The sequence below is a fragment of the Triticum aestivum genome, chromosome 2D, assembly GCF_018294505.1.
Source record: "Triticum aestivum cultivar Chinese Spring chromosome 2D, IWGSC CS RefSeq v2.1, whole genome shotgun sequence".
Classification (NCBI taxonomy): domain Eukaryota; kingdom Viridiplantae; phylum Streptophyta; class Magnoliopsida; order Poales; family Poaceae; genus Triticum; species Triticum aestivum.
Window position 1 is genome coordinate 611,468,271 of NC_057799.1, and position 72,089 is coordinate 611,540,359.

Sequence of the window (72,089 nt, forward strand, 5' to 3'; positions counted from 1 at the left end):
ATTGTTTTTAATAATACTCATTAAATTTGTATAACAAATAACATTGTCTTAATATTTATGAGCAATTTTAACATGCTCCTTCTTACCCCCTCTTTTCACATGGGGGATAAGAAGGTAGGAGTTAATCACACAACTACTTAATCAAATCAATGGCTCAGATCTATTATGAACTTTTACCTCTCATGAGAAGGGGGGCGGGGGTAAGGGGACCATGCTAAAATTTGCCAATATTTGGTAACATTATTGTGTTCTTAACTATGTAATAGAGCATATACTCCCTAAATTGTACTATGAAAAAAGTAACTAAAAGTGTAAAAATTTAGCATAAAGAATGGACAAAGTGGCCATGCAGGACAGGGGCATGAACAATGTATCGCAGACCAATGCACTAAATGGGAAGCAAGGACTTTCCGTAACATTATGCTTCTGTATCTCATCACCAAAGTTAATAAGTACGGAAAAAATCGATCATCGATTGTTTTGCGATTGTTTCGCCTCTTTCGCATTCGTTGTTTTATTCGTTTTCTTTTGCATGTTAAATTCATAGAAATATTCATATAGCTATTCTCTTCCAATCCGAGATCTCAAATTTTTATGAATGATCATACTATGTCGGTGGAGCCCAAAAGTTACTTTTACCAAAAAAGTTAACTTTTTTTCTAAAACCTCCCAGAAAATGATATTTGAACTAACAATATTTATTTTCCTATGAATAATTCATTTAATGTTTTTCTAATGTATATTATATGTAGGACCAAGATTCCCTTCAAAATTATTATTTTGGGAGTTATTTTCCCTTGCTAAAAATTTCAGAAATGGTATTCAATTGGTTAAAACATTAATTTTCTTCCAAAAAATTTCACAAGCTACATTCCATCATTTTGAACCTCCCACTTGAGTTTCACCACATGGTCATGTTCAACATATTGAGCAAACCCATGAAAAACAGATTCTACTCTGGGGTTCAATGTTTGGCCTATTCTCATAGAAGCCTCTGACCCCCCCCCCCCCCCCCCCACACACACACACACACATCTAGTCGACATCCTCTCTTGGTCGGTAATAGTAATAAGAGGGGTGAAACCCTAGTTCAGCATGACACTAAGTGTCAAAAAACCTCTTAAGGCATGGCTTCACCTACTCATTTCTTGCACCCTCACTTTCTTTCCTCTCACTGCCTGTGGCCCTTGAAACCCACCACACACTCTCTTCCTCTCCCCTTCTTCCCCCCTCTTGCCGGCATGGCCAATATTACGCTCCTACAGCAACGGGAAAAGCTCTGCCTTGCCCCATCTTCCTCCCTGGAGCTACGCTGGACATTCTTTCGACTACGAAGTGTGATGCGTCTTCGTGGCGAGAGGCTGGGAGTGATGAAACGAGTGACTCTTTTCTGAAGCTGGAAGGAACATGAAATCTTATATGGCCCAGGTCGTACGCTCCCCTAGATGAGAGCCACTCCGATATGTGACGCGTGTATATTTCAATCTCGAAGCAACAATGCCTCCCTTATCCCTAGTCTTCCCGATTCCCATCCATTCTTTCCTTGACTACCGATAATCTGCACGACCCCTCGACGACGGCGGCCGTGCGGCACGACACGACACGTCGTCTTTGATGTACCAGCGCGGGCTACCCATCCATCTGCTCCGTCATGAGCGAATCCTTGGCGATGAACTGCACAAGGTCTTGTCGACGGCAGGCGCGCTGTGTAGTCGGCCATGGCAGCGAACTTCATGGCAGAAAAATAAATTAGAGCTGCCTTTGTTTAGTTTTTTGCAGCACACACCAACAATTTATAGGGGACATGTTGGTTGAGTCGTGCGGTGAATCTCGGTGCCGAGAAACAACAAGTATGCTGCGATTGGAGGCGCCTGGAACATGGCCGGCGGGGACAAGTAGCTGGGGCGCTGATGAACATGGCCGCTACTGCCGAAGATGGAGCGCGCAGCTGAGGTGGTGTTCCTTGCATCGAGGAGCACACCGGCGGATGGAGTTTGGAGGATTTAATAGAACAAGCTGGTGGAATCACGATTTGAAAACGACAAAGTGGGGGAACGAGATGGCCGCTTCTTTGAGATTCGCACTGCCAGTTGTCACATGCGAGAGAGGGTCTCCAGTTCAGCTGCGTACGACCAGGTCGCATAGGATTTTTTTTCTCTGTGCTAAAGTGTGTGCTTACCATACTTTCGTAATTCCGCAGATCAGGCAGAGCTCACCCAACCGGCACGATTGGATTTTAGTTAAATTAAGTAAAACAGAACCAGCGACCACGATTAACGATATGCGCGTTCCTTAACCATATTCGCGTGCATTTCTACCCTACGTGCACACAGAATGTGTGCTCCCTGCTCCAAGCTCCACAGAACGCCCTCGTAGAATCACACCAGCAGTTGCTCACGAATCGTTATCGGGGAACATGATATCTTGACGTAATTGCACAGATGTGTCTGTCGTACCCGAATTGCTCGTCTTCTCCAATTATCATTGAACAAACCATACATGCGTGAGGGTGCCGTCCGTTTGGAGCGCGTCGGTGAGGTCCGTTTCTGTAACTCAAATGCTTCCCGAAGCATCTAGTCTGATCTATCGGTCTAGTCTAGTAGGAAGGTTAGTTAGAAAACCATCGCGTTCAAGTGCGGCCAGTAGAAGCTAGGCAATCACATCCGATGCTGTAGAGGGCACGTCATGGCCAACCAAATTAACAAGACGAAGATGACAATGACAAACTTTGTTCTCAACCAGTAATGCGCCAAATCTACTTTATTTTGCCTTCTGTTTTACTCCCTCTATTTTTTTTTTGAAAAGGAGGATAACATATCGAGTGAAAAGGAGGTGATTCTATCATGGACTACATACGGAGCGAAATGAGTGAATCTACACTCTAAAATGCATCTACATACATCCTCATGTGGTTCATAGTAAAATCTCTACTAAGACTTATATTTAGGAACGGAGGGAGTATTTTCTGCCTAAGCAATGTTAGCCCACAACCCCACGCGTTGGGATTCGTGGCAGCTATAAAAAAAATGAGACCAACCCAAAGCTAACCCTCGCTGGCTTGTTTTTATACAAGAAACACCTCGAGCACCGTGCGTCCGCCAGCTACCCCAGCTGTCCAGCCAACGGGTCGATGTCCCGTCCTCTGTGGTAGCTATATCAATCAAGCTCCAAAGCAGGGCGTCCGAACAGAGGTTGGCAAGGATTGTTCTTCGCAGGAAAAGAAAAGAAGTTCCTTGACTCGCTCCACTAAAACCACGCACAAGTCAGTAAACCTGACGCTGTCACGCCTACCCCAAGGTCGACCTTATAAAAACACTTGGCCTACTTATCTACTCAACGCAAAAGTGTTTCTTGACTCGCTCCGCTAGCCATTGAGTGATACGCTAGCGAACCACATTGACATCGTTAAGATATTGCTGCTCGCGTAACCCACAGAGCCGTCGATCAAATGCTACCACTACCAAGTTGACCAACAAGTCTGAGCGCTAACGTACTGCCAACGGCCTAACCCACCGTACCTTTTCCAGCACCGTGACCAGGACATCCGGTACGTAGCACGCCACTCATCATCACACTCTTCCCCACCGCAATTTCCACCGCGCTATTGTCCTATAAAACTTTGCGTTTGGAAGCCAAACATGAGTCTACAAGAATAAATTGTGTAGTAGACATCAATGATCATGGTGCATGATTCAAGATAGGATTCATTCATGTGCTGATAATTGAAGAATGATCACTTTACTATTTTCTCTAGGGAATAGTCATGATAATCTTGCTTGCACTCACATTGATATGACGCACCTTAATCAAATTTTGTTTTCATTACAACAAGAAAGCTTATGTGACAATTGTTTTCTCTAGGGATGGGTCTAATAAGTGTGAATTTCTTGATTCTGAGTGTGTGGCACGGAAAAATATATAAATAAATATGATCAAGACTAATGAAATTAGGTTAGTTAGATAACATATTGTTTTTATTGTTGGGTCATCTAGATCACCATTTTTATGAACAGTAATCATTCCATGTTTTTCTGGGGTAGAGTATGCGTATATTGGCAATTTATTACCGACCCCTTGTGGCTTGTAAGTTGCATTTGACCATGAAAAACAAGTAGATAATTATGCCACGGTTCAATTTATACTCTATAAGTTCCTATAAATTTGTTAACTAATCATACACACATCACACACCATATTTGTTAGATCATACCCTTTAAAGATTTTTATCAGATATTTAAGGGCACAAATACATACATATACAATATGCACGTTGTGCTAGTATAAAGCATTCATTCGAGAAGCCATGCATTGTTTATATTTTTTCACGGGAAAAAGCAATCCCAATGTTTTTCACAAAGTACAATTTAATTTAGCATAGTGTGAGTGTATTCTTTTTAATAATACTCACTGAGTTTGTATAACAAATAATATTGTAATAATGTTTACTAATATTATTGTGTTCTTAATATGTTAACTATGTAATAGGAAATATTTTTTAATTGCATTATGATAAAAAATAAAAGCGTAAAAGTTTAGTATAAAGAAACTGACCCTACAGGACAAGGCAGGAATATCTGACGTAGATCAATGCACTGAACAACAAACGAGAACTCTCCACCACATTTTGTTTATGTATCACATCACTTATAAGTTAATAAAGAAGTAGAAAAGTGGACCTTAATTTGTTGTGTGATTCCTTTGCCTATTTTGCATCTGTTGTTTTATTGGTTTCATTTGTGTGCTAAATTCATAAAAATATTCCTATAACCATCCTCTTCCAATCCTATGTCTCAATTTCTTTTATCAATGATCATACCATGTCAGCCTCATTTTCTCCCCTCTCACTGCATGTGGCTCCTGAAACCCATCACACACTCTCTTCCTCTCCCCTTATCCCTCCTCTGGCCGGCACAACCAATTTTGTGCTGCTATAGCACCGGGCAGAACTCTGCCATGCCCCATCTTCCTCCCCGGAGCACCTTGTGCTTCTCCCGTGCGCCTTTATCTTGAACCGACAACGAACTTGATCTTCGAGTTACACTGGACATTGGTTCGGCTACGAATCGTGATGCGTTTCATGGAGGGAGACTGGGAGTGATGAAACGAGCGACTCATTTATCAGGCCGGAAGGAACTTGATGACAAGCGTGTCATCACGGGCCCAAACCTGTCAGCGTCAGCTTCGTCCTCTGGCATGCAGCTTAGTTTACGCTCCGAACTAGAGGATTCCCTAGATCAGGCAGAGCTCACCCGAACCGGCACGACTGGGTTTTAGTTTTTTTAAGGGGAATATATTAATATCGCAAAGATATCAATTACACACAGCCTCTACCGAAGCCACAAAGACATCTAGGATGCACACAACTCAAAATGAAAACAAAAAGAAAGGGAAAAAATGGCCTCACCAAAGTAATCAACTCCTCTCAGCATCAGCACACAACCACCACCAAAGACAACACCTGCAGCATCCGAAAACATAAAAGGCCTCCAAAAGTGACGCCTTCAAGAAGGAAACAGTGCATAAGCACCGTCGTCACCCGATCCAAGATCATAGGTTTTCACCTTGGAGAAAGACTGAGCTCTCAAAACAATATCTTCAACAAGGCAATTGTCAGGCACAACCAATAAAGGCCAGACCTTAGGTTTTCACCCTGAAAGTCATGACTTGGCACCCGTGGAGCACCACCAAAAATGAAATCCACTTGACACTGCTGCTACTAAAGTTATCAAACACCTGGCTGACTCCATCGCGTACAAGGCTCCCTCTGCCTAACTGATCCTCCGATCTTAGTCATCAAGACTTTCTCCACCGCTCTCTATGCCACAGAAATCGAGATGTCGACATGTCCCATGGTGTCAATAAACAATAGAGCTTCGCGCCGCGCCCTGCTGGAGCCACATAGGCCGATATGGACGCACACAACCGGATACTATCCGATCCAGATAGCCTTGGGCAAGATCTCCGGCAGGAGTTTCAAAACACGTCGACAGCCAAATCAAGGAGGACTGATCATGTAGATCGTTGCCGTGATGCGACAAGAGCACAAGGACCGCCACCAAACCGTTGCCTCCACCACGCAGACGCCATTGCCGCCATGGCGGAGTACACCGGCCTTCACTGACCACAACCCACGACTCAAAGCGCCAGATCTGACGGAACCGGCACCAGCTGCACCGCCATCACGCCGCGCCGACCCCGCGCCGCCCTGCCACCTTTGCCATGCAGCCGCCGCCGTGTCCACGCACCACCGCGCCAAAAGGCCCGGCTGTTCGAGACGCCGCGCTCCCCGCCCGCTGGCCACATCCCGCGCAGTAGCCACCAGAGGAGGAGGGATAAGGGGCCCCACCACCGCCAACGTCAGTTGGGCTTCGCTTTGCGACGGCGAGGGGAGGGAGGAGGGGGGAGGAGGTGCAGGCGGCGGCGTCTAGGGTTTCACCCAGGCCTAGCCGCCCACGGGAGCGACTGCGCTTTAGTTAAATTAAGTAAAACAGAACTAGCGAACACGATTGACGATATGTGGATTCCTTAACCGTATTGGCGTGCCTTTCTACCCTGCTTGCACAGAGCACGTGTGCACCCAGCTACAAGCTCTCTAGAACGCCCTCCGGATTCATACCGGTGTCTCAATGATCTTCTCCAGAACGTCCTGCATTCTTTGTATCAGCAGTTGCTTAGGCATTGTTATCGGAAAAGGACCGGAGATATAGCTATTAGAATATAGTTTAGGTTTAAAGATAGAGATAAGGAGTAGATCGAATAGGTTTAAACTATGTATTACTTATCTTGTACTCCCTCTGTAAACTAATATAAGAACGTTTAGATCACTTTTAGTGATCTAAACGCTCTTATATTGATTTACGGAGGGAGTACTTCAAGCCTCTACCCCTCATGTATCGACGGCGCATGGTTCCCTTGGAGCCGGCACTTGCACTACATCGGCAAGCACCTCCATCGACCCATGCAGCCATGCATGCACTTGTATGGCATGCACAAAAACTGCACGTACGTGCTATATCAGGACTCAGGCTTAGTTTGGATTCGGCTAGCTTGAAACCTTCAACGATGCAACTCCGAGGGCCCGGTTGCACGTGTCTACTTCATCCCGACGCACGGCGACTCCGTGGGCGCTCGATCACGGGAGGGCATGCAGCTAGGCCTCATCAGCATCAGCTGTCTTCATCGACTTCGGACACACGCGCAGATCCCAGATCGATTCCAGCCGGTGCACATGATGGCCATCGCCGAAGCCGCGGCCTCGCCAAGGGACTCCACGCTGCAGCGCCAACCAGCTGGCCATGGGCCGGGCCTAAAAAAGCCCATGGCAGAAAACTGAGGCCCAGGCCCTTCCAGGCCCTACCATCGGGCCTACTTTTCAAGCCCAAGCCCGGCCCATCTAGTAAAAAGCCCTGAAAAGCCCTTAGGGCTTAGGGCCGTGGGCCGGGCCTCTTCCTTAAAATGCCAATATGCCAAGCCCAAGCCCGTCTAGGCTCTGCTGGTGGGCTCAAAACTCAGGCCCAAGCCCGGCCCACGGGCAAGCCCATTGGACCTAGGCCCTGGATTTTAGGGCCGGGCTATAAGCTAATATACTTCGTCGAGCACGTCTACAAGAAGCGATCTCAACATGCACCATCCACACGCCAGGCGGGTGTGGAACGAGATGCAATCTTGATCGACTTCTTTGGCGCGACACGGCGTTGACACTTGGTCACCGCGAGGGACGCCTTCAAGCGACACATTATCGTCGACACGCTGCTGTGACGCCATCTTCTCCACTTCATCGCCAAGGTCTTCATCAACGTCGTCTTCACCAACATCTACATCAACACACCGCCGCCGCCTCGTCCACAAGATGGGCACCTAGCGTCCTCTGACAGATTTTTCTACAAGACGCGACCTCGACGACGGCAATGACCGCGTCACGACGACGACATCGATCGCGTCATACATGATGACATGACTGTATCAACACGGCGGCACTCTAGTGACCAGCCTACACGGCCACACGGTTCTGACAAAACCGATGTGTGCTCGATGTGTTTCCTCCGGTCCTGGCAAAACCGGTGGACTCATCGCTGACGGCATCCTCTGACATCCGCAAAGTGCATGGTCCACGACTGCAGCTCCGTCATCTACAACATAGCGCATTTTTTTTGCGCCTCCGGCTTTGTGCGGCTTCATCATGCACGACGACTACATCATCGACCACGGCTACATCATGATCGGCTACCTCGACATCGACATACAGGGCTACGTCTACAACAACTCATCGGCAACCACTCCAGTCAACAGCGTCCGAGTCGTCACTAGCATCCACGCCTCTCTCGATGTGACTGCGGGAGGGAATAGAGGAGAAACAAGGAATGCACTGGAAGGGGACGCAGTCACCGCCCCAGGTGTCGACCCATCAGAGATGCAGGTGATTGATGGTAAAGCGGAGAAGACGACGTGAGCAGACAACGTGAGCACGATGCTTCAAATCCAGTCGCAAACGTCCGTTTCACTCCCGCTACGACTGAGAGGGAATGTTAGAATATAGTTTGGGTTTAAAGATAGAGATAAGGAGTAGATCGAATAGGTTTAAAACATGTATTACTTATCTTGTACTCCAAGCCTCTACCCCTCATGTATTCTATATATACCGCATATGAGGGTCAGATCAATACAACATACAACACAATATTCATCTATCCTATAATTTCCACAATAGCTGCATGTCATCTCATTTATGTGTGAGTTTCAGGGACGGGGAACATGCTATCTTTGATGTACGCACGGATGTGTCTGTCGTACCTGAATTGCTCGTCTTCTTCACTTATCACTGAACCAGCTGTGCACGCGTGAGGGTGGCGGTCGTCGGCGTGGCCTCGTTGCTGTAACTCGAATGCTTCGTGAAGCATCTATTATTCTACTCCCTCCGTCCTAAAATAAATGTCTCAATTTTATACTAACTTGAATACAAAATTATATTAAAATTGAAACACTTATTTTTAGACAAAGGGAGTGTGATCCATCGGTCTAATATAGTAGGAAGGTTAGTTAGAAAACTGTCCCGTTCCAAGTACCAGTAGAAGCCAGGCAATCACAACTAATGTTGTAGAGGGCAAGTCATGGTCCACCGAATCAGGAAGTCAACGATAGCAAACTTTGTTCCCAACCAGTAAGGCGCCAAATCTACTTTATTTTGCATTATGTTTAAAATTCAGCCTAAGCGATGTTCACTCACGCGTTTGGATTTGCAGTGCAGCTATATCAAAGCCAGCTGCAAAGCAGGGGAGCCGTCCGAGCAGAGGCTGGCAAAGATCCTTGACTCGCACGGAAGAAGAGTCCCTTGACTCGCTCGACTAATAAACGCCACGCACGCCAAGTCAGTAAACCTGACGCTGTCACGCCGAGCCAAGATCGACTTTATTAAAAACACTTTGCTTACTTATCCACTCCACGTATCAAGTGTTTCTTGACTCGCTCCACTAGCTTGCTTTGAGTGAAACGCTAGCGAACCACATCGACATGGTTAAGATATATTGCTGCTCGCGTAACCCACCGAGCCGTCGACCAAATGCTAATTGACCAACGAACCTGACTCGGCAGCGCTAACGTACTGCCAACGGCCTAACCCACCGTACCTTTTCCAGCACCGTGACCGGGACGTCCGATAGCACGCACGCCACTATATTTTTTTCTTTTGAACACGCACGCCACTCATCATCACACACTTCCCCGCCACAATCCCCAACGCGTGACACAGCTTCCACCCCCCTCGATCGGAACCGGGCCTCGCACCGCACGCGCTCACCGGGTCCCAATCGAATCTCACAACGCCCGCCCCGTCCGTATCCGGCACCCCCGAGAACCAGAGTCCCGACCGACACCGCCCGCCACCCCGACTCTCCCGCGGCAACGCCTGAAATACCCCAGCCCACGGTCCCAGCGCGCGCGCGCGCCACCACCTCGCCCCGATCCCCTCCAAAAAGCCTCGCCACCCGCGCCGCGCCGTGCACCGCCGCGCGCGCGTGCGCTCCCCGTCGCTTGACTCCTCGTCTGCCTCCAATCGAGTGGAAACTTCCGGTGGTAGGTCACCCCGGTTGGCTTTACCCCGCCCCCAAAACCGTTCTCCTCCTCGTGGAACTCGACTCTCTTTCCGTGGGGAGCGAAGAGGGGGCGGGCGATGAGGCCGGGGGCGCCAACGCGGAGCTCACCCACCCAGTCCACCGCAAGCATGTGGCCGGGCAGGTGAACTCCACTGCCCCGCTCTCCCCCCGCGCCGCGCGGTTAAATTGCTCGCCTCCGCCGCCACCTCCTCCCGCACAGCAGCAGCAGGAGTGGCCGATCGAGTCGCGGCGGCATGGGTCCCAACCTCAAGTACCGGGCTGGGCTCGTCCTCATCGTCGCCGTCGTGCTCATATGGGTCACCTCCGCCGAGGTCACGCAGGTATGCTCCTGCCACCAAGCACAGCCTTTTCCTCCTCCTCTTCCTCACATGCTTGGTGTTCCTTTTCTGTACTTTATTATCATTATTGTTGTTTATTCGAGGCCTCTGGATCTTGGCTGCTCTTGTTTGATAATGTCCGCAGGCCTTCTGTTTCTGTATGGCATTTATTCGTCATCTGAACTGTTTAGTGTCATTCAGAAGGCTTTCCTGCAATAGATAATTGCTCACGGTGGTGGGATGATATGCAGCATGTAGAATACGACCGAGCCTGCACATCGATATATTTTTAGTTCTTCTAGTAATTTCCGACCTCGATTTGGTAGCCTTTGCCACCGGGCGTCCGGGAGGAATTTGCTGTATTGATGGCTTTGTTAATTCAAAGCCGGGTTCTTCTTGAGCCTTCGTTCTAAAAAAAAAGTTGTTGCGTATGTTGATGGATGTCTGTAATAAAAGGAAAAATTGCCGTGAATGCTCCATGGATGTGTGCATCTGTCAACATTTCAGTCCTTACCTTGCAAATGCTAGTTTGCTTGAGTTGGTTGCTGACACTTTGCGTCACCAGTACCTGGATGATTGTAGGTGGTTGTGATATTCTTGCTCACCTAATGCAGCATTGCAAGGAACCTTACCACAGTTTTGGCAATCAATAGTTACATTTTACTGACGGGCATTACATGGACCCGCCCTACTAGTTCATCAGGAGAGCATATGCGTTTTACCCTTACATGAATGTTTGTTTTGTTCCTTCTGATAAATTTGTTGTTATCAATGAAGCAAATTTTAACTTCAGTATCTCAACTGAACTTCTGTGTGCAGGGGATATTCGCTAACTACAAGCAACCATTCGCAATTACTTACTTGGGGGCCTCACTCATGGTCATCTACATCCCATTGGCATTTCTAAAGGATTTCATATACAGATTGTTGAGAAGGAATTCTGGAAGCAGCAAAGCCTCAAAAATCGCGAGCAAATCTTCATTTGGCGGTAGTGCTCCTCTGAAGAATGGTGAATTTCAGAAGATGCTGGAAATGGAACCACAGAAAACCGTGGTGATAAAAATTACTGATGTGGACCTTCCTGTACTAGAGGAGACAAAACCACTTATTTGTGGAATTGGTGAATGTGAGGGTGAGGTTTTGAAGGAGCAACAGCTTTCCACCAAGGAGATTGCAATTTATGGACTGTATCTTTGTCCCATATGGTTTGTCACAGAGGTAAATTTCCAGTTATCTTGCCTGTTACTTATGATCCAGGAAATAGTTTGATTTCAGTCATACAGACAGTATTTTGATCGATACAGTTACTCATCTTCTCTTATGCTTTGGATGCAGTATTTGTCAAATGCTGCACTTGCAAGAACTAGTGTCGCAAGCACTACTGTACTATCTTCAACTTCGGGACTCTTCACCCTTTTCATCGGTGTGCTACTTGGCCAAGATTCCATAAATGCTGCCAAAGTTATTGCCGTTTTTGTTAGCATGGCTGGTGTGGCAATGACAACTATGGGCCAGACTTGGGCAACAGATGAATCAGAAGTAAGCAATTCAGGGTGAGTGGGTTTACCCTGGCAATTAAGCTTCTCAGCTGTGCATTGGTACCAACTACCAAGTGGGCTATATATTGTCCATACTTAATTTAGCTTCTCAGCTGTGCATTGGTACCAACTGCCAAGTGGGCTGTATATTGTCTATACTTAATTAGCTTCTCAGCTGTGCACTTGCTTTCTTTTTAGTAAAGATGGTTAGCTGCAATCAAATTATTTTTCTTAAGAAGGAGAAACTAAAAACATTTGGCATTCCTATTTCATGGGGCAATTAGTGAGCCTGTTTTAATGAGCATGGAACCTTGGGGATAAACTTATCGCTTTGCCAACTGTCTAATTCTTGAGCTTTACAACCGCAGGGCCACACAGAGGACTCTTCTAGGTGACATGTTTGGTCTTATGTCAGCTATGTCATATGGTCTTTTCACTGGTTGGTTGTTGCATTCTTCTGTTCAGTTTTAATCGAGTGTTCTCAGTTCAATGCCTGATCCTTATTGTTTCACATCATTCCAGTGCTTCTCAAAAAGTTTGCTGGAGGAGAAGGATCAGAAAAGGTTGATGTCCAAAAACTGTTTGGTTTTCTCGGACTTTTCAGTCTTTGTCTTCTCTGGTGGCTTGGTAAGTTATTCCTTTTTGCACATTTTATTGTTCCAATAGCACTCAGTATTTAAATATTCATTGATATAAGTAGCATGTACTAAAGATAACCTGCTGACATACAAGCCTTATGGCATTGGATGTGAGTCTCATCGAAAGCTACAGGGACTGGCTGTATTCACTCATTCATGATCCAAAATGTTCTGTATGTTGTGCATGCCAGTATTTTATTTAGTATTTTGGTCGAATCAGTAAGGAATAGTTTTGTTTCGAGGTCCACATGTACTTTGCATGTATTTATAGTTTGTTCTTCTTTGTCTAAATATACCAAAATATGCTTAAGTGCTTGTATCTTTTCAGTCTGGCCATTAACTGCACTTGGCATTGAGCCAAAGTTTACAATGCCCCACTCAGCTAAAGTGGATGAAGTGGTGCTGGCAAATGGCCTCATTGGGAGCGTGCTATCTGACTACTTCTGGTACGCATTAACAGAAGGCTAATGTTCCTTTTTTAACAATATTGCATAACTGCGGTACTTTGACAATGGAACTTCTGCGCAGGGCTCTTTCTGTTGTTTGGACTAATCCCTTGGTGGCCACGTTAGGCATGTCGCTCACAATTCCACTAGCGATGGTTGCTGACATGGTCATCCACGGTCGACATTATTCAGTAGTCTACATTTTTGGCTCTGTCCAGGTAACTACCTGTTTTGCCCTGCATCTCAGAACTGTTTCAGGTTTTGTTGAAAAGCTATAATTCTAACCACTTCTCATGCACAAATACTGTTGAAAACTACTGTTATCATTTGCAAAGTTGAAATAGCTATTGGTAACCCCATGTTCAGTTCTCTGAATCTCTTTGCCTGCTCAAGATCATTCTTACTTGCATTTACCATTTGTTTTACTCTGTCTACCTTTGCTGCTTTTGCAGGTATTTTCTGGGTTCGTCATCGCCAATCTTGCCGACCGCGTTTCACGTTTCTTAGGTCTATAGCCTTGAAATCTACAAGGTGGAATCGGAGTGTACATCTGGAAGGTTCGATAGGGTTAGTTACGAAGTGTACATTGGATATTTGGGTTAGTTAGTTAAGGACAACTCTGTCTTCTCTGTAAATCATAAGGATGGGGAAAATGGCACTGCAGCTCTGTTTCCTTTTTAATTTCGGCCCCCTTTACACGCAGGAATGGATAATTTTGGTGTGGTGGAATTGAAACAGTGAAAGCTTAGCATACATAAGGAACATTATGATGTTGTGGCAAACCTTTGGAACTGTAAATTCTTAACTTTTGCTACAAAATGCTCTGTCAACTCGTTCTGTATAGCGCTGAAATTTTGAACGACCTCTCACAAAAAAAAAAAACTTTAAGCACCATACTTTTTTATGGTAGCACCATACTTGATGTGTGATGGGACTACACTTCAACATACAGAATCTTGATACTCAAAGGCTTTGTGAATCTCTAATTGGCGTAGAGGCCAGGACGAAAATTTAAAATGAGCCCCCCCCCCCCCCCCCCCGGGTCACGTGCAAGCGACTCGGGCGGACCATGAAACCTAGCGCCGGCACCCAAAAACCTGCTATCCTCTTTGTCGTCATTGGAGGAAGCTGCGGGGTGAAGCCACTACAACTGACAGCGGGGACCTTTATTGTCGTGGGGGTGGCCTCGGGCATGGCAGAGCCCCTTGGTGACGGTTGTGGCGATGTTTTCGCATGGCTGCTCAGTTCCATGAAGGCTGGGCCATGGCCTTCCTCCTCGTCTGCGCGCCGAGCTACTGCCGCTCGAGCGTGGCGTTGGGTGTGCTAGGTGGTGGTGGCACGCTTTGGTGCGGTGAGGCTGGCGTCAGATCACACGGTTGGGGAGCCGATTGATCCTGGGTTGGGATGAGCCTGCTGGCGCCTAGCACGCCCCATTTACAGAGGGAGGATTGGGATAGAGCATGGATATGACTGGTGGGGCCAATGTAATTGATTGATCCCATCCTAGATCATTGTTTTCCCGGTGCGCCAAACAGATCCAGGGTTTGACCGAGATCGATGAGTACAGAGTATCGATTTCAGAGATTTAAGCGCGATGATTCGTTTGCGTCGCGTCATACAAGCTCATGGTTTAAACCAGACTTCACGAATAGTAGATTACAGGGAGATGCAGTCTGTTCAGATAGAACTTGAAAGTTGAGCCGTATCAATCACAACAATACGCAGGGAAATCAATCGTAACAACTCCATGCCCAACACGTACGGAACTAAAACATATTTCAACAGGCTCCAGTTAATCGTCCGCGACATCAAGCCAGCAACATTACTCGATCCGTAGGTCGCGCAGTTCACCCATGGCAAGGGGGCGCGGGACGGGTCCGGTCTCACGCCGGCGCCCGCCGAAGGCGGTCCGCGGCGGCGGCGAAGACAGGATCAGCGCCCTCCCCGACGATCTCCTCCTCCTCATCCTGCGCCGCGTCGACACCCGCACGACGCTCGGCACTGCGTTGCTGTCCAGGCGCTGGTCCCGCCTTCCCCCCGAGCTCCCCGCCATGGACTTCAGTGTCTTCGACGTGCTCCCGGAGCGCTACTGCCGCTGGCTCCGCCTCCATCTCCGGCTCGCCGACGCCACGGATGAGGAGAGGGTCGTGGCTAACTTGATGATGTACGAGCGCCGCGCCATGCGCGCCCTGACCAGCTTCATCAAGAGCCGCCTCTTGCTGGACGCTCCCCCGAGGCTCCGCCGGCTGAGGCTCCAGTTCTTCTCCGCCGGCAATAACAGCGGCCTCATCAACCGTGTTAGAGTTGTGTCGAATATTGTGTATAAGGTAGGTTACAGTTGGACTATGAGTTGTATTGTGCATGTGGAGTCGTGTCCTAGCAGGACACTTGTATCTTAGGCCTCTCATATATAGCGGGGTAGACACACGATGTAACCTATGCCAATATAATAGCACCGGAACGCAGGGAAGCCGATGTCCAGGACGACCGGGTGCGGTATTGTAGCGGTGTCATGGGGAGGAGCACCCATAGTCAGGCCCCGGGGATGTAGTCATATCGGTGAACCTCGTTAACAAATCTCGGTGTCGTGCCTCGTGTGATTGCTTGGTCCTCAAACGATTGACGGAGTGCCTTGAATTTATTCTAACAAGTGGTATTATGAGCAAGGTTGAAAAGGTTCGAAGAGGCCGTTGATGTTGATCTAGAGGAGATGAAGCTTATTTGCTGTTTATTCGTCACGGCGGCGAACGGATCAGCGGACGGAAGCCTCGGTTGATAAGCGAATCGGATTCGGCGGCATACGGCGCAAGCAGCAGGATTGATCTCGGAAGTTGACTAGAGGCGCGTGTGCGCGTGCCACCAGCAGGGAGACGTGCGGCGATGGATCTCCCGATCGGGCGAGCGTACAAGCGGCGGGCTTAGCGTACAGGCGTACGTACGAACTGGTGGGATCCGTTGGAACCTAGCAGCCCATGGCCGGAGGCCCATGGCGTGAGAAGGCCGAGGCAGAGGCCTTGGCAAGCCGAGCGCATGGAAGGCCCAGGCAACGGGTGGTGCTTGTCTGCTGGAACATACAGATCGAGAAACCGTGCAACGAGATTTGTTTGAGACAAAAAAAGGCTACCAGACCATGTGTGTGTGCACGAGAGCAGTTTTGTGGGTGGACCAAGTTTGGTCCTGTTCTGCTAAGGTACACGGAGAAGCAATAGCAAATAGTGACAGAAAAGAAGAAAATTTGCATCAAAGTTTTTTTTGGGTCGATCTGCTGAGATGGCTTGGAACACGTGGATAGGTTGCGGAGGCGCGCGGACAAGCCTTGTCAGTCTGACGGATCGACGCAAGTCGGTTGATACAGAAGACTGTGGTGGGGTCTACGACAACGACATAGGAGCGTGATGCTGATGGTGACCGACTTCTGGGGCGTGGAAACACGTGGCACATGCCTGAGGGCTTGTGTGGCTTCGACAAAGCTATGGCGCGGGGTTGATTCAAGATGGTGCACATGTGAGCTTGAAATCGACGGGGCGCGAGGTGGACTGATCATCTACCATGGAGTCATGTTGAAGGTGGAGCTGGATTGAGGGGCTACGGTGTAAGGATCCAGAGAATCGGAGCCTGTTCAGCGGGAAAAGCGAGTGACGCGTAGTTCGGACTGGAGCCCAGTGGTCTGATGGAAGCGTGAAACTCGTCATCAGTTGGTGATGATCGGTGTGGTACTCTGCAATGGGGGTTGAGTGGTGTGGGTTCGCGACCCTTGAGACTCGACCGGGACAGCGGAGGCTCGACGCGGTAATAGCGGCGAGGCGTGGGGTACGCACGGGCATGGAGACGGGCCAGGGCTCTGGTGGTCATACATGTGGTGAGACAACTGCGAATTTGACTCGGGATGACTACAAGCAATGGTGAAATTCCTTCAAAGTTTCAGACAGACGGTCAAGAAAGGAGCGGTGATGTTGAGTTCAGGTAATTCTTATGTGTGACACCCAATATGTGGGTTGTTCACTTTCACGCAGGTCAATGATCAGTGTGTGATGGCGTTGGACGGATACTCTGGAAGTTGGGAGCACAGACTAGAGTAAAGAGGAACTTAATTTTGCTCGAGCGTTGACTGTGGTCAAGAAAAGAAGGGACTACAAGTTGCAGGTGGAGTCATATGGAGTCTTTGGAGTAGCAGTGGTGCTCATGGGATAAGCTCAAGTCCAATGTACATGAAAGTTTGACACACGAATTCAAGGTGGTGAAGAATATTCACCAAGCTTTTTCTCGAAGAATATTCGCCAAGGTGGAGTTTGTTAGAGTTGTGTCGAATATTGTGTACAAGGTAGGTTACAGTTGGACTATGAGTTGTATTGTGTTTACATAGGATGTGGAGTCGTGTCCTAGTAGGACACTTGTATCCTAGGCCTCTCATATATAGCGGGAGTAGACACACGATATAACCTATGCCAACATAATAGCACCGGAACGCAGGGGAAGCCGGCGGCATGTGCCGGTGTCCAGGGCGACCGGGTGCGGTATTGTAGCGGTGTCATGGGGAGGAGCGCCCATAGTCAGGCCCCGGGGATGTAGCCATATCGGTGAACCTCGTTAACAAATCTCGGTGTCGTGCCTCGTGTGATTGCTTGGTCCTCAGACGATCGACGGAGTGCCTCGAATTTATTCTAACAAACCGCTCGTCGCCAAGGCCATCGACGACTGGGGGGTCAGCAATCTGGAGGCCGTCGCCGCGCCGTTCTACACGCAACCGGCCACCGCCCACGCTTTTCCCAGCCACGGCCTCTGCGAGCATCCCCGCGCGTCGCGCCTGCGGAAGCTCAAGCTCGGGGGCTGCGCCGCGCTCCCGCTGCTGCACGAGTACGACACGCTTACCAAGCTCGTCCAGCAAGACATGCCGGAATCGGTGCCCGTCGCGGCCTACGAGACTCAAGTGGTTTGATGGTTAGAGGGACAGTAGTATCCCCATCAAGATTGTGAAGATTGCGAACTAGTGAACTAGTGAGACCCAAGTAAGCCCGACAACAAAGTCCAAGATTGCGAACCAACCTGTGGTTGGATGGTTAAAGGGACAGTAGTATTCCCAACCCATCAGGATGTTGGGAATCGTAGCATAATTTTAAAATTTTGCTACGTTCACCAAGATGCATCTATGGAGTATACTAACAACGAGGGGAAAGGAGTGCATCTACATACCCTTGTAGATCGCGAGTGGAAGCATTCCAATGAACGTGGATGACGGAGTCATACTCGCCGTGATTCAAATCACCGATGACCGAGTGCCGAACGGACGGCACCTCCGCGTTCAACACACGTACGGTGCAGCGACGTCTCCTCCTTCTTGATCCAGCAAGGGGAAGGAGAGGTTGATGGAGATCCAGCAGCACAACGGCGTGGTGGTGGATGTAGCGGGTCTAGGCAGGGCTTTGCCAAGCGTCTGCGAGAGGGAGAGGTGTTGCAAGGGGAGACGGAGGCGCCAGGGGCTGGTGTGTTGCTGCCCTCCCTCCCCCCACTATTTATAGGACCTCTGGGGGGGCGCCAGCCCTTGGGAGATCAGATCTCCAAGGGGGGCGGCGGCCAAGGGGGGGGAAGGGGGTGGCTTCCCCCACAAGCCAAAGGGGGGTGCCCCCCACCCCTAGGGTTTCCAACCCTAGGCGCAGGGGGAGGCCCAAGGGGGGCGCCCCAGCCCACTAAGGGCTGGTTCCCTTCCCTCTTCAGCCCATGGGGCCCTCCGGGATAGGTGGCCCCACCCGGTGGACCCCCGGGACCCTTCCGGTGGTCCCGGTACATTACCGATAACCCCCAAAACTTTCCCGGTGGCCGAAACTGGACTTCCCATATATAATTCTTCACCTCCGGACCATTCCGGAACTCCTCGTGACGTCCGGGATCTCATCCGGGACTCCGAACAACTTTCGGGTTTCCGCATATTCATATCTCTACAACCCTAGCGTCACCGAACCTTAAGTGTGTAGACCCTACGGGTTCGGGAGACATGCAGACATGACCGAGACGCCTCTCCGGTCAATAACCAACAGCGGGATCTGGATACCCATGTTGGCTCCCACATGTTCCACGATGATCTCATCGGATGAACCACGATGTGGAGGATTCAGTCAATCCCGTATACAATTCCCTTTGTCAATCGCTATGTTACTTGCCCGAGATTCGATCGTCGGTATCCCAATACCTTGTTCAATCTCGTTACCGGCAAGTCTCTTTACTCGTACCGCAATGCATGATCCCGTGACTAACGCCTTAGTCACATTGAGCTCATTATGATGATGCATTACCGAGTGGGCCCAGAGATATCTCTCTGTCACACGGAGTGACAAATCCCAGTCTCGATCCGTGCCAACCCAACAGACACTTTCGGAGATACCCGTAGTGCACCTTTATAGTCACTCAGTTACGTTGTGACGTTTGGCACACCCAAAGCACTCCTACGGTATCCGGGAGTTGCACGATCTCACGGTCTAAGGAAAAGATACTTGACATTGGAAAAGCTCTAGCAAACGAAACTACACGATCTTTATGCTATGCTTAGGATTGGGTCTTGTCCATCACATCATTCTCCTAATGATGTGATCCCGTTATCAACGACATCCAATGTCCATAGTCAGGAAACCATGACTATCTATTGATCAACGAGCTAGTCAACTAGAGGCTTACTAGGGACACGTTGTGGTCTATGTATTCACACATGTATTACGATTTCCGGATAATACAATTATAGCATGAACAATAGACAATTACCATGAACAAAGAAATATAATAATAACCATTTATTATTGCCTCTAGGGCATATTTCCAACAGTCTCCCACTTGCACTAGAGTCAATAATCTAGTTACATTGTGATGAATCGAACACCCATTGCGTCCTGGTGTTGATCATGTTTTGCTCTAGGGAGAGGTTTAGTCAACGGATCTGCTACATTCAGGTCCGTATGTACTTTACAAATATCTATGTCTCCATTTTGAACACTTTCACGAATGGAGTTGAAGCGACGCTTGATATGCCTGGTCTTCCTGTGAAATCTGGGCTCCTTCGCAAGGGCAATAGCTCCAGTATTGTCACAGAAGAGATTCATTGGGCCCGACGCGTTGGGAATCACCCCTAGGTCGGTAATGAACTCTTCATCCAGACTGCTTCCTGTGCTGCCTCCGAGGCTGCCATGTACTCCGCTTCACACGTAGATCCTGCCACGACGCTTTGCTTGCAACTGCACCAGCTTACTGCTCCTCCATTCAAAATATACACGTATCCGGTTTGTGACTTCGAGTCATCCAGATCTGTGTCGAAGCTAGCGTCGACGTAACCCTTTACGACGAGCTCTTCGTCACCTCCATAAACGAGAAACATATCCTTAGTCCTCTTCAGGTACTTCAGGATATTCTTGACCGCTGTCCAGTGTTCCATGCCGGGATTACTTTGGTACCTTCCTACCAAACTTACGGCAAGGTTTACATCAGGTCTGGTACACAGCATGGCATACATAATAGACCCTATGGCCGAGGCATAGGGGATGACACTCATCTTTTCTATATCTTCTGCCGTGGTCGGGCATTGAGCCGTGCTCAATTGCACACCTTGCAATACAGGCAAGAACCCCTTCTTGGACTGATCCATATTGAACTTCTTCAATATCTTGTCAAGGTATGTACTCTGTGAAAGACCAATGAGGCGTCTTGATCTATCTCTATAGATCTTGATGCCTAACATATAAGCAGCTTCTCCAAGGTCCTTCATTAAAAAACACTTATTCAAATAGGCCTTTATACTTTCCAAGAATTCTATATCATTTCCCATCAATAGTATGTCATCCACATATAATATGAGAAATGCTACAGAGCTCCCACTCACTTTCTTGTAAACACAGGCTTCTCCATAAGTCTGTGTAAACCCAAACGCTTTGATCAACTCATCAAAGCGAATGTTCCAACTCCGAGATGCTTGCACCAGCCCATAGATTGAGCGCTGGAGCTTGCATACTTTGTTAGCATTCTTAGGATCGACAAAACCTTCTGGCTGCATCATATACAACTCTTCCTTAAGGAAGCCGTTAAGGAATGCCGTTTTGACGTCCATCTGCCATATCTCATAATCATAGTATGCGGCAATTGCTAACATGATTCGGACGGACTTCAGCTTCGCTACGGGTGAGAAGGTCTCATCGTAGTCAACCCCTTGAACTTGCCGATAACTCTTAGCGACAAGTCGAGCTTTGTAGATGGTCACATTACCATCCGCGTCCGTCTTCTTCTTGAAGATCCATTTGTTTTCTATGGCTCGCCGATCATCGGGCAAGTCAGTCAAAGTCCATACTTCGTTTTCATACATGGATCCTATCTCGGATTTCATGGCTTCTAGCCATTTGTCGGAATCCGGGCCCGCCATCGCTTCTTCATAGTTCAAAGGTTCACCGTTGTCTAACAACATGATTTCCAGGACAGGGTTGCCGTACCACTCTGGTGCGGAACGTGTCCTTGTGGACCTACGAAGTTCAGTAGTAACTTGATCCGAAGCTTCATGATCATCATCATCAACTTCCTCCCCAGTCGGTGTAGGCACCACAGGAACATTTTCCCGCGCTGCGCTACTTTCCGGTTCGGAAGGGGTGACTATCACCTCATCAAGTTCCACTTTCCTCCCACTCAATTCTTTCGAGAGAAACTCCTTCTCTAGAAAGGACCCGTTCTTGGCAACGAATATCTTGCCTTCGGATCTGAGGTAGAAGGTATACCCAATAGTTTCCTTAGGGTATCCTATGAAGACGCATTTCTCTGACTTGGGTTCGAGCTTTTCAGGTTGAAGTTTCTTGACATAAGCATCGCATCCCCAAACTTTTAGAAACGACAGCTTAGGTTTCTTCCCAAACCATAACTCATACGGTGTCGTCTCAACGGATTTTGATGGAGCCCTATTTAAAGTGAATGCGGCAGTCTCTAAAGCATAGCCCCAAAATGAGAGCGGTAAATCGGTAAGAGACATCATAGATCGCACCATATCCAATAGAGTGCGATTACGACGTTCGGACACACCGTTTCGCTGAGGTGTTCCAGGCGGCGTGAGTTGTGAAACTATTCCACATTTCCTTAAGTGTGCACCAAACTCGTGACTTAAATATTCTCCACCACGATCTGATCGCAAGAATTTTATTTTCCTGTCACGATGATTCTCAACTTCACTCTGAAATTCCTTGAACTTTTCAAAGGTTTCAGACTTGTGTTTCATTAGGTAGACATACCCATATCTACTTAAGTCATCAGTGAGAGTGAGAACATAACGATATCCTCCGCGAGCCTCAACACTCATTGGACCCCACACATCGGTATGTATGATTTCCAATAAGTTGGTCGCTCGCTCCATTGTTTTGGAGAATGGAGTCTTGGTCATCTTACCCATGAGGCATGGTTCGCACGTGTCAAATGATTCGTAATCAAGAGACTCCAAAAGTCCATCTGCATGGAGCTTCTTCATACGCTTGACACCAATGTGACCAAGGCGGCCGTGCCACAAGTATGTGGGACTATCGTTATCAACTTTACATCTTTTGGTATTCACACTATGAATATGTGTAACATCACGTTCGAGATTCATCAAGAATAAACCATTGACCATCGGGGCATGACCATAAAACATATCTCTCAAATAAATAGAACAACCATTATTCTCGGATTTAAATGAGTAGCCATCTCGAATTAAACGAGATCCAGATACAATGTTCATGCTCAAAGCTGGTACTAAATAACAATTATTGAGGTTTAAAACTAGTCCCGTAGGTAGATGCAGAGGTAGCGTGCCGACGGCAATCACATCGACCTTGGAACCATTCCCGACGCGCATCGTCACCTCGTCCTTCGCCAGTCTCTGTTTATTCCGTAGTTCCTGTTTTGAGTTACAAATATGAGCAACCGCACCGGTATCAAATACCCGGGAGCTACTACGAGTACTGGTAAGGTACACATCAATTACATGTATATCACATATACCTTTGGTGTTGCTGGCCTTCTTGTCCGCTAAGTATTTGGGGCAGTTCCGCTTCCAGTGACCACTTCCCTTGCAATAAAAGCACTCAGTTTCAGGCTTGGGTCCATTCTTTGACTTCTTCCCGGTAACTGGTTTACCGGGCGCGGCAACTCCCTTGCCGTCTTTCTTGAAGTTCTTCTTACCCTTGCCCTTCTTGAACTTAGTGGTTTTATTCACCATCAACACTTGATGTTCTTTTCTAATTTCCACCTCCGTTGATTTCAGCATCGAATATACCTCAGGAATGGTCTTTTCCATCCCCTGCATATTGAAGTTCATCACAAAGCTCTTGAAGCTTGGTGGAAGCGACTGAAGGATTCTATCAATGACCGCGTCATCCGGGAGATTAACTCCCAGCTGAGTCAAGCGGTTGTGCAACCCAGACATTCTGAGTATGTGCTCACTAACAGAACTGTTCTCCTCCATTTTACAGCTAAAGAACTTGTCGGAGACTTCATATCTCTCGACCCGGGCATGAGCTTGGAAAACCATTTTCAGCTCCTCGAACATCTCATATGCTCCATGTTTCTCAAAACGCTTTTGGAGACCCGGTTCTAAGCTGTAAAGCATGCCGCACTGAACGAGGGAGTAATCATCAGCACGTGATTGCCAAGCGTTCATAACGTCTTGGTTCTTTGGGATTGGTGCTTCACCTAGCGGTGCTTCTAAGACATAATCTTTCTTGGCTACTATGAGGATGATCCTCAGGTTCCAGACCCAGTCCGTATAGTTGCTGCCATCATCTTTCAGCTTGGTTTTCTCTAGGAACGCGTTGAAATTGAGGACAACGTTGGCCATTTGATCTACAAGACATAGTGTAAAGATTTTAGACTAAGTTCATGATAATTAAGTTCATCTAATCAAATTACTCAATGAACTCCCACTCAGATAGACATCCCTCTAGTCATCTAAGTGAAACATGATCCGAGTTAACTAGGCCGTGTCCGATCATCACGTGAGACGGACTAGTCAAGATCGGTGAACATCTCCATGTTGATCGTATCTTCTATACGACTCATGCTCGACCTTTCGGTCCTCCGTGTTCCGAGGCCATGTCTGTACATGCTAGGCTCGTCAAGTCAACCTAAGTGTATTGCGTGTGTTCCGAGGCCATGTCTGTACATGCTAGGCTCGTCAACACCCGTTGTATGCGAACGTTAGAATCTATCACACCCGATCATCACGTGGTGCTTTGAAACAACGAACCTTCGCAACGGTGCACAGTTAGGGGGAACACTTTTCTTGAAATTATCATAAGGGATCATCTTACTTACTACCGTCGTTCTAAGCAAATAAGATGCAAAAACATGATAAACATCACATGCAATCAGATAGTGACATGATATGGCCAATATCATTATGCTCCTTTGATCTCCATCTTCGGGGCACCATGATCATCTTCGTCACCGGCATGACACCATGATCTCCATCATCATGATCTCCATCATTGTGTCTTCATGAAGTCGTCACGCCAACGATTACTTCTACTTCTATGGCTAACGCGTTTAGCAACAAAGTAAAGTAATTTACATGGCGTTATTCAATGACACGCAGGTCATGCAAAATAATAAAGACAACTCCTATGGCTCCTGCCGGTTGTCATACTCATCGGCATGCAAGTCGTGATTCCTATTACAAGAATATGATCAATCTCATACATCACATATATCATTCATCACATCTTCTGGCCATATCACATCACATAGCACTTGCTGCAAAAACAAGTTAGACGTCCTCTAGTTGTTGTTGCAAGTTTTTACGTGGTTTGTAGGTTTCTATCAAGAACGTTTCTTACCTACGTATGACCACAACGTGATTTGCCAATTTCTATTTAGCCTTCATAAGGACCCTTTTCATCGAGTCTGTTCCGACTAAAGTAGGAGAGACAGACACCCGCTAGCCACCTTATGCAACTAGTGCATGTCAGTCGGTGGAACCTGTCTCACGTAAGCGTACGTGTAAGGTCGGTCCGGGCCGCTTCATCCTACAATGCCGCTGAAACAAGACAAGACTAGTAGCGGCAAGAAGAATTGGCAAACTCAACGCCCACAACTGCTTTGTGTTCTACTCGTGCATAGTAACTACGCATAGCCTGGCTCATGATGCCACTGTTGGGAATCGTAGCATAATTTTAAAATTTTCCTACGTTCACCAAGATGCATCTATGGAGTATACTAGCAACGAGGGGAAAGGAGTGCATCTACATACCCTTGTAGATCGCGAGCGGAAGCGTTCCAATGAACGTGGATGACGGAGTCGTACTCGCCGTGATTCAAATCACCGATGACCGAGTGCCGAACGGACGGCACCTCCGCGTTCAACACACGTACGGTGCAGCGACGTCTCCTCCTTCTTGATCCAGCAAGGGGAAGGAGAGGTTGATGGAGATCCAGCAGCACAACGGCGTGGTGGTGGATGTAGCGGGTCTCGGCAGGGCTTTGCCAAGCGTCTGCGAGAGGGAGAGGTGTTGCAACGGGAGAGGGAGGTGCCAGGGGCTGGTGTGTTGCTGCCCTCCCTTCCCCCCACTATTTATAGGACCCCTGGGGGGGGCGCCAGCCCTTGGGAGATCAGATCTCCAAGGGGGGTGGCGGCCAAGGGGGGGGGAAGGGGGTGGCTTCCCCCATAAGCCAAAGGGGGGCGCCCCCCACCCCTAGGGTTCCAACCCTAGGCGCAGGGGGAGGCCCAAGGGGGGCGCCCCAGCCCACTAAGGGCTGGTTCCCTTCCCTCTTCAGCCCATGGGGCCCTCCGGGATAGGTGGCCCCACCCGGTGGACCCCCGGGACCCTTCCGGTGGTCCCGATACATTACCGGTAACCCCCGAAACTTTCCCGGTGGCCGAAACTGGACTTCCCATATATAGTTCTTCACCTCCGGACCATTCCGGAACTCCTCGTGACGTCCGGGATCTCATCTGGGACTCCGAACAACTTTCGGGTTTCCGCATATTCATATCTCTACAACCCTAGCGTCACCGAACCTTAAGTGTGTAGACCCTACGGGTTCGGGAGACATGCAGACATGACCGAGACGCCTCTCCGGTCAATAACCAACAGCGGGATCTGGATACCCATGTTGGCTCCCACATGTTCCACGATGATCTCATCGGATGAACCACGATGTCGAGGATTCAGTCAATCCCGTATACAATTCCCTTTGTCAATCGCTATGTTACTTGCCCGAGATTCGATCGTCGGTATCCCAATACCTTGTTCAATCTCGTTACCGGCAAGTCTCTTTACTCGTACCGCAATGCATGATCCCGTGACTAACGCCTTAGTCACATTGAGCTCATTATGATGATGCATTACCGAGTGGGCCCAGAGATACCTCTCCGTCACACGGAGTGACAAATCCCAGTCTCGATCCGTGCCAACCCAACAGACACTTTCGGAGATACGCGTAGTGCACCTTTATAGTCACCTAGTTACGTTGTGACGTTTGGCACACCCAAAGCACTCCTACGGTATCCGGGAGTTGCACGATCTCACGGTCTAAGGAAAAGATACTTGACATTGGAAAAGCTCTAGCAAACGAAACTACACGATCTTTATGCTATGCTTAGGATTGGGTCTTGTCCATCACATCATTCTCCTAATGATGTGATCCCGTTATCAACGACATCTAATGTCCATAGTCAGGAAACCATGACTATCTATTGATCAACGAGCTAATCAACTAGAGGCTTACTAGGGACACGTTGTGGTCTATGTATTCTCACATGTATTACGATTTCCGGATAATACAATTATAGCATGAACAATAGACAATTACCATGAACAAAGAAATATAATAATAACCATTTATTATTGCCTCTAGGGCATATTTCCAACACAGGATTCAAGTCTTGGTGCTCGCATTATTTCTGGATTTATTTCAGGATTTCCGGCGATGCGCTTTCAGTGGCAGGAGACGTTTCCGTCGACGACGAGACGCTTATGATGACTTCGTAAATTTCAAGATGACATGTCCGCTCAGTCTCTCGGAGGTGCTCATAGAGGTAGGGTGTGCGTGTGTGCCTTCATAAGGGTGAGTGTATGCGCATGTGTACGAGCGCTTGTGTCTGTACTGATGTCAAAAAAAACCAAAGTCTAAGATTTCTTGCGGAAAAAAAACAAAGTCGAAGATGGTCAATAGAAGTCCAACTTAGTTAGAAGGCTCAAGCTAGTCAATAAAAAATCAAGCAAATCATTATCATATAAGTTAAAGAAGATGGTAAAATAAAAGGCCAAAGTCATAACGACATCAAGAGGGAAGAGCTCAGGTCTAGATGAGGTCCAATTAACCAAAGGCCCACTCATGCATGGATGAGAGAGAATGCTGCATCATGAGCTATAAATTCCCCACCTTTGACTAGTTTTCAGAACTTATGAACTTAGAATCTCCATCATGCCCCTCCTACCTACCACCATCTTAGGTATGATCATTAGTCAGGGCTCCCCGTCTATATAAGGTCCCTTATGGTCGAAAGTGCTATTCTAAACACGAGCTAATGTGAGCTTGGGTAAACAGTAAAATTCAAGAAAAGAAAGATATATTTTTGTGTGAAACATGGACTAGACATTTGTTGGCTCACAAAATTTGATAAAAAATGACATCCGGGGAAATGTGGCAAAAAAAAGTAAAAACTGATGCTCTAAAATATGTTTCAAAATAACATTTTGGAGCATCGGTTTTTTTTCCATGAATTCCACGAATTTCATATGGTGGTTAAATTCTGCAAGCCAATAAACAATTTGTCAATGTTTCTAACAAAAAAAAATCAGATTTTTTGAATTTTTCCTATTTTTTTTATTTTACTGTTCACTCGAGCTCACATGAGCTTGGGATTAGAATAGCCGCATCCCCTTATGGTAATGTACTCTCATGCACTCCAAAAAAAACCTAGTGCTCCCTAGATGAGGAGCATCCACGTGTATAGCGGGCTGTGGGGGGTCACTATGGGCCCTGTATGTAAGGTTGGTTGAGAGTAACAAACACCTAGTTGTATTGGGCCGACTGGTGTTTTTTGGTTTATTGGAGTGGATTGCTTGTTTTTTCTTTCTTTTCTATTTTCCTTTTTTATTTATTAATTATTTTTATTTTTCACATTATAATTCATGAATATTTTTTAAATCGATGAACATTTTTTCAAGTTCATGAATATTTAAAAAGTTCGTGAAATTTTTCCAGTCTATGAATTTTTTACATTTGTGCATCCCTTTTCAAATTCATGAACATTATTTGAAACTAATGATTTTTAAACCATGATTTTTTAAAATTCATGACGTTTTCTAAAATCCGTGAACACATTTTTATTTAACAACTCGTTCAAATTAAAAAATTGATAGCCATTTTTTTTTCTAAACTAGCAGTGAAGCAAGCGAAAAAAGCAGTAAGCGAGCGAGTGGAGCTGGGAGCCGAGCTGGGCAAGTGAGATCTTCATTTCTCGGCCCATGTGAGCATTATGGCAGTAGTTTTACAATTTCAACGTAGAATAAGAGCTTTCAAGGGGGAAATACACAAGAGCACAGGGGTGCTCCCCCCCCCCCCCCCCCCCCCCCCCCGCCGGAAAGTAGGAGAAAAATTAAAAAAAAAACTGAAATCTTGGGATATGAAACTTGCGTGCCCAATCTACTCCCGTATGAAATTTTGTAAGAAAATACCAGAAAATGTATCTGTGGTGAAGAAAATAAAGTCCGAACTAAAATCCATCTAAATAGTTTTTTTCTATGCATAGGATTTTTTTGTCTTTTTGCCACAGATATGTTTCCTGGTATTTTTTTCACGAAATTTCACACAATGTAGATTGGGCACCTAGGTTTGATATCCGAAAATTTCTTTTTTTTTTTGAAATTTCTCAGTATTTTTTATAAACTTAATGTTCATATATGGGTCCAGAGCACCCAAGTGCTACAAATATACTCTTCCCTTTCAAGGGGCTCACACAACCAACACAGGCTACACCAGGGCCCAAATATGTATCTTCTCAGAACAAATATTGCCTCCACTGCAGCCCATCACGATATACAAATGAAATAAACACCACCGTAACATAATTAAAATCCAAGCCAACGTAAATAAAACCAAAACCAATAACCTGAAAGAGCTGATCCCACGAGTGAATCATCTGATGTATAGTTTCAGGTGGGTGACGGATGGGTGACTGGTTGCAAGTACCAATCGTTCCACATTCAGTAAACAGTCGCTTACTACTGTAGTATTGTCCTACTCAAGTACTCCCACTTGGCCACTTGTATTTCTGCTTTGCTTTGTTCGATTCAAGCTTTAATTAAGCTGCATTCATACTCAAACATGAAATTACTTGTCGATCGATTCCCTCATTTGTGAATCCGCACGTCCGTGTCAAAACTCTGACCATGTGTTTTCGCTCTGTTAATGCTGCGGCGCAGGTGCCGTTAATTCAGACGCGCAAGTATATGCTCGATACGACTTTGGAGATGGGATTGTACGGCATGTAGATAGGAGCAATTCATTGATGAAAAGTTCAGAACACACGGTGACCGAGTGGCTTCGGTTTGGCATCTTGAAACCTAAAAAACCTACTGAGTGCAACGTATACTTCTTGATCGAGATGCGTGCGCATGCATTCGTCACTCGCAAGCAGAGTATGGTAACAAATAAAAAATTATCATATCGTGTTTATTCAGTATAAGCCCTTTTACAGTCTATAATCAATTTCTTTGGTACCGGCCTGCTATATATATAAACCTTCGGTCGGTATATGTAGATAAAAAAAAGGAATAAGAACCACATGTCCAAATAAATAATAATCATAATCAAAGGAGAATAAAAAACAAGAAATGTAAAAGAATAATTGTACCCTAAATATAGGAATTTGTTTAGCTTCTTGAACAGGTCCGTGCACTTAATCCATGATACTGCTCGTGGTCTTCTTGATGAGGTCCCATGCACTTCTCACATGCCTCTCCTCCTGCAGCGACGATCCAACGGCGAAACGGAGCACAAATTTGTCACCGACCACCGTGTGGGCAAGATAAGCCTTGCCAGTCTTGTTGAGATTCTCCATTAGCAAGCGGTTGGCCTCGTCGGCATCCTCCTTCGTCATGGCTCCACTTGCCTTGATCCTAAAGCACACAAGAGCAAAGTTCCTCGGTACGACCACCTCAAACCTATCATCGGCGTGGATGAAATCTTCAAACATCTTGGCCATGGCGACGTCACTACGGATGTGCTCTTGGAGCTTTGCGGTACCATAGGTGCGCATGACCATCCAAAGCTTGAGCCCACGGAAGCGTCGGCCGACGCCCACCTGCATGTCCTTAAGATCGGTGACCTCGCCAGAATCAGTAGCGTCGTTCTTGAGGTACTCCGGGTTGGTCTCCAACGAGTCGCTCAGCCGGTGAGCATCACGGACGTAGAGACATGTGCAATCGAGGCATGTGAGAAGCCATTTGTGTGGGCTCATGCTAATGGAGTCCACGCGCTCGACCCCATCGAGATGGTGGCGAAACTCCGGGCAGATACATGCACTGCCAGCATAGGCAGCATCCACGTGGACCCATGCATTGAACATGGAGGCCACGTCCGCGACGGCACCCACCGGGTCGACAGCGTTGGAAGATGTGGTGCCCACGGTCGCGCAGACATATGTTGGCACGAGACCGGCATCGACATCAGCTTGCATGACCTCGAGAAGCTTTGCCGGGTCGAGCCCATAGTTGGTTTCCGGCCCGGTAGGGATGGACCGTATGTTGGCGGGGTCGAAGCCTGCGAGGCGACAAGCCTTGAAGAACGTGGAGTGGGTCTGGTCGGCAGCGTACACAGCCAACCGTGGGATGTTAGACACGCCGACAGAGCCACTCCGACGCAGCGCCGCATCACGGGCGGCGACTAGCGTGACAAGCATTGCCTCGCTCGTCGTGCCGAGGATGACACCACCGCCGGTGCCACGACCAGTGCTAGTGCGGTTCATGAAGGTGGTGGGTAGGTGCAGGAGTTGAGCAAGCCAGTCGAGAGCGAGGACCTCCATCTCGGTCGCTGCAGGCGAAGCCTGCCACGTGAATCCGACGGTGTTCATGGCCGACGCGATGAGGTCGCCGGCGATCGCAGCGGCGCTGTTGGTGGAGGGGAAGAAGGCGAAGAAGTTGGGGCTAGCCCAGTGCGTCATGCCGGGGACGACGGAGGTCCTGAGCTCCTTCATGGTGACGTCGAACGGCGCGGAGTAGGTCGGCGGGGATGCGCTGAGTTCATCTTGCAGGTATCCCGGCTTCACGTTAGGAAGAACGGGCATGGACTCGATGTTGGTGTAGTAGTCGGAGATGAAGTCGACGGCCTTGTGGAGGTATGCACGGACATCTTCGGGGTTGAGCGGTTCGAACGCCGCCTTGTCGTCGGGGATGGCGGAGAAGGACATGGGGTTGGTGCCCAAGCTGCCCATTCCCTTTAGGTAGGTTGTTTAACCCTTGATTAGGAGCAAAGAAGGTGGGAGGCAGAGGGAAGGCTTGGCTCAACGAAGTGGAGCTAGGTAGCTTTCCTGGCGTAGAGCAAGAAGAAACGGAGGAGCTAGTAATTTGCTAGCTTGCTTTGCTGCTTAGTTTGGTGAATGGAGTTGCTACTTGGTGCGCGGGGAATATATAGGTGGATCCGGGAAGCGCCGTGGCGGGGTGGGCGTTGGATGGGTCCTGGTCGCGCGGGCCTACGTGCGCTGCTAGGAAGAAGGTTGGTGGTTGGTAGAGATCCGAGCTCGAGCGCGCGCGACATGAGTCTGATGGTCAACTTGTTTGCTCGGTCCGGATACTGCCGGATGAACAGCACCATCCAGGCGCACCCGTCATGGTGCCGTTCGCTGATTGGTCACCATCCGGCTGCTTAAGTCTTTTTTCTTTCTTTTCCTAAAAAAAGTCTTTTTTCTTTCTATATACTACAGGGGGGCTGCATGCATGGATGGTTTTCGTTACCACAAAAATTCGTTTCTTTTTCATATTATCAACTGCATAGGAGTAGTAAATATCATGCGGGTCATAATCATTCATGCATCATACGTACATGAAACGTACTACTACCTAGTCAATGGAAATAATTATTATAGGCCTTATCATCCATACAATAATTAATATGGGAGTAATAGTTTATATACTAGATTCATGGGAATGATTAAATAATGTATTTCCACCCAAAACTAAATCAAGAGCTTGAATGCTTTTTTTTTATAAACTATGTACTCTCTTTGACAAAGTTAAAAGTCTTACTAGTGAAATAAATTTTATCAAGCATAGGTTGGCACCATCTGAACTTAACAATGGACATACTCTGAAACATATTGAAGCCATCTTAGAAAAGAATGAGGAGACAATTATCATTTCAGAAGAAAGAAGAAAAAAATGTGTGCTGAAACTGAACCTGTATTTGCGCATAGCATGCAAATGTGAAAAAAATGCTTGGTAGTGTACACTCTTTTTTGTTGATGGAATTCAATTTATTATGATGATTGTACCCTCTCGGAAGTTATAGAAGTTTCAGAAAAATCATCGAAGTGCCTAATAGTAGTGCTTGCAACATACAAACTACCGAACATATAGCACAAACAGTTTTAAAAGGTGGAGAGGAGAAATATAATCAAGATGCCATTATCCCTTGAAAATTAGAGGATGGTTGGGAACAAATAATTATTATTTACATTAATAATTTTGATTGTTATGCTCTTCGTGATCTCAGTGCTAGTGTTTCTACAATTCTTAAATCTTTTTATTAAGTGTTGGGATTGAAACAAGTGTCACCTTTTGAACTTAACCTCCATCTTGTTGATTCCAACTATGTAATAGCTTGTGTGAAGGATTGATGGTGATCTTATTAGTGCTAATATAAGTTATGTTCCCGTTGATTTTATCATTCTGGACATAGAGAGCCATCCTCTGTGTCCAATTCTTTCCGGTAGGACGGCGGTCCAAACATGATTCAGAGCTACTTAGATGAATGCCTATTCTTTTGCAGAAAAATCATAATTATATTATATGTTAGAAATATGTATTCAACAAATATACAACTGATGTGCACATCAAGCTTACTTCTCACAGTACCCCCACTTTGTCTCCCATATATCATCTCATGGCCCAATTATGCAACTCAAAGCCCATTACGAGTTTCAGACGTAGTTGGTGGTGACATGGGGGCATCATCATGGGCTCTCTCGGGAGCGCTCGACGACACACAGAGAGAGGAAGAGTATGGGTTACATTGATGGATCCGTGTGCAATGACGTATGCAACGCTCATACTGTTCGTTAATTCATTCTACAACAGCTAAGCTCCAGAAATTGAACAGTCGGCCGATTCTAAAAGTAGAGTTCAAACCGTTCTTTAAACTACCATTATAAATGTTATACGGAATATATGTAGTCAATAAAGATTTTCAGGTTAATCAACGTTCAACCAAATCACCCCGGTCCGAGCATGCGGTTCGTAATTTAACAGCCAAGACGTGTGGTGCGGTGCAAGCCCACGTGATCAATGTCACATGGAACAAGAGCCACGTGAATGTATACATGTGGAAATTCCATCCCTAACGCCGAATTCTTTTAGTTTTCTCGTGCTATAACGCGCACGTGCATGTGGTTGATTCTGTGAAGTCGTCAGTCATCACGGCCACAACTGATTTCGTGAATTATTTTCTTAAGGCATTTTCAAGGCAAACCCGTAAACTTTTCGCAACCGTTCAAACCGTGCTGTCGGACCGCGAAAGCCATTTAACGCCGATCTGTATCGGTCTATGGAACGGTTCGGACGCGATTTCTCTCATAAAACATAGACAAACGTGGGGAGGTTTACGGGAGTCTGGACCCATCTCAAGCCCGTTTTCTGACCGCCTTGGCCCACCAAAAACCCCTGCCCCTCCCGCGCGCGCTCTTGCCTGGTGCCAGCTACTCGCATTCATGCTGCTGTAGAGCGCGCCGCTCAACATTGAAGACAGCACAGGGCGGACGCGACCTCTCACTGCCTCCGCAATTGAAGCGGCGCACTGGCGTCGTCCGCGAAGCGTCTCCCGTGTCCGCGCTTGTTCAATGCCGGATATCTACTGCGCCCGTTCAATGACGTTGTCCCTCCATCTGCTGCCATTAAGCAGGCTAGCCGGCCGAGAAACCCACTCCGGCGCCGCTCATTGACACACCCGGACGCATGGCCTCACCGAAATCCGCTATATAAAGGCGGCCACACCGTCTCTCCCCACCACAACACCATCCGCTCCACATTCTCCTCCCTTGCAATGCATCCGCCATGACCGCCAGCGGGAAAGCATTGTGGGACAGTCTGTCGCCAGAGATGAAGCACACGGTGGCCGCCCTTCACTACTAGAAAAAGGCTAATTAGTGGCGCACCTGTTTTTGCCATTAATGGCGCACTATAGGTGCGCCACTATTATCACGCCATTATTAACAAAATAGTAATGGCGCACCTCTGGTGCGCCATTAGTATCCCAGATAGTGCGCCATTACTATGCCTATCTGGTGCGCCATTACTATCTGACTTAGTAATGGCGCACCACATAGAAGTGCGCCATCACTAATAAAATTTTTTCAAATTTTTTTTCAGAATTTTTTTTTTCAATTTTATTTTTAAAAAAACTTCAATTTTTTTTCGTTTTTTTCTTAATCTCGGGTCATTATGGCTTAATCTCAGGTCAAATCGCACTCCGTAGTCAAACTTCCCAAAAGGTCACCCATCCTCACACTACTCCAGCCCGAGCACGCTTAACTTCGCAGTTCAGCTCACTTCACAGGCACTTGTTGATATATCTATCATATCAATCCTATTAAACCTTGTTGATGTCTAGGACTTTATTCATGTTCATGAGTGTGATGAAATTTTGAAAAAATATTTCAAACTTCCCTGTCATATTACGTATCATATTTTGAAAAAAAATTCAAATTTTTTTTGAAACCAATTTTTTTCTGTTACTAGTGGCGCACCTAGCAAATGGTGCGCCACTAGTAAGTTTGAATTTTTTTCATTTCCCCCCCTCTAGATCTTAAAAGCCCCGTATCTTTCGTTCTGTTAGGTTTTTGGGGATTTTGAAGGTGTTGAACGGGGTTACGTATTTTTTTTAAACGAGGTCCTCGATAACGGGACATGAAGACTCCTTTTAATCCCTAATCCATAAAAGGTAACAATTTTAATTAGAAAAAGTATCACGTACTAGAAAAGTACTACAAAGAATATATATGAACGCATTTATTTTAGGTTTTCAATTTTTTAAAAAGTCATAACTTTTAGATCGCGCTTCGGAATTAAGATCCGTTTTCACCGTTGGAACCCTCGCGACGTGCTTTTCAAAAGTAGATCCCATATGGGGATGTTTCGACGAACTAGTCTTCCTGCCAACTAAATATCAATATATGTGCAACTAGACTACATGCCGCGCCAACTAAGCATATGCGTGTGTCAATAATCCTTCTGCCAACTAAACATCAATGTGTGTGCAACTAGACTACATTGCCGCGCCAACTGAGTATATGTATGTGCCAATAGTCCTGCCAACTAAACATCAATGCGTGTGCAACTAGACTACATTGACGCGCCAACTGAGCATATGTGTGTGCAACTAGTGTCCTGCCAACTAAACATCAATATGTGTGCAACTAGACTACATTACAAGCCAACTGAGCATATGTGTGTGCCAATAGTCCTGCCAACTAAACATTAATATGTGTGCAACTAGACTACATTACAAGCCAATTGAGCATATGTGTGTGCAACTAGACTACATTACAAGCCAACGAACGAGGGTTGCACATCGACTACTAGGTAGTTGGTCGGGACAGTAGACTAGTTGCACAACAAAGTTGTCGTGGTTGCTAGATTGCAATCTCATAGGAAGTTGAATCATGCAGATCCAAAAATTAGTTTTAAAAAAAGTTGCACGATGTAGTACTAAAGTTGCACAATACAGTACTAAAGTTGCACCATATAGCATAAAAGTTGGCATCGAAAAAATTTCGTCGAAATATACCCATGCCACATCTAGTTTCAAAGATCTCGTCGCAAGAGTTCCAGCAGTGAAAACGGATCTGAATTCCGACGAGCGGTTTGAAAGATATGCCTTTTTAAAATTTAGAACTCCAAAATAAATGTGTGTGGATCGGTTCTTTTCGGAATATGGTAATCAGTGTATTCGCATTTAATACTAACAGCCACATGCACTAGAAGACAAAAAAAATTAACACAGATGCATGCAAGACCGGCCGCCCGTTTTGCCCAGATGGCGCGCGTGCACCGGGAAGAATTTGGGAAGAGTTACTGTAAGTTGAGAAAGGTGTGATAGCTTGAGTGCCCCTACACCCTCTAGGTAAGTTATGTGTAATACTATTAGAATTGTCTTCCAAATATAAGTCAAGTATTATTATTTTTAAGGTATATAACTTACACAAATACGATTTTAATTGTGATACATCGGTGATTTCAATGGCGAGGGGTGAGGACGTGGTAGGGTCGTGCATGATCGGATGTTTGCAAATCAGAAGGGCAGCGGTACTTCCCAGCGTGATGGGGGAGAGACCCGAGCAATATCGTGCGTGCGCATTGGGAGAAGATGAGGAGGGGAGAAGAGCGGGGAGCAGATGGTGGCGCACGGAGGCGATGGGACAAATGATGAAGCGCATTTTGACGTCCACGACAAAAAGATTAGTCAAATTGCACCAAATACCGCGAGACTTCGAGAGGAGAGGAGCTCAATTTTCTTCGAGTGCATTTCTGCGAGATTTTTAATAAAGAGATCAATTTTCTACAAGAAAAACAGTCAAGCCCGCATTTGATTCATACACTTCCCTGCATTTGATTCGAGAACCCTTATTTTTTTCATGTTTGAGTTAATTTTATATACACACCGGACGACAAATAGTAGGCAATTTTTTCGACATTCAGGCAACACTTAAGACAATTTTGGACACCCAACATAGGCAACAAGCTTCCTACACTACAGGAAGAATTTTCTGCACATGATGGTGCCTTGTGGAAAGATGCGGGCAACAACCACTTAGCCAAAACATTCATTCAATCCTCCACACAAGTGCCCGATAACTATGGTGCATAATCTCTAGAACAGTCCTTCAGCTCCTTGAACATATGCATAGTGTCAGTCATATGACTTATGTTGCCGATATATCGGTTTTTATTTTTATTTGGTTAGACTGTTGGTATTGGTTGTGTACATTTTAGCTATGTAGGGGGAGGGTATTGTTCATCTTGATTTCTATCTGCTTGATGCTACATATTTAATCAATAAATACCCTTTATAGGAAACTAGCAAAAGAGCCTTGCGTTGCAACGGTTGAGAAAAATACCACACTCCCATAACCCAATAACCACGACTCCGGACTCCAATAGGTCCACGTCCTTTATTTTAACACATGACATCTTATCTATGTTGCCACTTATCCTCCTTCCAACCCTCGTCGACAATGCACAGTGTTCACAATCACAACACGTTTGAATGTTGTCAATCCTAAGGCATCTCTCTCTCTCGTCATAAGATGATGCATCTTTTTTTCCTGCAAGGTTTTTGGCAAGGCGGTGCCTGGTTATAGATGTTTTATTTTTCTCAACCTTGATTTTGTTGAGGTGTTCATTTTCAATCCGAATCGGCACCGGTATGAAAGAAAGATGGATCGTGCGTTATTGATTAAGGTTGCACCATAAATAGTTTTTAAAAAAGGGTTAATAGGTAAAATCACATCATATTCAAATTCTGCACATTTTTCTAATCAAATTCCATATATGGCATGATAAATTTGGAGTTAGGGTTTAAAAGATATGGATATTAAAAAACATTTGATATGTACTACGAGTTTATTAACCCATATACCAGCGGGTTTCCTGCAAAAGTGAAAATCTGGCTTAAATCTGACCTGCGGATTGATTACCAGAAACATTACGGTGTTTTCTAAATAGAACGAAAATCTGAACTAAAAGTGAACTGCGGGTTGATTACCAGAAACATGGAGAAGTTTTCTGCAAAGTAGCATAGCGGACCAAGCATACATATTTCCTATATTAGTAGATACTAGATTGGGATCGCGCCTTGGCGTGAGGGTGCCGGTCTCAGCGTTTTGCGTAAGCATGTAACAACATGCCAATAGGAACCCAAGTATAGCATTTGCACTTATACAGGATGATAATGAAGTAAAGAAACCTTCAATTGTGACAGAAGTAAAACACAATGGATCTCAAGATCAACATCAGAATATAAGACAAGATCAAGCTCGGTGCATTCAGCCGACCACAAAATACGGCCATTCAACACAAAGTTCAATACAAAAAGCGAGAACACATAAGGCTAGCCAACTACGGAGCCATAATCACTAAGCATACTAACATGTGGCGTAATTCATCTGCCTCATATGAACCTGATACAAACAAATTGTGAGATATATGGAGTACAATGATTTCTGCACTCAAGCATCCTGGAAGTGCAATACATGTACAGCAAGACGAAATCACCTTGATAGGCATAGGAGCAGTTGTGAATTAGGAGAGGCCCCATCTAATAGCACGCCCAAGGTGTGCTAGGAGGCTGTCAAGAACTGTTCTATACGGGACCCAAGAACACAAAAAGTAAAGTCAGGGGAACTGCTCTGCTTAAAGCAATTGAGATCACAATACAGGAGAGGAATTTGAAAAAAAGCATAGTGATAAATAAGAGACGCTAAGTCTCTGGTAATCAGGCTGCCATAGCAAGAGTAGCTCAGAAGGTAAGACTGATACGATCATATATTGTGGAAAGACAGAAAGCAAATTCGTATAATGCTTGGTCTTTCTAAAGAAACCTACCTACACAGTATCAACGAAATAGAGTTTAAATCATCCCAAGACATGGATGCAATTATCATTATTTATTTGATATTCCTAGATCATGCGTATGTTTCTTTGTGCGGATGGCACTGCCTATATCTGAGAGTATCTCCTTCGATTGTAGAGACTGCTGAGTCACATACTGGCACTGGCGGAGCCTCGTGGAGGTGAAACAGGACCACGCCCTCCCTTTCTGAAAGTGCGGACATTGCAAAACTCTGCTATCCGTTACTAAACTCTGTTGATCCCCCAAAACTCTGATCACACCCCAAGACAACACAACGGACCTAGAATTGATTAGCTCATGTACTCGCGTCCAGCCCTCGAGTGTGTGTGCGGGCATGGGGAAATAGCCCATTATATTAATTCAATGTGCATATTTGTATACTAACTGAATCCATTGTCAAATTTTCCTGGATTCGACCTTGGACTACCCTGGCTATTTCTAAGCCGTGCTCTCATTTGGCTCCCCTCTTTAATTTCTGACCATACTTTTGCAGCCGTCTAGATAAACCAGAGGGGACGTGACGCATCTCAGCTGACCTGTGCAAGTGCTCGCAGACAGCTGTTGGTGGAGCCAGCGGAGCCTGGAGCTCATCATCAGCCATCGTGACCTGAATAGATCCAAGAAAGTTCTCAGATGCAGGCACATATTTAGGGCTCAGAAGGAATAGAAACCATGTGAGGTGCGTAGGTGAGGCCTGACCTGGTTATTGGAGCTGAGATGCGTGGTGACGAACAAAGCGGCGCGATGGAGGGCCGATCCAAGGCAGCGCCGCCGTGCGTAGAAGACGATATATTCACGGGATCGAAGTGAAATATCGGCGAGAGAGTGTGTGAGTCCTGGTTTGACCTATGTATCAAACCGAAGATGACCGAGATAGCCTTGCCCAGCAGTCTCTTCAAATCAAAGCCCGGTAATGGAGCGCCGATGGATCTTTTGGCTCCAAAAAGAAAGAAGAGCAAGCAAGGTGCTAATAAGTGGCTTCATTCAACTGCCTTGTCGATCAACTTCACAGGTGGCACTTCACATGAACCTGATGCAAATAATCTGTGAGACGTATATTTCAAGTATTAATAAATTTATCTGTCTCGCTCGGTAAAACCAACTTGCCTTTAGTAAACCTTGTTAACAATCCTGGATCAAGAAACCAACCATAGATAAATCCTGATTGGCCTTGCTCTTCACCTTTCTTAAGCCATATATAGTTGTTTATGAAAATTAAGTAAAAAGTTAACTCTTTGATTGTGATTTTAAGCTAATTCAAAAAAAAACATGCTTTGTCATTAAAAATGAAGAAATGGAAAATCAAATGAATAACAAAGTGAATGACAAAAAGGAATGCACATATGTGCATTAGAATCAAAGTAGCCAAAAGTGAAGCACGAAGACACTTTATTTGGGCCCAACAGATCAGTAAACATATAGTGCAGTTCATCTCTGTTTTGTACGGGAATCTAGTACTTATATGAATAAAACAAACAAAAACCGCTACATGGAGTATCCGGAACCAGTACATACATCGACTGTGCGAAAACTATGTTTGGGAAACAAAGGGGATCAAAATGAAAGCTCAAGCAATCATCACCATTCCCCATAAGAAATCTGCTCGCTCACAGCAATGCAGCTAGAATAAAAAATATATCTACACTAAGAATAGACATGTTACAGAGTTAAAAGTCGCCAATAAGTGAATGTATCTTTTAGAACTAACAATAGAAACAGAACCAAGATACAAAGTTACAGACATGTGAATGAATCTTTCAGCATGACAATGTCAAATAGAGGCCACTTTCCCTGGTTTCATTGCGTATTCACCCAAAACACACATGGACACATGGAGACACACTGGATCCAACTTATCTATTTATTAAAAAAGAAAGCAGAAGGATCATCTGTAAAGAGAAAACACCACATCGCCAGAAATCAAATGCTTAAGCTCGAAAAGGTATTCTTCATCCATTATTTACAACTTATCCTTCCAAGAAGAAACATTTAAGCAAAGTACAGCAGGCACTAAAAAAGTATAGGAGCAGCTATTCTAAAAATATGATCAAGATGTGTTAGAAATAACTCGCATAATATATACCATACAGAAAAATATACACGTACAATAAAATACTTTTAATTGGCTAACAATACAATAAAACAAAGAGGGATAATCATTATGGATAAGAAAGATTAATAAACAAAAATCGATCGGACGGTCAGAGAGAGAGAGAGAGAGAGAGAAGGGGAAATCTTACTGGCCGAAGGTGCCACGGGAGTGAGTTGAGGAGACACTCAGAAGCGGCGCCGCTAGCCGACAGCACCTCTAAGGCTGAAGCCAACCAACTGGACTCCCGATGCCCACCCGCCAAAACTTGGTCCTTTTGCCCGGGACACTGTACAATAGAAACACATAAACTTGATCACACAGAGCTCAGAGCAAGTTTCTTCGAACATTCGAAGGTTCCACGGGGCTTAAAAATGGTATTAGAAACCAATACGCTCGAGGAAAATGTAGAGAAAAACATGTAGATGATAGAAAGGAAAATAAGGCACCTCTTTGTTCTACAATCCAGAAATGCTCATTCGTGGTTGAGACAATCAACCATCAGTCGTTTTTATTTGACCAACAAATATAAGATATGACAGTTCTGTAGGCAAGCACAAAAAGACCAGATTCTTCAACTTGTCAATTCAGATGCAATGGGAATGTCCTCGTGAGCACATATATAAATCAAAGAGATCTGCATCAAGGACATACACGTGCATTTTACCTCCTTTACAATTTGAACATATAAAGAAGAGAAATAATGAAAATCCATAGGAAAGGACAACAAAATTAAACGCTAAAAGTAAAAGGTGGAAAACTAAAGAGTGGATCAGCTCACCGGCGGGTCCTAGACACTACGACACATGTTTCCATACTAATGAACAAACACTTCCTAGTATACATCAGGGGTTTGCATATTTTACAATCTGCTCGCATTGCACATACAGTAGCTAGTAGCTACTATACTTAAACTAAAAAATAAACCTATAGTTGTCTGCTCTCTGATTTTAGAGTAGCATGTTCAATTCATGCAAGGGAAACAAACATCAGCTTGGAACTATCAGGAATTATGGCTCAAGTGTACTTTAAAACTGGAAGCATGGTTTAATTCATGCAAGCCAAACAAAACATCCGCAACCCTTAGCTGAAGCAACCTGGGCTGGCTACCTGTTCCAAGGATTCGGTGACCGTAGTAGTCAAATTGTGAAGAAATGATGTGTTATATAAACCAGTGTTGTTTCATTGGTCGGCTCTATGGAAATCTCAAAACATATCTGCAGAATCAAATAAACTAATATCCCCGCGCAATAATAGAAAAGCATATGTTCTATCAGCAGAGATACAAAACAGACACAAATTATCATTCATAACAGAATGGGTTACTACGAAAAATACAGCCTATTCATTATCCACATGTTCAGTATTTGCACCAGGTTAAAATTCCAATTGCACTCCTCTGTAATATTGATTCCCCACCGGGGCAGTATCTATACTTCCAATGGTTAGTATAGTAGCCAACAAAATTAGAAATGCAATGAGAAGAATCAAAACCTCTTCCATCTTTCCGTACTTTGAATCTCCATGGCACCATGTCTTCTATGCTTCCTGCTGCCTCTTCCAAAAGCAGTTCAACCAATTATCTACAGAAAGCAGCAATATTTTTTTCAAACCGTCTAACTGTGAAGCTTGGTAGGTATTTCAAATGCAGCTAGCTAATTTGAGTATGATGACAACCCTTATACCTACACTGGATTGATTAAAAAAAGGAGCTATGAAGATAGATCTACAACAAACAGCAATGGTACACAGATATTCTGACTGGTGTATTTATCTTTTGATTTGGTATTGAAAAATTGAAGGCCCGCAACCAGCAACCAAAAGGATAATTCAGAATTGGAAGTCCGAAATATATACCTGACTTTTACAAAGCCTTTCATCATCTCCGCCTAATCCTGTCATATCTCTTCATTAAATCTCTTAATCTCATTCATGTTGTTTTCCTGCATTAGATAAGCTTATTTCAGAGAAGCCCCAAACAATCCATGCCAAACAAATTGAGAACTTGAAATCAGCCTCATGAAAAATTATAGGTGCTCATTCTGTTTACTGAACCATTTATGTGAACCATTCTAATGTTTTTTGTGTATAAGGAGTCCTGAATTTATGCGAATGGAAGTACACATCGAAGCGATTAAACGCGGTTTGTGTACCTCGTCGAGCAATATGTTGGATGTCTTGAATCCATGTAGACAACTGGCTTCTCAGCTTCGTGCAGGAAGGCAAGCCCCCTTGCAGCACTGAGTGCGATCTTCATTCTGGTGGATCATGGAAGTGACAGCATCACCCCTGCATTAGTAAATCACAAGTACTTGAACAAATCTAGATAATGTGGTGTGTGAATCGTGTGATACCATGTGAATAAAATGGATTTTTCAACTGTGTGAGCAGTAAGAGACAACACCAGGGAAGAGTGAAATATATAAAATGGAAACTACACATCGAGTACATGTCATCCTATAGGACCCACGGAAGGCTCATGAGCTGCAGATCAAAGTACAGAAAGCAACCTGACATCTAAATAAATTCCCAAAAAATAAACCCTTACGTCTAAATACACCTGAACGGACAGACATGGTAAAAGGACAAAGAACGAGTCAACTGCCGAAGCATAATAATAATTACTATAAAAAACAAGTAGAAGTTTATACATATTGGATTGAGATTGCTTAGGAAATACTGTACACAGGGCTCAACAAACACGGAAAGGTTTTTGCGTTGTCTAATTAAAGATCCATTCAAATTTGTCTTTTAGAGCGAGCTTGCAAGATAGTAACGCTTGCATCTTCTATGTCCCTGTTCCAAGCAAAGTTGGCAAACAGATGGCGTTTATTTTCAGATAAAGATCAACTATAAGTGCTAAGGACAACCATATGCATTCCTTTAGTAGTTGTAAACAAAGGTTAAATGCCAATACCTACATGAACTTATGCCAAGGATCAGAAATCTAAGTTCTGGTGCAGCCCATAGGGCTTGGAGGGTTGTAAAAGTTTTCAACTATACCTGCTATGATGGCGATATTTTAAGCCTCACACAGTCATCATTCTGTTTAAACGGGTGCCCTGGTTCTTATCAGGGGCAGGTCCTAGCGCTGTAATCACCTGCGGCGAGAGCATAATAGCAGGAACATAAGATTAGAAATTCAGGTGATATAGTAAGAATGCTATTACAAAGACTATCAAACGTAACGACCACAAAAAGAGACATCCCCTCAAAACAAGCTTATGCTAGACTGAGATGTCACAAATAAACTTCCAGCAAGAGGATAACATGATATCTGAGTGACTTAGGATGAGATCACCTTGGAAATGACCTTGCCTTGAAGAGAGGTGTGTCAACGGCCAAGCATATGAAACATCTCTAAATTCAATCTTGGTTTCCCCACAATTTTGAGAGGACCAACGAAATTCTGGCAAAGCATTTGCGCATTTTTTGTATTGCTTATTTATGCACCATCTCTGTGTATAAAAATCCCAGGCTCCGACTGTATTCATCTCTTCATTAAATCTCTTAAGCTCATTCATGTTGTTTTCCTGCATTAGAGAAGCTTATTTCAGAGAAGCCCCAAACAATCCATGCCTTCTACCTCAATCATCACATCAAATCTCTTTCTCTGGGCTGAGAGGAGAAAACCATCAAACATGTGACAATAAAAATGGATTCTCCATGAAAGAGTAAGGAGAGACTTGGCACCTCTGGTTCATTGCAGCTCAAGATGAGGCAATGATGCGTTGGGGAGGGAGATGGAACTGTTGCTGCTCAGCACCCTTGCCAGCAGAAGGGGGAGACGAGGGAGCGGAGACAGGTGAGGACCCTGCTGCCGTGACATCACCTCTTCTTGTGGATGGTTGCGGCCAAGTGGACGATGAACGGCGGAGCAGCGGCGCGAGCGCTCCTCATATCGATGGCAGCCAACTGGATCTCGGCCGCCGCGGCTGGATCTTGTCGTCCCGAGTGGCACGGCTGGGTAGAAGAGGTGAAGGGGGCGTGGTTGCAGCCCCACCTCATCTGGCGCGACGGCGACCCGCACTCATGCGGTGTTGGGGAGGAGGAGAAGATGATGCGGCGGCGGCGACTCAGTCCCCGCCGTCGACAGCTTGAGGTCCCTTGCGACATAGAGCGTCCTGGCCCCGCGGCTGTCGGGCAGCCCAGTACCCGACCACCGCGAGCGCCAGCGCCGGCGCCGTCATCTCCACGGGCTTGGAAGGGAAGGGGCGGTGGCGGCTGCGGAGAAACGACGCGAGCGGCGGCCTGCACGCTCCTCCCGGTGATGGCGAGGGGAGAGCAGCGGTGGTGGCAAGCTCGGCGAAGGGCGAGACCTCGTCGTCGGCTGCGGGGATTGGAGGAGAGGGGCGCAATGGGGAGCGGAGGAGAGAAGCCCGACGGGGAGTGGTGGCTAGGGTTTCACCCAATCGGGGAAGTGAGGATCCGGAAGGAGAGGAAGCACCCACCCACCCATCGACACGCACAAACCCACAATGTGAAATACCCAAAATACCCTCGGTGGGGCGCTGGAATTACGCGCGGTGGCAGCAGATATTTACCGCGAGACGGTAACTATTCATTGCTACAGGCGCGCGGGGTCGATCCGACGGCCAGAATCATTCACCGCATCGATCTAACGGACAAAAACGCATCAGGAAAACGGATCGGACGGCCAGAATCCGCTGAGCTCTGAGGAGGCGCGGGAGCTCCCTAGATACTTATTCCTGGATAGATAAAAGGTACATATGGTGCATTTTTGGAACAATGCAGGTAGCAATACTTTCTAAGCAATGTTCTGGTGGTGTCCAACATCACTACTAAACTGCATTATTGTAGGCATTTTTTGCATCCTGAGAACATTACGGTAGTTAATTAACCCACGCAATATTACGTAGGCAAATGTTTCGTTCGTAATCCGTACTTTCTCCGGTCCCCAAAAACACGTCTTATAAGGCACAAAAAGTTTAGGTAAATGTTTTGTTGAAATCAACATATACCATCCATTTTACCAAAATCGTTAAGCTGACAGTTATTATATCTGTTGGGCTGATATAACAATTTTGTTAGAGTTACTCTAGATCGCCAGTACCAATATATTGCATAGCTCAAGCATGAAGAAAAATCATTTGTTGTATAATTTAGATGGACCACGGATGGGGGACTGGTTGCATACAATTGGGAGTACTAGTGGGGTTGCTGCTCCGCCATGCGGGCAGCGGTGGGTGCTTGTGTCCGCCCCGGCGGCCCAGACGTGCACGCCGGAGTCAGAGGCGTGTGCTGCCCGCCGTGAGAGGCAGCGGGCAAGGGAGAGGGACGCGGCGGAGAACTCTGTCTGTCGCCGCCGTGGGTTACTGACATAGCCCAATGAGCACGAGCGGCTCCTCGCCTGGGTCTACTGCTGGTCGCTTACGACGACGGAGACAGACGCTCGGCTGCTCTGCCGGAAGAATGCGAAGGCTCTCCGGCTTGCCATCGAGCAGTCCGAGCGTGAGGCCAAGGAGAAGGCGACGGAGGCAGCTCAGCTAGCAAAGCTCAAGCGCCAGCAGGACCGGGCCGTCCGGCGCCTCAAGAGCCTCATCATCGTCTCCTCTTCCAACGACGACGACAACGACGGCTCCTCGTCCGATGAATCGGACATCCTCCACTAGCCGCCGACGGCTACAGCTGCGCCGGCAACCAGAAGGGGAAAGGGTCGGCCCGAAAGTGGTGAAGATCCGCTTTCTTCAATTTAGTTTCAAGTTTTAGATGTAGTTTGAAGTTAAGGATGGCAATTTTACTCATGGACATGTATATCCATGGATATCCGACGCGAATGGATAGGGTTTGGATATGATTTTGTGTCCATAGGTAGCGCCCAAACCCGGCCCGATTGCTCGTGGGTAGGGCATGGATACAATCTTGTACCCATGGGTATACCCAAACCCGACCCGATAGTATGACTTAATGGGCAAAAATCTGCCATCCCTACCCCAAAGTCACATGTCCCACTGCAACTTTACACTTTGTTATCTAAAACATGCAAAAGAAATCACACAATCCCGGTCGTAACTTTTATTAGTTGACATTCAATCCCCTCTGTAACATATTCCAACGCCCCTTCCCTTATTTTTTATCTCCTTGTTAAATGACTCGTCATTCTAATATGTTACAAAAAAAATACTAAATGATCTTTGGTTGTTAGTGGACGATGATTTACCATAAGTGAAGCCTAGCCTGCCACAAGGTGAAGAATGGAAGAGCTTATGTTAACATTGTGTTATGTCTTATTTATATGTCTCGAGAGGACCCAATGGATATCCAGTGGGTATGGATATCCATCGAGTTTGGACATGGATACAATTTTTTACCCATGGATTTTTTTCATGGGCGGGCAAACATTGTCTACATGGATATGGATGATATTGTTCAACCCGATCCAAACACCGACCATTGCCATCCTCCGTGAGAGGGACGCGGCGGAGGAACTCTGTCCGCCGCGGCCGCGGGTTACCAGCGGAGCCCGACGAGGACGAAGGGATCCTCGCGTGGGTCTACCGCCGGTCGCTTACAACAGCGGAGACGGACGCTCGGCGGCTCTGCCGAAAGAACACGAAGGCTCTCTGGCTTGCCATCGAGCAGTCCGAGCGTGAGGCAAAGGAGAAGGCGAAGGAGGCGGCTCGGCTGGCGAAGCTCAAGCGCCAGCAGGACCAGGCCGTCCGACGCCTCAAGGGCCTCATCGGACGATCCTCCACTAGCCACCGACTGCTACAGCTGCGCCGGCGACCGGAAGGGGAAATGGCCGGCCCGAAAGTGGTGAAGATCCGCTTTTCTTCAAGTTAATTTCAATTTTTAGATGTAGTTGAAGTTGTCGGTCATTTATGTGAACTTTGGTGGTCCTTTGAACACCTGGTCGTGATTTATTAGTGAATGTATTGTGCTTGCGTCTACGTAGTTTGATGGAAGTTGCATGAATTAGTATTGATATAGGGGATCGAATATGAAATACACAGATGTGGACGACACAATTTGATGAGTGCCCGATCAGTGCCTGTGGACGCGCCCGGGAAGATGTCCAGCCGTAGATGCTCTTAGGTCTGGGCTCCGGGGAAAATCCCAGCTGTTTTGATACTTTTCGAGTGGACCTCGTTCAAGTAGTCGGACGCTTAAAAAACCTGTACAAAATATTGCCTCGAGGAACTTAAGCGCTCCTGCGTTGGAGATGCCCTAATTAAGCCACGTTCATACTCAAACAGGAAACTACACAGATCGATCGTTCCTTCCTTTGCAAATCCGGATCGAAGTTGGACGCAAATTAAATCGATCACTTAATTATTTATTACGTCCTTGCCAAATCTTTGACCCCGTGTTTTCCTGTGTTAATGCTGCGGTGCAAGCATCATTAATTCAGACAGATGGAATTGTGTGGCAGTTAGATAGGACCAATTAATTAATGGGAAGTTAGGAACACACGGTGACCAGCTTCGGTCTGCCATCTTGAAACCTACCCTCTCCGTTCCTAAATCTAAGTCTTTTAGAGATTTCAAATGAACTACCATATATAAATGTATATAGACATATTTTAAAATGTAGATTCACTTAATTTGTTTTGTATGTAGTCACTTGTTGAAATCTTTAGAAAAACCTATATTTAGGAACAGAGGGAGTAGAAACCAACTGAGTGCAACATACTCCTTTTATCCCGAATTACTTATTTACAGAAATGGATACATCCATTTCTTGATTGATTGAGATGCATGGGCAAGGATTCGTCACTCGCTAGCAGAGCTCGGTAACAAATAAAAAAGTATCTTGTGTTCATTCAAAATAAGCCATTTTACCTTTTACAGTCTACAATCAATTTCCTTGATATCGTTCTATTATATATATACCCTCAGTCGGAATAAGAACCACATGTCCAAATAAATAATCTGTATCGAAGCAAAAGAAAAGAAAGATAAATTAAAAGAATAAATGTATCATAAATATTGGGATTTGTGTAGCTCCTAGAACGTTTGGCACCGATAGGTCCGTCCACTTAATCCATGATACTGCTCGTAGTCTTCTTGATGAGATCCCAAGCACTTCTCACATGCCTCTCCTCCTGCAATGACGACCCAATGGCGAACCGCAACACGAACTTGTCACCGACCACCGTGTGAGCAAGATAGGCCTTGCCAGTTTTGTTCAGATTCTCCATTAGCACGCGGTTGACCTCGTCAGCATCCTTCTCCGTCATGGCTCCACTTGCCTTGATCCGAAAGCACACAAGAGCAAAGTTCCTCGGTACGACCACCTCAAACCTGTCATCGGAACGGACGAAATCTTCGAACATCTTGGCCATGGCAACATCACTACGGATGTGCTCTTGGAGCTTTGCGGTACCATAGGTGCGCATGACCATCCAAAGCTTGAGCCCACGGAAGCGTCGACCGACGCCGACCTGCATGTCCTTAAGATCGGTGACCTCGCCGGACTCGGTAGCGTCGTTCTTGAGGTACTCCGGATTGGTCTCCAATGAGTCGCTCAGTCGGTGAGCATCACGGACGTAGAGACATGTGCAATCAAGGCATGTGAGAAGCCATTTGTGTGGGCTCATGCTAATGGAGTCCACACGCTCGACGCCATCGAGATGGTGGCGAAACTCCGGGCAGATACATGCGCTGCCAGCGTAGGCAGCATCGACGTGGACCCATGCATTGAACATGGCGGCAACGTCGGCGACGTCGCCCACCGGGTCAACGGCGTTTGAAGACGTGGTGCCCACAGTCGCACAGACATATGTTGGCACAAGACCAGCGTCGACATCGGCTTGCATGACTTCCAGAAGCTTTGCCGGGTCGAGCCCATAATTGGTTTCCGGCCCGGTAGGGATGGAGCGGATGTTGGCGGGGTCGAAGCCTGCGAGGCGACACGCCTTGAAGAACGTGGAGTGTGTCTGGTCTGCAGCGTACACAGCCAAGCGTGGGATGTCAGACACGCCGACCGAGCCGCTTCGACGTAGCGCTGCATCACGGGCGGCGACTAGCGTGACGAGCATTGCCTCGCTCGTCGTGCCGAGGATGACACCACCGCCAGTGCCACGGCCAGTGCTGGTGCGATTCATGAAGGTAGTGGGTAGGCGCAGGAGCTGTGCAAGCCAGTCAAGAGCAAGGACCTCCATCTCGGTGGCTGCAGGTGAGGCCTGCCACGTGAATCCAACGGTGTTCATGGCTGATGCAATGAGGTCGCCAGCGATGGCAGCGGCGCTGTTGGTGGAGGGGAAGAAGGCGAAGAAGTTGGGGCTAGCCCAGTGCGTCATGCCGGGGACGACGGAGGTCCTGAGCTCATTCATGGTGACGTCAAATGGCGCAGAGTAGGTCGGTGGGGACGCGCTGAGTTCATCTTGCAGGTATCCTGGCTTCACGTTAGGAAGAACAGGCATGGACTCGATGTTGGTGTAGTAGTCGGAGATGAAGTCGACGGCCTTGTGGAGGTATGCACGGACATCTTCGGGGTTGAGCGGCTCGAACGCCGCCTTGTCGTCGGGGAAGGTGGAGAAGGACGTGGCGTTGGTGCCCAAGCTGCCCATTCCTTAACTAGGAGTGGAAAAAAGGTGGGAGGCACAAAGAAGGCTTGGCTTAATGAAGCGGAGCTAGGTAGCTTTGCTGCCGGAGAGCAAGAAGAAGCAGAGGAGCTTGCTTTGCTGCTTAGTTTGGTGAATGGAGTTGCTACTTGGTGCGCGGGGAATATATAGGTGGATCCGGGAAGCGCCGTGGCGGGGTGGGCGTTGGATGGGTCCTGGTCGCGCGGGCCTACGTGCGCTGCTAGGAAGAAGGTTGGTGGTTGGTAGAGATCCGAGCTCGAGCGCGCGCGACATGAGTGTGATGGTCAACACGTGCTTTCAATCCGGATACGTTCGAATAGACCCGTTATGGTGCCGTTCGTTAATTGGTCACCGTCCGGCTGCTAAAACGTTTTTTTCTTTCTACGCATATATACTCCGGACTACTAGGGAGCTGCGTGCATGGATGGTTTTTCGTCACCACCAAAAATCGTTTCCTGTTCGTATTATTATTAACTGCATAATAATACAAGGACGTCGATAACTGCCACACGTGTGGCATCTAGGGGGTATCTGCCGCACGCCCCCTGTGGCATCGACACAGGCCCGCCCGCACGAGCACGTCCGGTCGCACCCCGCTACAGCCCGCAACGTTCGGTGTGCGGCGCGATCGCCCGCACGAGCACGTCCGGACGAGCGACCACGCGACCCGCACGACCCGTCTCGGCCGTCGCCCCTCCCTGCCTGCGAGCCACACGCCCCGCGTGGCAGTAACCATGTGTCCCGCCGTGATTGCTATGGTCCGGACCCTCTTCCATGTACGTGTAACTCCAGTTGCCATGTTGCTGAACTGCAGTTGCCATGTCGGACAACTGCAGTTGCCATGTCGCTGAACTACAGTTGCCATGTCGGACAACTACAGTTGCCATGGTTGCTCAACTGCAGTTGCCATCTCAGGTCAAGTGCCGGATGCCATTTTTGGGCAACTGCAGCTGTTGCCATGTATGGTCTGGTCTACTACAGTTGCCATGATTTGAAAACTTTAGGAGTTGCCACCTACTAACACTAGACAGTTGCCATGTAGCACTACAAAACATGGCAAAAAACATGACCGGGGTAAAAGAGAGTTGCCATCTGCTTACAAGCACACTAGGACAGTTGCCATGTACCCTACAAAAACACATGGCAACTGATAGCTTTTGGTGTGTGGGAGAGTTGCTACCTACTAACACTAGACAGTTGCCATGTAGCACTATAAAAACAGACATGGCAACAATAACATGTTCGGGGTAAAAGAGAGTTGTCATCTGCTTACAATCACGAATAGGGTGGTTGCCATGTAATCTGCAAAAAACATGGCAAATGACAACTTGGGTGTGGGGCAGTGGGAAAATGAGCAGTCGTGGGAGATGGGGGACAGAAGTCGTGCGGGGCATGCGGGCGCGACGGCAGTTCCACCGCACGCCCCGAGTCGCAACCGCTGACCATGGAGGGAAAACAGCGTGCGGGCGAACTCCCTCATACGCCACACACGCGAGTTGTCCTACGTGGCACACAAAATCAGCCCTCTCGTGTCAAGATTCGTGCAAAAGGCACTGGGTGGCGATCGAGGCGTGTGGGCGAGTTGGCTAACGCCCACACGTGTGGGCGTTAGTGTTTTCGTAATACAAAATATCGTGCGGTCAAGATAGACCTTTTCTCTTCTCTAAGCATTTTCTCCTCTTCCCTCGACGGCTAGGGCAAACTCTCCTCTCCAGATTTCATCGGCAAGCTCGTGGATTTGTCTCTCCTCTACCTGCCGCTCCAGTGGCTGATGATGGCGAAGGGAATCTAGGTGTCTTTGCTCCGGCTAGTAGTTTAAGTTAGGCGCTTTTTAGTCCACGCAGACGTGGCACTCCGGCAGATGACGGCGTTTCTTCTGCATGTTTCTCTTCCAAGATCCAATCCTCCTCGAGTTTGTCCATCTAAACGTATGACGGAGCTCTAGTGTGGATTCATGTTGTCTTCTTAGAACAGTGAGGTTAGGGTTTCTCATCGTGCTTGCGCGACAGCGATATTTGGTGTCAGCTGGTTCAGATCTATTTGTGGGTTCAACGACGATGACTGCGGCTCCAGGGCACTGGTCCTTACGAACACGTGCATGAAGACTTTCCGGCTATCATCGACAAGGTCAAGCCGGCTTCGGTAGAGGAGTGGCGATAGAGAAGCGTCGACGAGCCATTCTGGCGGTGGTAGGTGGTTTAGAGACCTCAACATATTTTTAATTGTGTTTGAGGTGCTTTGTACTTCTAATGAACTTTTATAATAAATCTGAATCTTTCACAAAAGAATACAATCAAAGCACCAAGTGTATCATTCATACAACATATATGTTAGACCTATCACAGTGAGGAGTATTATAAACTAGTATCATGTGCGCATTTTTGGCTCTGGAGAGCATATACTCCCCAATGAACAGTAAATTGCAATAAAAAGTAAATAAATTTTAAAAATGCTGAATTTTTTTGTCACATGTTCATATTAGTGTACCAAGTGTGCTTGACAATTTTCATGCCATATGGGATAGCAGTGCTTCGTCGCTGAAAAGAAACAAAATTAAGTCTTACATTTGTAGGTACATTTGGCGTCCGACTCTTTTTTTTTGCGCAGGTCAAAATGCTTAAGTTCCCTCAGCTCCCCCCCCCAAAATTTGTGAAGAAAATATGCCCTAGAGGCAATAATAAAGTTATTATTTATTTCCTTATATCATGATAAATGTTTATTATTCATGCTAGAATTGTATTAACCGGAAACTTATTACATGTGTGAATACATAGACAAACAGAGTGTCCCTAGTATGCCTCTACTTGACTAGCTCGTTAATCAAAGATGGTTAAGTTTCCTAGCCATAGACATGTGTTGTCATTTGATGAACATGATCACATCATTAGAGAATGATGTGATGGACAAGACCCATCCGTTAGCTTAGCGCTATGATCGTTTAGTTTATTGCTATTGCTTTCTTCATGACTTATACATGTTCCTATGACTATGAGATTATGCAACTCCCGAATACCGAAGGAACACTTAGTGTGCTATCAAACGTCACAACACAACTGGGTGATTATAAAGATGCTCTACAGGTGTCTCCGATGGTGTTTGTTGGGTTGGCATAGATTAAGATTAGGATTTGTCACTCCATGTATCGGAGAGGTATCTCTGTGCCCTCTCGGTAATGCACGTCACTATAAGCCTTGCAAGCAATGTGGCTAATGAGTTAGTTACGGGATGGTGCATTACGGAACGAGTAAAGAGACTTGCCGGTAACGAGATTAAACTAGGTATTTGATACGTCCATTTTGCATCATGCTTTTATATCGATATTTATTGCATTATGGGCTGTTATTACACATTATGTCACAATACCTATGCCTATTCTCTCTCATTTTACAAGGTTTACATGAAGAGGGAGAATGCCGGCAGCTGGAGTTCTGGGATGGAAAAGGAGCAAATATTAGAGACCTATCCTGCACAGTTCCAAAAGTCCTGAAACTTCACGGAGGCAGCTTTTGGAATTAATAAAAAATACTGGAGAAAGAATTAACCAGAGGGGCCCCACACCTGGCCACGAGGGTGGGGGGTGCGCCCTACCGCCTGGGCGCCCCCTGCCTCGTGGGCCCCCTGGCGGGCCTTCGATGCCCATCTTCTGCTATATGAGGTCTTTTACCCTGGAATCAGCTTCTTTGCCGTCCGCCATGGCGGACGGCAAAGGCATAGATCACGGACAGCAAACCTCTTTGTCGTCCGCTAGCGGACGACAAACTGTCCGGATGAACGCCTGCTAGCAAAGGCCTTCTTTGCCGTCCGCTTCTTAGAAATGGACGGCAAAGGATTACGCCGTCCACCATCCGAGGCCAGTAGACGACAAAGACAGCTGACGGCAGTGCGGTGGCGTGAGAGCCGTTAGGGGGTTAACGACGCTCTTTGCCGTTTGCCAGCGGACGACAAAGAGTCAAAGATCTTTCCCGTCCGCTGGCGGACGGCAAAGAGCCCAGCTAGGCAGCACTGGGAAGCTGCCACGTGTCCAGATATGCTGTCCGCCAGCAGACGGCAAAGAGGTTTGAATGATTGCCGTCTGCTGGCAGACGACATAGCTGGTCACTTTGCCGTCCGCTAGTAGACGGCAAAATAACCAAATAGGCAGCCAGTGTTACCAGTTTGCACAGGTGACTGTGATACGTCTCCAACGTATCTATAATTTATGAAGTATTCATGCTATTATATTATCCATCTCGGATGTTTAATGGGCTTTACTATGCACTTTTATATTATTTTTGGGACTAACCTATTGACCCAGAGCCCAGTGCCAGTTTCTATTTTTTCCCTTTTTTCAGTGTTTCACAGAAAAGGAATATCAAACGGAGTCCAAACAGAATGAAACCTTCGGAAAAGTTATTTTTGGAAAGAAAGCAATCCAGGAGACTTGGAGTGCACGTCAGGGGATCAACGAGGAAGGCACGAGGCAGGGGGCGCGCCCACCCCCTGGGCGCGCCCTCCACCCTCATGGGCCCCTCGTGGCTCCCCTGATGTATTTCTTCCTCCTATATATACCAATATACCCTAAAACCATCGGGGAACAGAAGAGATCGGGAGTTCTGCCGCCGCAAGCCTCTGTAGCCACCAAAAACCAATCGGGACCCTGTTCCGGCACCCTGCCGGAGGGGGGATCCCTCACCGGTGGCCATCTTCATCATCCCGGCGCTCTCCATGACGAGGAGGGAGTAGTTCACCCTCGGGGCTGAGGGTATGTACCATTAGCTATGTGTTTGATCTCTCTCTCTCTCTCTCTCTCGTGTTCTTGATTTGGCACGATCTTGATGTGTCGCGAGCTTTGCTGTTATAGTTGGATATTATGATGTTTCTCCCCCTCTACTCTCTTGTAATGGATTGAGTTTTTCCTTTGAAGTTATCTTATCGGATTGAGTCTTTAATGATTTGAGAACACTTGATGTATGTCTTGCCGTGCTTATCTGTGGTGAGAATGGGATTTCACGTGATCCACTTGATGTATGTTTTGGTGATCAACTTGCGGGTTCCGCCCATGAACCTATGCATAGGGGTTGGCACACGTTTTTGTCTTGACTCTCCGGTAGAAACTTTGGGGCACTCTTTGAAGTACTTTGTGTTGGTTGAATAGATGAATCTGAGATTGTGTGATGCATATCGTATAATCATACCCACGGATACTTGAGGTGACATTGGAGTATCTAGGTGACATGAGGGTTTTGGTTGATATGTGTCTTAAGGTGTTATTCTAGTACGAACTCTTGAATAGATCGATCCGAACGAATAACTTTGAGGTGGTTTCGTACCCTATCATAATCTCTTCGTTTGTTTTCCGCTATTAGTGACTTTGGAGTGAGTCTTTGTTGCATGTCGAGGGATAGTTATATGATCCAATTATGTTATTATTGTTGAGAGAACTTGCACTAGTGAAAGTATGAACCTTAGGCCTTGTTTCCTAGCATTGCAATACCGTTTACGCTCACTTTTACCATTAGTTACCTTGCTGTTTTTATATTTTCAGATTACAAATACTCATATCTATCATCCATACTACACTTGTATCACCATCTCTTCGCCGAACTAGTGCACCTATACAATTTACCATTGTATTAGGTGTGTTGGGGACACAAGAGACTCTTTGTTATTTGGTTGCAGGGTTGTTTGAGAGAGACCATCTTCACCCTACGCCTCCCACGGATTGATAAACCTTAGGTCATCCACTTGAGGGAAATTTGCTACTGTCCTACAAACCTCTGCACTTGGAGGCCCAACAACGTCTACAAGAATAAGGTTGTGTAGTAGACATCAGACTGCCATGTGTCCTCTTTGCTGTCTGCTAGTGGACGGCAAAGCTCTTTGCCGTCTGCTAGCGGACGACAAAGAGGCTATATATCCCCTGTTTTTATTTAAATCCCATTAATTAGACATGGTTTCAAACACAGATATACATGCATACATATCCAACATATCCAACAGCATGTCCAACAACATATTTCATCCAATCCAACAACATAGTTCAACAAAGTCTAACTTATCCATATATACATAACCAGAAACAAGTTTCCAACAACATATCCATATAGACACACATATCCAAACAAGTTTTCATAAACAACAAGGAAGCACCACAAGAATAGTACACTCCATGAATCCAAGCTTCCTCATGTAAAGGAAATCTGCAAATTGGGAAAGATGAAAGTTAGAAGAAGAAGAAGATTTTTTTTCTTCTCTTTCTTTTTCTCCTCTCCTCTTCTTTATCTTCTTCTTCTTCTAACTAAGGTAGGTAAAAATGTCATTTTATTGCTAAGCTAGGTAAAAATGCTAAGTGTAGGTCATTTTAGAGCTAAGGTAGGTAAATAGGTCATTTTGGAGCTTATTAAGGTTATTATGTCATTTTCGAGGAAAATAAGCTAAGTCTATATCATTTTGGAGCTAACAAAGATTATCATGCCATTTTTTACCTAAGTATGCTAAGTATGTCATAGATGAATTGAATAAGCTAAGTATAGCTTATTTTTATCTAACTTAGGTAATTATGCCATTTAGGAGGAAAATAAGCTAAGTATCCATTTGTAAAGAAAAACACTAGAGAAAACTTACCCTCATCACAACAAATGTGATGAAGATCGCAACTAAGGTAACAATTGATCCAACGGCATAATGATACCAAGCCTCATTATCAATGGCATATTTTATAATCTTCTTAAGCTTCAGGCGCATTGCATCCATCTTCAAGCGCATTGCATTCATCTTCATCTTGTGATCATCGATGGCATCGGCAACATACAACTCCAATGTCATCTTCTCTTCTTCAATTCTTTTAATTTTTTCTTTCAAATACTCATTTTCTTTTTCTACTAAATTTAACTTCTCAACAAGAGGGTCCGTTTCAAATTCCGGTTCACATACCTCCTAGATTAAAATATCTCTATGTCAACTTGATGGCCATAATTTGCATAAATGCGAAATGCAACAAATAGTTATGAAAGAGAATTTACCACATCCGAATCATAAAGCGGGCGAGGGCCGACCGGGACGGAAATCAAGACCATGGCACTATGTATAAGAAACAATCATACAAAGTAAGAAAATTATAAATACCAACTATATAAATCATACAATCATACAAATAACTATATAAATCAAGTACAACATAAAAATTTGAATACCTAATAATCATTATCGGTAATGACGTGCTCGTCATCATCATTAATAAAAGCATCATCATCATCACTATCGGTAATGACGTGCTCATCATCATCATCATCATTAATAAATGCAACATCATGTGGAAGGCCACCTTTACGTAATCGTTCAGGCATTGATAGGTCATCTGCAGCAGTAACTTCTTCTTCTTCCGGCTCTTCTTGTTCCAGCTCAGGGGTGAAGTCAGATTCACTATCATTGTCTACTTCAATGTTCTGGGGTGGGGTAGAGCGGTTCTTGAAACGTTTTTTGGAAAGACGTGTTTCTTGGAAGAATTCTCCTTCGTCATATGTGTCTTGGTTAATGTGAGGTTCATAATCCTTTTCATTGGGGGGAGGTGGTCTAACACGTGGCGACACTTCATAAACGACGTCCCAACCACTGAGATTAGGATCACTTTGACAGGCCCACGGTAGATAGAAAACTTGGGTTGCCTATTGAGCCGTAATATAGACACCGGGAACATCCAAATGGGTGCTTTGTTTGATTTCGACTAGCCCTATATGTTCATGAGTCCTTCTAGTCTCCCTCGGCTGGAACCAATAACATCTGAAGGCTACGACGTTTGGTGGGTTTTCACCATAGAATTCAAGTTCATAAATTGCTTCAAGTCCTCCATAATACTCGATACCTCCTTCGCCGATAGCAGGGACACAACAATTTGTAGACTTTCGGTCGGCCATAGATAGCTCTTTGCCATAGGTACGAAAGCTATACCCGTTGATGTCGTATTTGTCAAATGAACGGACCTTATAGTCAAAACCATTAGCTACTTGTCTCAATTCGGCATCCATAATCTCTGAATTAGCCTACAAGTTTAATACGAAAGGATTGTTGCATTAGTCGCAAATTAGCCAAAGAAAAAAAAGGGTCTAATGGAAATTACCTTTTTTTGAACCAAGAGATGAAACCGGGAAATTTGGCTCCTTGTTTTGCCAGAAGCTCATACTCTTCGACGGAATCCTTTTGGATCACTGCTCCATACGAGAATATGGCGACGTATCGACTGCATCAAAAATCCAGGAATAAGAGAAGTTCAAAGGAATTAGAAGTTGTGAAACAATGTACCGAGATCTTACTCGATGTATGGCCGCACTTCTGTTAGGTTGTTGAAGAGATACAGCGAAATGGTCCGCCATTCTTCAACATCCAACCTTACTGGTTTCCAACCACCGGCTGGTGCGAGATTCCCTTTGAATAGGCTGAGGTTGGATTGACCCTTTTGAGGTTCGTCAGCATTGTACCGAGGCTTCGGATTATGCAAATGGCGATTTTTGGCTTCGTAGTGTGCGGTCACGAAGTTTGCCGCCTCCTCAGTGATGAATGCCTCTGCCATTGATGCTTCTATTCTACGTTTATTTTTACATTTTGCTCGAAGCATCTTCTGCATCCTCTCAGTTGAGTAGCACCAACGATTTTGCACGGGCCCCCCCAATCGTGCCTCGGTTGGGAGATGCAAAATCAAGTGTTGCATTGGATTAAAGAAGCTTGCCGGAAAGATCTTCTCTAACTTGCAGATCAACTCCGGCGCCAACTGTTCCATTTCTTCTAGGAGGCCAGGCGATAGTTCTTTCGCACAAAGAACATGGAAGAAATAGCTCAGCTTTGCTAGTACTAGCCATTCATCCTCGTGGATGAAGCCACGCAACATCACCGGCATTATCCGCTCAATCCATATGTGCCAATCATGACTTTTTAGACCAAATATTTTCAATTTTTGATTTGCTGCATACCCATCGGGGAACATCAACTGCATTTTCACCCACAAAATAATTTCCTTCATAGCTGGCCTTCCAAGATTGAACCATGCCTTTCGCTTCGTCCAGTTGATCCCCTTTCCTTTCGGTTCTTTCATGTTTTGTAACGGTCTATCACATAGCTCCTCTTGATCAACTCTAGCTTTAGTATTATCCTTTGATTTCCCCTCTATGCCGAACAATGTACCAAAAGTGGCTTCGGCGATATTCTTTTCAGTGTGCATCACGTCGATGTTGTGCGGGCAAAGGAGGTCTTTGAAGTAAGGCAGATCCCAGAAGCATGTCTTGTGAGTCCAGGCGTGTTCCTTATTATACCCCTTGAAATACCCTGGACGCTCTGGATCTGGCTCGAGAGCGCTTAACTGATCTAGGGTCTGTTGGCTTGTCAACACAGGTGGTGCAGAGTGTTTGACAACTCTACCTTTGATGAAGTTCTTCTTGTCTTTCCTGAACTTATGGCCAGGATGTAGAAACGGTCTATGCAAGTCGAAGCAACTATACTTGCACCCTGTCGTCAGCCAACGAAACTCAAGAGCTCCCTTGCATGTGGGGCACGGGAACCTTCCATGCACACACCAGCCAACGAATAGCGCATACGCCGGCAAGTCATGCGTCGAGTACATGTACTAGGCATGCATTATGAAGTTCTGTTTGCTAAAGGCGTCGTATGTCTTGAACCCATTATCCCAAGCTTCTTGCAATTCGTCCTTACGCGGCTGCATGTACACATTCATATTCCTCCCCGGATAGTTGGGCCCTGGAATTATCAACGTCAGGAAAATATTCTTTCGTTGCATAATCTGCCCGAGGGGAGATTGAGTGGAATGACAAACACGGGCCAACAGCTGTATGGGGCTGCCATCTGACCAAACACACTGAACCCATCTATGCTGACGGCGACTCGAGGATGCCTTGGATCTGCCCTTTTTTCCTTATGTAATGCATCGAAGCGCTTCCACGCTTCACCATCCGATGTGTGCACCATCATCACATTCCCATCTGCATCTAGTTCGGTTCTTTTGCCCGTTCTGTGCCATGTCATCTGTCTGGCCGTCTGTTCGACCATGAAAAGACGTTGAAGTCTTGGTACGATTGGCATATACCGAAGAACATTAACGGGTATTTTGGTCTGCGTCTTCTCACCCATACCGTTGTCTACCACAACATACCTGGAAGAATTGCAAATTGGACAATAGTTCAAGTCCTTATACTAAAGCCTAAATAAGACACATCCTTTCTCACAGGCATGTATCTTCTCATAGGGCATCTTAAGAGCACGGAGGATTCGTCTGACTGGTACAGGTTTGGAGGTAGCACATGGCCTTTGGGTAGAAATCGTCTGAATACTGCCATCATCGCGTCGTAGCATTCTCTGCCCAAGTTGAATTGAGCCTTCAAAGCCATTATTTGTGAGATGGCATCCAGCTGACAAAGCTCAGTGTGCTCGTGGAGAGGACGTTTTGAGGACTCCAACATTTCAGTGAAGGCCTTTGCAGATTCCTCCATCTCCTCTTCTGAGTCCCGAGCATCGTCAAAGTCTTGCACCATGTCTGCGGTCCCAGTACCATGCTCGTCGGTGCGACAACGAACCTCGGCTCTGGCACGTTGGGCAGACTCACCATGTAATGTCCAGACCATGTAACCAGGCGTAAAACCAAACTTCTGCAGGTCTTTACTCATTTCAAGCTCGTCCCTCTTTTTATAGTTGTCGCAACGGGCACAGGGGCACCAGCTAAATTCCTGGCCATTTGCAAATGCGGCTCTAACAAACCCCTTGGTTTTTGTTAACCATTCCTCGGTCCAAACTTTCGGACTAGTGTAACCGATGTACATCCATGCACGATCACTCATATTGACTTCCTACTAGACACACAAGAAATATATACATAATTAAGCAAACCATATCCATCAGTTAATGGAGTTTGTTAGTTTTATTACGTCCATGCAACCTACACGCTAATAGGTAAAGATAGGTCCTAATCCCACCCGAGTATGTGTAGATCGGGTTCGTTTTCCCATGCTCTGCTCCGGATCCGACGCAAAATTTCGGCAGCACCTCCCCGCTATTCTCCTGATACACGTCTCGGCAATAAGCAGAGAGAATGTGTACCCAGAGAACAACAGGGAGGCACTGACGAAATTCTGCATCGAATCCGGAGCTGAGCATATGGGAAAACGAACCCAATCTACACATACTTGGGCTGTCCATGGATAACGTTGGACAATTCGAAAGAGTCATGATTATAAATATGCAAATGCATGCATATTTATAGATGCAACCCTTTCGAACGGGAGACGCATAGTGGTTACGCATACTGATGATTGACACCTATAGCTAGCAAGTTTCATCGGCACGAAGACCGGAACAAAGCAAATGAAGGGGGGGGGGGAGGAGGAGATGTCATTTGTGCTCACCAACGAACGCAGGGGCGGAGCTCGTCGAACACTAGACCCTCGCAGCGACGAAATACCTGCATATTTAAATCGAAAGATGAGTAACATAGCAAGTATTCGACACCGACGGCCACATGTACCTCGCACTGACGATACTTGCTATTTACGGTACCATCGACACCGAGGAACCCTCTAACCCGCTCGTCCCCGGGTAAACTAAATAGCTACTACCATTGGTGCAAGGTACATGAGGCGGTCGGCGTTGAACACTAGATCCACATCCCAAAAGTGAAGCCGGCGCCCGGCGTCCCGCAACAATAGTTCTGGTGGCCGATGATGGTCGAACACCTTCGCAAATTTGTCTGGCAGCCTCTGCGAGGATTAAAGCCAAGTTTTGAAAAACAACCAAACCGACTTGAGTTTGTTTGGGTGTTTCCCGTTTTAACACTTAGCTTTCAATCGTCATCTCTGAGGCCGCCAGACAAATTTGCAATGGTGTTCGACCGCCATCGACACCGAGAACTGTTGCTACTGGACGCAGGACCCCTGTGTCACTTGTGGGACGTGGATGTAGTATTCGACACCGACGGCCACATGTACCTCGCACTGACGATACTTGCTATTTAGGGTACCATCGACACCGAGGAACCCTCCTTTTCTTCTTCTTCTTCTTCTTCTTTCTCTTTTTTCCTTTTCTTCTTCTTCTTCTTCTTCTTCTTCTTCTCCTTTTTCCTCTTCTTAAACCTAGCACTAACTAAACCTAAAAACTCAAAACTACACCGAAACCTAGCACTAACCTAAACCAAAAAACTCAAAATTACACCTAATTAAACCTAGCACTAACCTAAAACAAATCAAGAAAATAGAGAAAAAAAAGGAAAAAACAGAAAAAATTACCTCTTGCTCCGGCGAGGTAGGCCGGGTGGTCGGGGCGGCGCAGGGGCCGCGGGGAGGATGACGGCAGCGGGGCGGGGCGACGCAGGGACCTCGGGGAGGGGTCCGGCACCGGGGCGGCCCGGCGCAACGCGGCGGGTCGGCGGGGCGACGGGGCACGGCGGCGCGGCGGGGCGAAGGGGCGGGGATGGCCGGCGGCGGCGACAGAGGAGAGAGGCGGGCGCACGGGAGGGAGGGAGAGAGAGAAAGAGAGGGGGGAGACGGCTCGGCCCGTTAAGTGGGCCTTCTTTGCCGTCTGTTAGCATACGACAACGAGGGCCACCATTAGGGCTGGCCCACGTCTCCTCTTTGCCGTCCGCAAGCAGACGACAAAGGACTAACATTGCCGTCCGCGAGCAGACGGCAAAGTAGTCACCTCTTTTGCCGTCCGCTAGTGGACGGCAAAGAATCTGACCGACGCCGTGCCCTGTGGGGCCCACCTAGCTCTTTGACGTCTGCCTTATAGCTCTTTGCCATCAGCTGGCTGATGGCAAAGAGACAGCTGACGACAAATAGAATTTTTGCCATCTGCCCTTTCTTTGCCGTCCGCTTTGTGGAAGCGGACGGGAAAGAGGCTCTTTGTCGTCAGCTGGCGGACGGCAAAGAAGCTGATTCCAGTAGTGTATAAGCCTTGCAAGCAATGTGGCTAATGAGTTAGTTACGAGATGGTGCATTACGGAACGAGTAAAGAGACTTGCCGGTAACGAGATTGAACCAGGTATTTGATACGGCCATTTTGCATCATGCTATTATATCGATATTTATTGCGTTATGGGCTGTTATTACACGTTATGTCACAATACCTATGCCTATTCTCTCTCATTTTACAAGGTTTACATGAAGAGGGAGAATGCCGACAGCTGGAGTTCTGGGCTGGAAAAGGAGCAAATATTAGAGACCTAGTCTGCACAGTTCCAAAAGTCCTGAAACTTCACGGAGGCAGCTTTTGGAATTAATAAAAAATACTGGAGAAAGAATTAACCAGAGGGGGCCCACACCCTGGCCACGAGGGTGGGGGTGCGCCCTACCCCCTTGGGCGCACCCCCCTGCCTCGTGGGCCCCCTGGCGGGCCTCCGATGCCCATCTTCTGCTATATGAGGTCTTTTACCCTGGAATCAGCTTCTTTGCCGTCCGCCATGGCGGACGGCAAAGGCATAGATCACGGACGGCAAACTGTCCGGATGAATACCTGCCAGCAAAGGCCTTCTTTGCCGTCCGCTTCTTAGAAATGGACGGCAGAGGATTACGCCATCCACCATCCGAGGCCAGCAGACGACAAAGACAACTGACGGCAGTGCGGTGGCGTGAGAGCCGTTAGGGGGTTAACGGCGCTCTTTGTCGTCTGCCAGCGGACGGGAAAGAGCCCAGCTAGGCAGCACTGGGAAGCTGCCACGTGTCCAGGTATGCCGTCTGCCAGCAGACGGCAAAGAGGTTTGAATGATTGCCGTCTGCTGGCAGACGGCATAGCTGGTCACTTTGCCGTCCGCCAGCAGACGGCAAAATAACCAAATAGGCAGCTAGTGTTCCCAGTTTGCACAGGTGACTGTGATACGTCTCCAACGTATCTATAATTTATGAAGTATTCATGCTATTATATTATCCATCTCGGATGTTTAATGGGCTTTACTATGCCTCGTGGCCCCGCTGGCGGACCTCCGATGCCCATCTTCTGCTATATGAGGTCTTTTACCCTGGAAAAAAAATCATAAGCAAGCTTTCGGGAAGAAACACCGCCGCCACGAGGCGGAACCTTGGCGGAACCAATCTAGGGCTCCGGCGGAGCTGTTCTGCCGGGGAAACATCCCTCCGGGAGGGGGAAATCATCACCATCGTCATCACCAACGATCCTCTCATCGGGAGGGGGTCAATCTCCATCAACATCTTCACCAGCACCATCTCTTGCAGGAGATGGAACATTGCATCCCGATTTACACTTAATCTATGTGGATGAAGTTTGTGGATTATTTAAGCTTGCAGGTATGCCCGATGATGTTATCAAGAAGAGGTCTTCCTTTATCTTTGAAGGGAGAGCATGACATGTATAGGCTATGTGATGATATGGGATCATGGAACTACAAATTGATTGAAATTCGAATTTCATCAGAAGTTTTATCCTATGCATCTTGTTCATCGTGATCGTAATTATATATATAATTTTTAGCCTCGCGAAGGAGAAAGCATCGCTCAAGCTTGGGGGAGGCTTAAGTCAATTTATATTCATGCCCCAATCATGAGCTCTCCAGAGAAATGATTATTCAAAGATTTATGCTCAGCTTTCTCTCAATAATCGCTCCATGGTCGATACTTCTTGTACTGACTCTTTCATGATGAAGACTATTGAATTCAAATGGGATTTACTGGAAAGAATTAAACGCAACTCTGAAGATTGGGACCTCGACGAAGGTAAGGAGTCAGGTATAACACCTAAGTTTGATTGTGTGAAATCTTTTATGGATACCGATGTTTTCCATGAATTTAGCACTAAATATGGACTTGACTCTGAGATAGTAGCTTCTTTCTGTGAATCCTTTGCTACTCATGTTGATCTCCCTAAGGAGAAGTGGTTTAAATATAATCCTCCAATTGAAGTAAAAGTAGTTGCACCTATTAAAGTTGAAGAAAAGACTATCACTTATAATGATCCTATTGTTCCTACTCCTTATATTGAGAAACCACCTTTCCCTGTTAGAATAACGGATCATGCTAAAGCTTCAACTGTGGTCAACAAAAGTAATATTAGGACACCCAAACCCCCTGAGCAAATTAAAATTGAACCTAGTATTGCTATGGTTAAAGATCTCTTGGCTGATAATATTGATGGGCATGTTATTTACTTCTATGAATGAAGCTGCTAGAATTGCTAAACCCGGTGCTAAAGATAAACATAGACCTGTTGTAGGCATGCCTGTTATTTCTGTTAAAATAGGAGATCATTGTTATCATGGCTTGTGTGATATGGGTGCTAGTGCAATACCTCATTCTTTATACGAAGAAATTATGCATGATATTGCACCTGCTGAGATAGAAGATATTGATGTTACCATTAAGCTTGCCAATAGAGATACTATTTCACCGATTGGGATTGTTAGACATGTTGAAGTCTTGTGTGGGAAAGTTAAATATCCTGCTGATTTTCTTGTTCTTGGTTCCCCACAAGATAGCTTTTGTCCCGTTATATTTGGTAGACCTTCTTGAACACTGTTAATGCTAGGATAGATTACGAAAAGGATGTTGTCACTATTGGTTTGGGTGATATGTCTCATGAGTTTAATTTTGCTAAATTTAGTAGACAACCCCGTGATGAGGAATTGCCTAGTAAAGATGAAATTATTGGTCTTGCTTCTATTGCCGTGCCTCCTAATGATCCTTTAGAACAATATTTGCTCGACCATGAAAATGATATGTTTATGAATGAAAGAAGGGAAATAGATGAAGTATTCTTTAAACAGGGACCTATTTTGAAACACAACCTGCCTGTTGAAATCCTAGGGGATCCTCCTCCACCCAAGGGTGATCCCGTGTTTGAGCTTAAACCATTACCTGATACTCTTAAATATGCTTATCTTGATGAAAAGAAGATATATCCTGTTATTATTAGTGCTAACCTTTCAGTGCATGAAGAGAATAAATTATTTAAAACTCTGAAGAAGCACCGTGCTGCTATTGGATATACTCTTGATGATCTTAAGGGCATTAGTCCCACTCTATGCCAACACAAAATAAAATGGGAGAAAGACGCTAAACCAGTTTTGATCACCAACGACGGTTAAATCCTAAGATGAAAGAAGTGGTAAGAAAGAAATACTAAAGCTTCTGGAGGCAGGTATAATTTATCCCGTTGCTGATAGTCAGTGGGTAAGTCCTGTCCATTGTGTCCCTAAGAAGGGAGGTATTACGGTTGTTCCTAATGATAAAGATGAATTGATCCCACAAAGAATTGTTACAGGTTATAGAATGGTAATTGATTTCCGTAAACTAAATAAAGCTACTAAAAAGGATCCTTACCCTTTAGCCTTTTATTGATCAAATGCTAGAAAGATTATCCAAACATACACATTTTTGCTTTCTAGATGGTTATTCTGGTTTCTCTCAAATACCTGTGTCAAAGAGGATCAAGAAAATACCACTTTTACTTGCCCTTTCTGTACCTTTGCTTATAGACGTATGCCTTTTGGTTTATGTAATGCACCTGCTACCTTTCAAAGATGCATGATGGCTATATACTCTGACTTTTGTGAAAAGATTGTTGAGGTTTTCATGGATGATTTCTCCGTGTATGGAACTTCTTTTGATGATTGCTTAAGCAACCTTGATCAAGTTTTGCAGAGATGTGAAGAAATTAATCTTGTCTTGAATTGGGAGAAGTGCCACTTTATGGTTAATGAAGGTATTGTCTTGGGGCATAAAATTTCTAAAGAGGTATTGAAGTTGATAAAGCTAAAGTTGATGCTATTGAAAAGATGCCGTGTCCCAAGGACATTAAAGGTATAAGAAGTTTCCTTGGCCATGCCGGTTTTTATAGGAGGTTCATTAAGGACTTCTCTAAAATCTCCAGGCCTCTGACTAATCTCTTACAAAAAGAAATTCCTTTTGTCTTTGATGATGATTGTGTAGAAGCATTTGAAATACTTAAGAAAGTCATTGATTTCTGCACCTATTGTTCAGCCACCTGATTGGAATTTACCCTTTGAAATTATGTGTGATGCTAGTGATTATGCTGTAGGTGCTGTTCTAGGACAAAGAGTTGATAAGAAATTAAATGTTATTCAATATGCTAGTAAAACTCTAGACAATGCCCAGAGAAATTATGCTACTACTGAAAAGAATTTTAGCAGTTGTATTTGCTTGTGATAAGTTCAGACCTTATATTGTTGATTCTAAAGTAACTGTTCACACTGATCATGCTGCTATTAAATATCTTATGGAAAAGAAAGATGCTAAACCTAGACTTATTAGATGGGTTCTCCTACTACAAGAATTTGATTTGCATATTATTGATAGAAAGGGAGCTGAGAACCCCGTTGCAGACAACTTGTCTAGGTTAGAGAATGTTCTTGATGACCCACTACCTATTGATGATAGCTTTCCTGATGAACAATTAGCTGTCATAAATGCTTCTCGTACTGCTCCATGGTATGCTGATTATGCTAATTACATTGTTGCTAAATTTATACCACCTAGTTTCACATACCAGCAAAAGAAAAAGTTTTTCTATGATTTAAGACATTACTTCTGGGATGACCCACACCTTTATAAAGAAGGAGTAGATGGTGTTATTAGACGTTGCATACCTGAGCATGAACAGGAATAGATCCTATGAAAGTGTCACTCCGAAGCTTATGGAGGACACCACGCTGGAGATAGAACTGCACATAAGGTATTACAATCCGGTTTTTATTGGCCTACTCTCTTCAAAGATGCCCGTAAGTTTGTCTTGTCTTGTGATGAATGTCAAAGAATTGGTAATATTAGTAGGCGTCAAGAAATGCCTATGAATTATTCACTTGTTATTGAACCATTTGATGTTTGGGGCTTTGATTATATGGGACCGTTTCCTTCCTCTAATGGGTATACACATATTTTAGTTGCTGTTGATTACGTTACTAAGTGGGTAGAAGCTATTCCAAATAGTAGTGCTGATCATAACACCTCTATTAAGATGCTTAAAGAAGTTATTTTTCCGAGGTTTGGAGTCCCTAGATATTTAATGACTGATGGTGGTTCACATTTTATTCATGGTGCCTTTCGTAAAATGCTTGCTAAGTATGACGTTAATCATACAATTGCATCTCCTTACCACCCATAGTCTAGTGGTCAAGTAGAAGTGAGTAATAGAGAGCTCAAATTAATTTTGCAAAAGACTGTTAATAGATCTAGAAAGAATTGGTCCAAGAAACTTGATAATGCATTATGGGCCTATATAACTGCATATAAAAATCCTATGGGTATGTCTCCGTATAAAATGGTTTATGGAAAGCATGTCACTTACCTCTCGAACTAGAACATAAGGCATATTGCACCATTAAAGAGCTCAATTATGATTTCAAACTTGCCGGTGAGAAGAGGCTATTTGACATTAGCTCACTTGATGAATGGAGAACCCAAGCCTATGAGAATGCCAAACTGTTTAAAGAAAAATTAAAAGATGGCATGACAAAAGGATACAAAAGCGTGAGTTTAATGTAGGTGATTATGTGTTGCTATTCAACTCTTGTTTTAGATTTTTTGCAGGAAAACTTTTCTCTAAATGGGAAGGTCCTTACATTATCAAGGAGGTCTATCGTTCCGGTGCCATAAAAATTAACAACTTCGAAGGCACAAATCCGATGGTGTTGAACGGTCAAAGAATCAAGCATTATATCTCAGGTAATCCCATAAATTTTGAAACTAATGTTATTGAAACTGTAACCCGAGAGGAATACATAAGGGACACCTTCCAGAATGTTTCACACTCCAAAAAGGAATAGGTATGTGGTACGGTAAGTGTCGTGGTTTTGTCACGGCAGATGTCCTAGAGAAAGGACTTGGTCGTGGAGCCATCGCTACGGGTTAGCTTGAAGGGGTTAAATCGGACAAGGGACGCAAGATAGTTTTATACTAGTTCGGCCCCTTCGATGAAGGTAAAAGCCTACGTCTAGTTGTGATGGAATTGATGGGGTTTCGATGACCAGGGAGCGAATACGCTTTGCCTGAGTCTCGAGTTGTCGTCCCTGACCCGCCGCCGGGTCGTCCCCTTATATACATGGGTTGACGCCCGTCGGTTTACATACTCCGAGGCCGTCTCATAATCGTGTCCGGCTCGGTCTCTGCTACGCATATCTTACAACACAAGTTTACATCTCAATGCCGGTTTGTGTCTACATGCCTTAAACCGGCTTTGGGCCCTGGGCCTTCATGAAGCGTCACCGTCTGTCTTCATGGGCTTCAGATACAGATGAACTACTTATGAAGTTAACCCGGCCTCTCCTGGCCGGTTTACGCCCAGTGGTAATATCCCCAACATTAGGCCCCAGATTGATTTGAACTGGTTCATGTCAATCCTCAATATTTGAGAAAATTTCTTCTTCAACATCTTCACACAATCTTGTAAACCGCCATGACATCATCTTCTAGAATCTTGGTAAACCGCCGTGACGTCACCTGTCATTAACGAGCCTCCGACAATCGAGGCGACAGCATCACCTTATATCCAAAAATCCGACTCCTCGATTTTCGCATCTGTCGTTTATCTCCTTATAAATAGGGCCAGGGGTCTTTCCAGTTTCCCCCTCGTGCCTCTTCGCTTCATCTTCATCCTCGCGACGCCCGACCCTTCGACCTCGGCCGCCGCCGTCAACCTTCGACTGCTGCACCAACCTTGGCCGCTGCATCGACCTGAACGTACCAGAGCTCCTCCGTGCCCCGCCGCTGCTCAACAGCATCCGTAAGTCTCCCCTTTCTCTTACCATAGATCTGCACTTAGGGTTTCTGTCGTTCATCGGTGTTCGTCGCCGCCCTTCTTTTCCCTTATTTATATCCATGGGTTAGATCCAAAAACCACATAGGTCTCGTGCGGTAGTAGTTTAAACCACATAGATCTCGCGCTTTAGCAGTTTCAGCACCTGTTTGATATCCAACTCATCTCATCTTGGTGAACCTTCAGTACACTGGAATTTGGGTCATAATATATTTTGTTTTCCTACGCGCGGTAGATCTGAAATTACCATAGCAAGATGTGAAACTTGTTTCTTCCTTCTCTTACACCCTCTGAACACCAGATTGGCCGGTTTAACCTCACAGAAAAAATGATGACCCGGTAGATACCATTAGTCCCCTGTTGAACCGCCAATGCATTACACCGTTCCATTGCCAGACTCCAGTTTACGAATAACCAAATCCGGTTTACCAATATGCTAGTGTCCTCATACCGATGTATAGTTGTCCACTGTAAATCTTAAACCGGTAATACTCATGTTTCTGATTTTCCTTGTCATGGCTAAACAAGTCTATGAGTGCAATTGGGCTCCCTCTCGAGTAACCGAGGAGCAATTAAACAACCTTGTTAAAACGGGCGCTTTAGCCAAGAAAGATGTCATCCACTGGAGGGTCCCTGGCCCGGAGAATCCTCCTACACTCAAGGATGGAGAAGTAGTCGTGTTTGCTGATCATCTCGGACGAGGTTTTAGCCCTCCCGGTTCAAAAAATTTCCGAGACGTGCTAGCCAATTTTCAGCTGCGCCCCCAAGACATCGGTCCCAACTCTGTTACCAACATTTGCCACTTCCAAGTATTCTGTGAAGCTTATCTGCAAGAAGAACCTACAGTCGAACTGTTTAGGGACTTCTTTCATTTAAACCGTCGCACCGAGTTCTCAGATGGACCCAATACGGAACTGGGCGGAATGGCAGTTCAGAAGAGGAAAGAAGTCACCTTCCCCCATCCCAAACTCCACAGTCACCCCAAAGAGTGGAACCAAACTTGGTTTTACTGCATGGATACCTCTCCATCTGACAAAAACCCCCTGCCGGGTTACCGCCCTGAACGCCTGAGCAACACACACCCGTTTCCTCAGAGGTTGACAGCAAGAGAACGGGCCAACTATGCTCCCCAACTATCAAAGCTTAGAGCCTTCATGGCGAATGGTTTGACAGGAGTTGATCTTGCTCGTTGCTGGATAAGCTGGAGCATTCTGCCCTTAAGCCGGCGCCCCGGTTTGATGTGTGAGTACACGGGTAGTCTGAAGGATGCTCAGCGGCACATTGATATTCAGCTTACAGACGAAGAAGTCACTGAGGCTGTAAAGAAAATACTGAACGAACCGGAGGCCGTCTGTGCCCAAATCGGACTACTCCCTTTCTGCACCTTCAACAAACCACCAGTTGTAAGAATCATACAATCCTTTGTATCTGAATTTGCTTCTGTCCAAATATTCTCTGAGAGTGTGATTATTTTCTGACAGGGTGATGATCCGTTCTGGAACAAGAAACCATCACAAGATAAACCGGCAAAACCGCAAGACAAACCGGTCAAGCCAGTTCGTCCAAAGACCAAGGTTGTTAAGAAACCTGCCAAGAGAAGGACCACTGCATCCTCCGATCTACCAGCTGATGACAATGTGCGTAATCCGGAATCAGAGGTAGAACTTGACTCTCTTGGTTCATTTTTCGTACATCTCATTGACAATGATTATTATCAGGACGACGCTGAAGGCAGTCACGCTGAGGACGTAGAGGTAACTATTCTTTCCTCCGATTCAGATCCTCTGCCAACATCAAAAATCCGTCAAGCAAACCGGAAAGTAAAA

General features: G+C 45.9%; 3 protein-coding genes and 1 long non-coding RNA gene across 14 annotated transcripts; 1 reads left to right on the top strand and 3 right to left on the bottom strand.

Annotated features, from left to right (window-relative positions):
- Positions 1-9,938: 9,938 nt before the first annotated feature.
- On the top strand, positions 9,939-13,777 carry LOC123054943 (uncharacterized vacuolar membrane protein YML018C). Its single transcript, XM_044478822.1, has 8 exons — positions 9,939-10,429; positions 11,246-11,644; positions 11,762-11,979; positions 12,333-12,403; positions 12,487-12,591; positions 12,931-13,048; positions 13,131-13,266; positions 13,501-13,777. The coding sequence occupies exons 1-8, from the start codon at positions 10,343-10,345 to the stop codon at positions 13,561-13,563; spliced, it is 1,197 nt and encodes a 398-aa protein (XP_044334757.1). The 5' UTR covers positions 9,939-10,342; the 3' UTR covers positions 13,564-13,777.
- Positions 13,778-29,895: 16,118 nt separating this feature from the next.
- Positions 29,896-31,611, bottom strand: LOC123050388 (tryptophan decarboxylase 1-like). Its single transcript, XM_044473192.1, has one exon. The coding sequence runs from the start codon at positions 31,467-31,469 to the stop codon at positions 29,937-29,939; it is 1,533 nt and encodes a 510-aa protein (XP_044329127.1). The 5' UTR covers positions 31,470-31,611; the 3' UTR covers positions 29,896-29,936.
- Positions 31,612-38,242: 6,631 nt separating this feature from the next.
- LOC123054944 (uncharacterized) lies at positions 38,243-45,375 on the bottom strand. 11 transcript variants are annotated; one of them, XR_006426407.1, is made up of 12 exons: positions 44,661-45,375; positions 44,269-44,500; positions 43,971-44,068; positions 43,121-43,256; positions 42,825-42,910; positions 42,462-42,550; positions 41,417-41,604; positions 41,119-41,256; positions 39,578-39,908; positions 39,415-39,485; positions 38,521-38,603; positions 38,243-38,426 (listed from the first exon to the last, which is right to left on the bottom strand). It is a non-coding gene; the product is annotated as an uncharacterized lncRNA (long non-coding RNA). The 11 variants fall into 11 exon arrangements; XR_006426402.1 differs by having other exon boundaries at positions 38,521-38,608; XR_006426405.1 differs by having other exon boundaries at positions 38,243-38,603.
- Positions 45,376-48,845: 3,470 nt separating this feature from the next.
- Positions 48,846-50,625, bottom strand: LOC123050389 (tryptophan decarboxylase 1-like). Its single transcript, XM_044473193.1, has one exon. It carries the CDS (start codon positions 50,497-50,499, stop codon positions 48,967-48,969), a length of 1,533 nt encoding a protein of 510 aa, XP_044329128.1. The 5' UTR covers positions 50,500-50,625; the 3' UTR covers positions 48,846-48,966.
- Positions 50,626-72,089: the final 21,464 nt, after the last annotated feature.

Bases quoted from the DNA above. Each gene is read 5' to 3' on its own strand.
- LOC123050388 (XM_044473192.1), bottom strand. From the start codon at position 31,469: ATGGGCAGCTTGGGCACCAACCCCATGTCCTTCTCCGCCATCCCCGAC.
- LOC123054943 (XM_044478822.1), top strand. From the start codon at position 10,343: ATGGGTCCCAACCTCAAGTACCGGGCTGGGCTCGTCCTCATCGTCGCC. The intron at 11,645-11,761 runs GTAAATTTCCAG...CTTTGGATGCAG, and splicing joins CCATATGGTTTGTCACAGAG to TATTTGTCAAATGCTGCACT. The intron at 11,980-12,332 runs GTGAGTGGGTTT...TTACAACCGCAG, and splicing joins TCAGAAGTAAGCAATTCAGG to GGCCACACAGAGGACTCTTC.
- LOC123050389 (XM_044473193.1), bottom strand. From the start codon at position 50,499: ATGGGCAGCTTGGGCACCAACGCCACGTCCTTCTCCACCTTCCCCGAC.